The sequence below is a fragment of the Centruroides sculpturatus genome, unplaced genomic scaffold, assembly GCF_000671375.1.
Source record: "Centruroides sculpturatus isolate CEXI.00-Female unplaced genomic scaffold, Cexi_2.0 scaffold520, whole genome shotgun sequence".
Taxonomy (NCBI): domain Eukaryota; kingdom Metazoa; phylum Arthropoda; class Arachnida; order Scorpiones; family Buthidae; genus Centruroides; species Centruroides sculpturatus.
The window spans coordinates 268,555-331,330 of NW_019385076.1; the positions used below are offsets into that span (position 1 = coordinate 268,555).

General features: G+C 29.1%; 3 protein-coding genes across 4 annotated transcripts; 1 reads left to right on the top strand and 2 right to left on the bottom strand.

Moving 5' to 3' along the window:
* The first annotated feature begins 18,726 nt into the window (after nt 1–18,726).
* LOC111634298 (coiled-coil domain-containing protein 65-like) lies at nt 18,727–27,774 on the top strand. 2 transcript variants are annotated; one of them, XM_023379035.1, is made up of 8 exons: nt 18,727–19,011; nt 23,944–24,196; nt 24,270–24,493; nt 24,653–24,820; nt 24,919–24,996; nt 27,050–27,190; nt 27,310–27,408; nt 27,495–27,774. In XM_023379035.1, exons 1-8 carry the CDS (start codon nt 18,967–18,969, stop codon nt 27,678–27,680), a joined length of 1,194 nt encoding a protein of 397 aa, XP_023234803.1. In that variant the 5' UTR covers nt 18,727–18,966; the 3' UTR covers nt 27,681–27,774. The 2 variants fall into 2 exon arrangements, with proteins under 2 accessions (XP_023234803.1, XP_023234802.1); XM_023379034.1 differs by having other exon boundaries at nt 24,653–24,850; nt 27,495–27,770.
* A 2,146-nt stretch (nt 27,775–29,920) lies between these two features.
* Nucleotides 29,921–35,776, bottom strand: LOC111634292 (cysteine proteinase COT44-like). Its single transcript, XM_023379029.1, has 4 exons — nt 35,758–35,776; nt 31,986–32,158; nt 30,201–30,276; nt 29,921–30,120 (listed from the first exon to the last, which is right to left on the bottom strand). Exons 1-4 carry the CDS (start codon nt 35,774–35,776, stop codon nt 29,921–29,923), a joined length of 468 nt encoding a protein of 155 aa, XP_023234797.1.
* Nucleotides 35,777–35,964: 188 nt separating this feature from the next.
* Nucleotides 35,965–60,425, bottom strand: LOC111634296 (counting factor associated protein D-like). The gene is made up of 6 exons (XM_023379032.1): nt 60,226–60,425; nt 49,241–49,502; nt 45,815–46,007; nt 37,611–37,801; nt 36,855–36,946; nt 35,965–36,158 (listed from the first exon to the last, which is right to left on the bottom strand). Exons 1-6 carry the CDS (start codon nt 60,406–60,408, stop codon nt 35,988–35,990), a joined length of 1,092 nt encoding a protein of 363 aa, XP_023234800.1. The 5' UTR covers nt 60,409–60,425; the 3' UTR covers nt 35,965–35,987.
* Between the last annotated feature and the right edge of the window lie 2,351 nt (nt 60,426–62,776).

Below are 62,776 nucleotides of genomic sequence, written 5' to 3' on the forward strand. Positions count from 1 at the left end.
TAATAGAATAAACTTATTCTAAATAAATTCCATGAGCAAACATCAACTTATAAATTTCAAACAGAATGTATTTACCTTAAACAGGTATAAGATAAATTTAGTTTTATAATTTAACTAAAAGATAAAAAATAAACTAGTAGTAGTTTCTCCATTTACAATTTAACTAATTTTGAAACTGAAAATTTAATTTCAAAAGATTCTTTAAATTTAAATAAGTTTCAATTTATCATGTAACTATTCATATATCCAACTTTTTAAATCTTATATATTGGAATTAAGGTTGATTGGGAATAATTATAAAGGGTAATTTAAATTTTTTGTCCTCTATCATTGTACACATAATTTGAAAATCTGATTCAGACTCTTTAAAAGTATAGGGAGTACTTTGTTTATGAAGTTCATTATTTATGAAGTTTATACATGCATGGTGGAGTAAAACATTCCATTACAAGTTACATTCTTGGAAATTCAAATACAAATTGAAATTATTAACTTCCACATTTAGGAAATACATGTATGTTAGATGAAAAGTGATATATTAAGATGCATATTAATTTATATATTGAAATACCCATAGTGTAAGAACATTATGTCAGTTCAAAGTGATCCCAACAAGCTGTGGATAATATATCTGTCTCTTTAAAATTAGTCTCTGCTCTGTTCCTAAATGTCCAGCATTTTCAATAGTCTCCAAATATTTAAGGTATGATATATTGGAAACCCTGTGTAACAGTCATATATCTTGTAGATTTGGATGTCTTCACTTACCACATAGGCTGATAGATCATGGAGAGAAGTTTCTTCCTGATAGTGTATTTGTGTTCCTTCATTCTCATTGCAAAATCCCTTGCTGTCACGCCTATATATAGTATAGAATGTGTTGACTTCACTAATGTGAATGCTTCCAGTTTCTGAAGTGGTAAATATCCTTGTGTATTATCTATTAAGACAAACTGCTTTACCTACTTATAAAGGACACTGAAATCACATGATAATAGTTACATGATAAATCACTGATTAAAAACTGCACATAGAAACTTATGATAATCTCTTGTTACTCTAATTTTTATAGGATAAAAATAAAACTTTTGTATTAATTATTTCATTTGGGCATATTCTGATATTTATCAATGCAGGTTTCCTGTCTGTTTTCATCTGTTTGGTGAAATAAAATTTCCTAATTTTGTTCATTTGCATTTCAAAAATTCTTGTTCATTTATAATTTCCCTTGCTGAACAGACCTTTACAATCCTACACAAAAACTGGAGATTTACAATTACCCTTTAGTGGGGTAAATGTAAATTTTTTTAAACATTTTTTAAAATGATCTCTACTAATACAGCCTAGTAGGAAGGGATTATTGCAGATATATATGTACAATTAGTATTAGTAAGATAGTAAAGTCACTAAAAAAGAAATAACCAGGTGTACTTTCTTAAGTTGCAAAAAAATGTAAATACAGTAGAGCATCGATTATCTGACTCAATTGGGGACTCAGGTTGGTCGGATAAACCGAAAAATTGGATAACCGAAAAGAAGGAAAAAAATACATTATTAGTATAGTATATTAGGATATTATTATATCCCATGTAATTAGTTTATTAGTATATCGCTATTAACCAACTTCACGTTGAATTTTCATCGATGTTTAGCCTAACATTTTTTTTAAAAATAATAATCGTTGCTATTGTATCGTTAAAAATTATTTTTAAATGATTTTATTGCTCACGAAACAAACAACCACTCATAATTAGAAAATTAAGTCTTGTTTAAATACTGGCCTCCCTTCAATGGTCGAGCCATTGATGCCAGCTAAAACACTCAAATATTTAACAAAAATAATATTAAAGTAGCCAAGATATAGCCAAATATTGTAATGCCACATCACTAGCGGACATTTGAAATTTGCCGACTAGAACGGTCGGTTAACCGATGTGACGGTTAATCAGGGGTCAGATAATCGATGCTCTACTGTAATGGAAAATCATTTACAATTACGTCACACTATCGGAACCTGTGACCGGTGCTCTATACGTATATGTTAAATATCGCTTGACAAACGTTTTCGAGTGTTCTGTTTGCTCTTTTTCAGGTCAACTGAAAGAATTCCCCGGACGGAGTCAAGCGATATTTAACATATACGCATAGAGCACCGGTCACAGGTTCCGATAGTGTGACGTCATTTTCATCCCGGTGCTGAGAATAGAATAGTTCCTGCATTCATTTACAATTAACCACTCAACCTTATAATACAATATATTTTATCTATATTAAGAATCAGTTTGTTCTGTTACCTTTAAAAAGATTTTTATTAAAAAGGACAAATTAAAATACAATAAAAACTCATTAATCTGGCATCCTTTGAAAAGTAGCCAATAATCCAAAACTGTCCAATAATAATGCATCATGCTAGTATTCCCCAAACTGAAATTGGTTTGGACTTTTAATGTGTTAAAGACCAAAAATACAGTACATATGTAGAAAGTAACTGGGCTGCAATTTGAAAAAAATTGTAGACCTATAAATTCCCACTATCATCCATCTCTGTCCACTTATCTGTCTATCCTTCCTTAATCCCGAGAATGGAGTTAGATAGATGAATACATTACTACAAAATGCTTGGAATGCATATAACTTATTGAATTTTGAAAAAATACAAAAATCCTAATAATCTATCACAGAGGTCACAAACTAGTGGCCCATGGGCAGGATATGACCCATTATGACTTTATATCCAGCCTGCAGCCTTAATGACTTCTTTTCTAAAAACCAATGTTTCTAACATCATACAGGGATTAAAACAGAAAAAATCCAAACTTCTGTTTACTTAGGTTTTAAAGGCCTGGTAACAAAAGGGCCTTAGTTGGAGCTTTTTTTAGTTTACAGTATGTTTTGATTTACAGATTAATAATGAATAAGACCAGCATCTGATATACATCTATTTGACTGGTCCTTTGCTGCATTTGAGTTTGAGACCCCTGATTACTGATTACTGATAATCCAGCACCATTCTGATCCCAGAAGTACCAACTTCTATTGTAATATAAAAATAATAAAATATAAAAGTTTATATTTTAAACTTTTAAATTTTAATATTTTGCTAGAGATAAAAATTTTTAAATATTGTATAGCAACATCTCTCAACTTGGTAGTCTTTATGATTATAAAAATTGATAGATATCCATAAACCCAATGACAGGAATAGAGTTATACAATGCTCAGAAAAAACAATAACACAAAACTTTTTATAAAATGATAAGATTACATTTAAGCTGTGTAAAAAATAAAAAAATAAAACAGAAATTTATACACCAGTACTTTACATCTAAGACAAGATCCCCTCTTTTGTTTGTTGACTCCTTTCCAAAATTAGATTTAATCTCTTGACTCCTTTCTAAGAAACATGACTACAAAATAAGTAAGATTTATAATCAAATGAAAAAAAAATTCAAAGTGAAATTAATATATATTTTTTTAAATGTAAACCAAAATTCAAAGCTGTATGTTTTACTTTAATAAAATTTAAAAATACATCAAATATTATTCTTATTATATTTTATACAGTAGAACCTCGAAAACTCGGCTCTCGATAACCCGGCACTCCGGATAACTTGGCCACACCCTGGCAGGGCAAAAAAATCCTTAGTTAATTAATTTTCATTATAGACAGCTTTATAAAAGTATAAAAGCTCTCATAAAGTATTTTTCTGAGATCTGTCTTATCAGGTAAATTACTGTACACAGTGTATTCATTAATTTTCATTTTCATGTAGTAAAGGCTCTATGCCTTCATAAAGGACGTACTTTTCCTTTGTTTAAGGGTATTTGGGCAGTTTATTCTCTGTTATATTCTCAAGTAAACAATACATACAAGTACAGTACAGTATTTTCTGAGGAAACATTCGTACTTATTTTTTTAACCCCATTCCCGATAACCCGGCATTTTCACAAACTCGGCCACCCTTCGGTCCACATTAGGCCGAGTTTTCGAGGTTCTACTGTACTATATTTCACCAATCTTTAAACAACTTCTAGTAATTTATCAAACTCTCAGATAAATTAACTGGTTTCTTGAAGATCACTAATAACCAAGTTGGGAACTTTTGATATAAGACATTTACAGTTCTTCGGTTCACAAAATATTAAAAAATCTAATAAAATTTGAATTTTATATAGATACACCATTTATAAAAAATTTTAAGAATAAAGATAAGCATACACAAAAATATGGCAAATAAGAAAAAATATTCAGAATTACTTTATCCATTTAATTAACTTTGACAATATTGTTAAAGTAAACTAAAAAATCCATTTTTGTTAACTCAAATATAAAACAAAGATAATGGATCTAAATGCTTTGCTGAAAAATTTCAAATTTATGCAAGAAATAAAATCTCAAATATTACCAACAAAATTATATACATTTAATTAATAAGTAGTTCAAATCAATAGTTGAATGATATTATTAAGCATTTATTGTATCTCCAATCAAATCTTTTTTCAAATAGAGAATGGTATGAAAGAGATATTGATCTGGAACATTAAGAATAAATTATTGAAACTTAGTAAATTTAATAATGGTATCATTATTATTCTCTTTTCTTTTTTTGGAATACAAGTTGTAAGTAAAGCCATTTATAATATATTAAAATAAAATGTTTCCAGAAAAAGTTAATTTTTAATACAGATCCTATAATTCTGACATTTTTTATGAACATTAATATTAAATTTATTTGAAAATAATATATTATTTCCTACATTTGCTACTTCTTACATGCAATTTTATATTAACTTTAATCTTTAATTTGTAACTTCAATTTTCATTTTATGTTATAGCAAATATTAGTATTATTATTTATTGTTTAACCTCTAAGTGTGAATTTTTACATTTTCAATATTTGACTTATATTTTTTTCCTGTAAAATGAAAATAAAGCTTCTGTTTATATTTTTCAAACCATACAAGAACATTCAGCACAGGAAAAAAGTATTAGATTCACTACACACTTTATAACTAAAAACATCTGACTAATTTTATTTATTCTATAAGCAGTTAATTATGTATTAATTACTTATTCTCAAAATTTAATTTCATGTTAAATATCAATTATATAATATCTAAGTGTTCATTTATAAATTTTGAATTTTATATGTAGCTTAGTTGATTCTGAAATTGTTAAAGTTAAAACTGTGATGGAAATTCTTTTGTTCTTTTTTTCTACAAAAGAAAATGTATGAGGTAATGGTAGTGGAAGTAGATAATAAAACTGATGATGAGCATATTAATTTCTCTTAAAATTATTTTCTAATTAAAAAATTTTAACCTTTTAATGTATATTCCCTTTTTTAAATGCAATTAATATTTTTTTCTTCTTTAGGGAGGATTGATTTTATTTTGTTATTAAGAAGTGGAAATGCTTTTTGTGAAATATAACCAAATAGGTTACCTAATTTTTAAAATAAAGTTAATTAAATACAAGTTGTACAAATTCTTACATTATCTAGAATAATTATTTAAAATAATAATTTTCATAATATAAAAAATAACTTTTTGTTGTAAACAAAAAATTACTACGAGAAATTTCATTTGTATTATAATAGAAAATTATATTCTGTACTAATGAAAATTATTTTCAATGAATATCAATTAAAGTAGGTTTTAAATTTACATAAAAATTAAAAATGTTTTAAAAATTATAATGGAAATTTTCTTAATGCTAAGAATGTATCAGAAAATAATAAGAAAAATATTAATTTAATCTATCATTATACAAACTGATTAATTGAATCTAATATAAAATTGTTTCATTTAATATATTAAACTGTCAGCATTGTTATAGAACTTTTAGCATTTAAACACTTAGTAATCATCACTCCATATTCAGAAGCATTGATTACATTAAACAAACTTAATTAGTCTAATACAAGTATAGCATATCGGTCAGTTGTTAGTATAATTCAATACGAATTTACAAATATATTAACTTAATAAGTGTCACAAAAACAGCAAAAATGAAACAAGTGATGCATTAAATATTTTAACATATTTTCCACTATAATAGATGATAGGATGTAGTATATTTTCGGCTTAGGTTTGTAACTTCATAAATCAATATTAAAATTATTGGCCAATTCAACATTAGTAAAAATGTTCTCTTTTCTAAAGAGGGCAAGGTTAATTTCTTTTAGTTTAAAGATCTAGATTTGAATCATGAAACTTAATGAATTTTACTTTTGCTTAAACTCACAGATGGAAATCAAACCAGACCAATCAATTATGGAGAAGTGTGAAACAACTTTCATGTTAAAATAAAATTTGCAAGTAAAAAATTATATATTAACAATTTGACATTTAAATTAGGAGATTAATGATTAGTCATATTAAATATAAAAATATTATTTTAATCTATAAATAAAAATTATAATCATAACCAGTTCTGTAAGAAGTATAGAGCTAATGAGCATTTGCCTAAATGTGGCAATATTACGGTGAAAATACAAAATATTCAAGGACAAAGGAGAATTTTGTCTAAAAAATTTGTTTGTTAAGTTCCTGATAATATAAATTTATGGTGTTATTTTGCAGACATGAAAGCACAAAAAATAATTACATAAATGAAATATTTCAATAAATATGTTATGAAATAAAAAATAAAAAAAATACTGTTTCAGTTGAATAAAACTTTACTTAGAAGATTGATCATAGCATTCTATATAAAGTTAGGGAAAAAAATTGTTAAGGAGTTTCCTATAAAATTTAGAAATATTTCCTGTTTAAAATGTATATTAAAAGCTTAAGCAAACTGCTTCATTCTGAAAATTAACAGCATATGTTTCTTCTCACTAAGAAAGACCAATGGTTAGAATAATATTACGTAAAAAATAAACATATAACAGAAGAAAGCAATCTACATAAAAAACTATTAGAATAAATGCACTATTATAAAATAACAGAATAGTTCAGAATACATAAATTCCAAAGATAGATAATTTTCTATCATATTTAATGACATGCATTTTAAGCAAATTCACATAGAACATGTTTTGTTAAATATAATAGAATAAAATTTTTCCTCCATGAATAAATATATATTTTTTTTTAATCAAAATACAAAGTATTGGGTTGAATCTGCATGTTGCAATCACAAACTGAATAGAAGCAGGAAAAAAACTTCATTTTCTCAAATATTTAGTCAAGAATTTAGTAAAACTTTATAAATCAATTAATTTAACTGTAAAAATGTTGAATATGAATAGGTGATATAGAGAATTAATCTCATTTTTGTATTGAGTAACATAAAATATTTAACTTGAAGTTTTTTTTTAATGAAAATGACCCTATTTGAATCTAATAAACTTTCATATTACAGAATTAAATTTTTTAAAACTTTGTAACTCAAACATATTAACTAACATTTAATATAATTTATAATTTTTTAAGGTATTAATTTAATATATCAACTAAATTTTTTCTTAGTTTTTCTTTATCAGATAACATTATATCATTTATATGTTTATCATGTCTGTAAATAAATATGAATAAAAATAAATTTATAAATCTGTATTTGTTTCTCTATTTGAATCAAAAATGTTGCATGTATGTCTGAAATTATTACTACTGTATAAACTAAAAACTGGCCATACAGAAAAATTAGAACTATAAGAATTTTAAGTATGTCCTACATTTTTTAATATTGTACTCATGATTTAATTTTTCTATTGATAAGATGGCTTCGTTAATTTTTTTTAAATTTCTCACCATATTTTTCACTTTCAACTCTTACGTCACTCATTCAATAAGAGAAGATAAAACAATATAAGAATGTCAAAGATATCTTTCTTTGCTTATTATTTTATTGCTATAAATACAATCATGTATCAGCAACTCTTAAAAAGAATTAACAGAGAAATTATAATTTATATTAAGAAAGAAAGGAGTAAATTACAATTTTTCATTCAAGAGAAATGAAGCAGTAAATTTTATACTTAGTATCTGAAAGCAGAATTAATAGTAATCATAAATCTTTTTTTTTTTTTTACTTTTTTAATTTAGTTAAAATTTTTATGTAAAAATATGTCATGCATATTATTTAAGTTTTTGAATTTTATTACTGTTGTTTTTCAAATGTATACTTTTCTTAAGTTTGTTTTTCTTTATGTAGACTATATATATTGTGGACAGCTTTATTATTTATTCATAGTTATGACTATTATCTGCTATTTTTTAATTTCTTACCAATGAATTGATAGATTGTAAAAATATTTAAAAAATAAAAAATTTTTAATCTAGTTTTATTGAAGGCTGTTTATATTAGTTTAAGAATTTACTGATTCATGTAGAGAATGAATACAAATGTTTCAATGTTTATCAATGTTTATTTCAATGTTTCAATTTCAATATATTTATTTTATAATATGATACATTCTAATAATAATATAATACTTTATACATATATTATTAAGTAATAAATATATAATTAATTCATTAATTTTTTAAATGTGTTGTTTTAATTTTTAATTAATAGTTATTGATTGTTATTAATCTATACTTTTATCTAATTATCTACTGAATAATATTCCTTTAGCAACAAAATTAAAAGTGATAAGAAAGTAATAACATGATAGAAAAATTAATCAGAATAAATATAATATTAATTTAATCAATAAATTAATGTTAAAATCATAAATACTTAATATTATTCTGCTAAGAAAATTCATCTAAGAATAAAGAGATTTTTCTTACAGAAGGAAAAACAAATTAGATTTCAAATACATTAATAAATATATAGTAATATTGCTAATAAATCAATATAATTGATCATTGTAAGGATAATTTGCTAAATAGATGATCTAGCTTGAGTTGATTTAAACAATTCAGAAGTGGAGCTGGCTCTAAGATAGTTTAATGTTATATACAGCAGTTATTTTTAGAATAACTAACTCATTAATTAGGTTAATCATCAAATAATTAAAATTAATTAATGTGCATCATTATTTTAAAATAAATATATTTTTTCTGCAGTTTAAGAAAGCAATTTTATTTTCCTTTATAAAACAATCAATTATCTACTCAAAAAATATCAAATATATTTTTTCTCTAAACTAAATATATCTTTTAAATACAATGCATTGATTGGATATATTTAGCTTCATAAAAATCTGTAATGTAATATGAACAGATTATATTAAATAATACATATGAATTTAAAAATATATCTCATTATTTGGTAAATATCAAATTATCAAGATAAGATTTTATAAATGTTATTAATAATTTAATTTCCTTTTGAAAATTAATATTAATAAAGAATTCAAAATGTATCAGAATTTTGCTTCTTTGTCAATTAAAAAAGTCTAATTTTCATAAATTTATCTTAAATATTATTCATAACTGTTTCAATAAAACATCAATACCTGCTTTCAGTTATAATCATTACTAATAAATTTCTTATTAATATTGCAAAGATGAATTAAATATTTGAATGTAACTAAATTAGATAAATTTATCAAATAGATATTTATATAAAATGACTTTCTTTATTTTCTCACGGTTAAATTCATTAGATCTATTCATTTTGAATATAATCAACATAAATTGCAAATATTTAATAACTTCAAAAGTAATTAAATGGTTATGTAAATTTCTTGTGTATTTATAATTTAAATTTTAAGAAGCAGACAAATCAGGAAACTGTAATAATAACTTGTTTTTGATTTGTATGTAAATTGAAACAGTTATGAATATAATAAATAAATAAAATTAAGTTAATAACACAAATACAGATGTTTTTATTTTTTGATATTTTCTACAAATAATTTTCAGATTCTCAGAGAAAGAGATTGAATTTAGAGTCACTTAAAAAACTAATTATAACTAAATTAAAAAATAATGTATTCAAAATCTTGTCTAGTTATTGAATTTTTCAAATATGTCTGGATTTTAAGATGTTTTACTATGACAACTAAGATTGCCAACTCCCAAAAAGTTGATTCCTGGAGTTCTTCATTTCATAAGTAAAACATTTTGTGAGATTTGACATATTTACTCTCAGCAATATCAAAACTCTGTCACCTATTCTTTTAGTCTGTTTTAATATATAGACCAAAAGTTGATTATCTTATAAAGTAAATATGGGGAAAACAGGCCTCAATTTAGAAGTCCAAAAATTAAAAAATTTTTACTCAAATTCTTCTGGCAATTCTAGGAGAGTTGTCAACTGTAATGACAACTAAGACAACAAAATATGCAATGAAATTGCAATGTTTCACCATGTTTTGCTACAATATCAACCCAAAAACTCAAACATTTCCTAATGATAATCTCTAATTTTGCAAATTGACATTATAAATTTTTTTAAGATGACCTATTTCTTCTATCTACATTATTAAATTACAAAAAAAATTAAATCATATTTTACTATAAATAAACTAATTCACTCACTCAATGGCTCATAAAAAGATTTTTATGTTAACTTTTATCTAATATCAACTGAGTAAATTTCTACAAAACAAATTGTTGTAATTATCTAAACAATTTATAATATTAATTATACATTTAAAAAATATATATTCAAACAAATTTATATTTAATTTATCAAGTGCATCATCTTAAAATTTTATAAAGCTTTTGTTTAAGTATATTGTAATCTTCAAAAATTTTTAACCATTTACAAATTATTAATTTAAAATTCACACAGGAATAACGAAAACGATTCATTTTTATGAAAATTCATTCATAGTATTATAAAATCCAATAAATATGTATTTAAAAATCACATTTTAAGAAAGGAATTTAAAAACTCTAAACGACGACAAAAAATTCAATAAAAAGTTCCCATTTGAAAATTAAAGGAAGATAGATAGGAAATATAAAACTGATCACGTAATCAGTATTTTTACTTTCAATTTATTACACGTATACATAAATTAAATCTTATCCATATCTCAACGTAAAATGTAAATCAGTTTAAATGATAACAACAATCACAGAACCAATGAATTTTTAAAATCTTAATTAAAGCAAACGACATTAGTAACCGAAGTGAAAATAGAACAAAGCACTATTATGACTTTTAAAAGAATATATTCAAATATAAACTTCTTCAAAACTACATACAGAATATACTACAAAATCATGATTAAGATAACATGTCATTAAAATTAAGTCACATAAGTAACCTGTTAAATGAATAAATGAAGAAAAAAAATTTGATGACTCCATTAAACAGAACTGCTTTTTTTTTTTAATTAAGTTATTATTACATTAAATTTTTCACATATTTTCAAAAACTATATAATAAACTGTTGGAAACTTTTATAGAAGGGTGACATATAAAAAAACAAAAAAGAATAATTTATCAAATATTAAAAATATAATTTAAATCAAAATTATTACATTATAACTAAATTTATAAAATTATTTTATATTTATTTTTTTACTTATTTTAGTAAAAAAACTGGTTCGANCACCTTTAACCACCAAAATTTAATAGTGTCGACTCCCTTATTACTCAATTTTTAAAATTATTTTATATTTATTTTTTTACTTATTTTAGTAAAAAAACTGGTTCGAGTAATTAAAAAACAGGGGGCACGTTCGCTGCACGTTCAGAAATATACAAATTATTTCAAAAGTAAATTAATCCATTTCAATGGAAGGAGGGGGGTGGGGAAAAAAATGCTTTTCTCAGCTTAGTTTTACCGGAAAGAAGAAATTAAAGACTAAATCTGACCCATTACCCTTATTTCTTTTTCGGTTAGCTTTTAAAAGTAGATCAGAGACTTTAGCTGAAAGAATGGCGAAAATTTTTTTCTAATAACGTCAATCAAAACTTTAAGCAATTATGTTTCTCATTTAGCTTTTCCTCACCTTATCGATCCGGATAAAGAAATTTTAATGTATACACACACATATATATGTATATATATAATTATATACACGTATAAAAATTTTTATGGCGTAAATTACGCTTTTTATCAGGCAAATTTCGATGGGAAAATTTTTAAGTCATTCGAAAAAGTTTCGTTTTCAAAGCTGCATTGGCGATCGCATTCTCTTTCGAACGGGTAACTCTATTTATGTTTTCTGCCGATGCGTGTTCGTATTTCGCGAAAAAAGAAAAGAAAAAAATTTTTATTTAATTTAATTTCTTCTTACAATTTCGATAATTAGCGCTACTTTATAAACTTATTACGTAATTATCTAAAACTTGCGAAAATTTCTCGGATTCTCACCTCCTAATGCTTTCATTATTCGTCGCTAGAGGGAAAAGTAGAAGCATAAAATATGGCACGTGCTTTCGATAGGATGTGTGTGGCCGTCTCATTGGTTCGATTTTATATCGAGCGCATTATTAGAATCGAATTTTAACTTTAACCAATAAACCACGTTCGAAACTTGCGTTGAAACTCAATTAAAATTATTCACTCCGTCGAATTTTTAAATTATTTGTCATTTTATTTTCCCCGAGTTATTTTTTTGATAATTTTTTTTTCATTTCTGTACAAAAATAAAAACTTTTCTCAAATTCATTTAGCGTAACCTAAAAATAGAATGGCCGGAGTGAATAATATCGAGCGACTTTATGTCGTGTATTACTTTATTAAATTAAAATCGATTCCGGTCGTCGTTTTAACACGGCGAATTGTTTAATAGTTAAAAATTTGTCCGCCATATTTATTAACAGTTTCGACACCTGGCGGCATTTAAGGAAATACTTCTCAACTTTATAATAAAATCTTAAAAATTTTGTTTTTCTTCGTTAGTCGTTTAATTTTAAATTTATTTTAATTAATTATAAACGTTATTCTATAATCATAATTAATATATAAATAATAGACATTGTTGATTCTTTATAATGATTAATGGGTAATTTTGCTTACCAGAAGCACGTACTTTTCGAGGAAATAAACAATTTTATTTTTTTTATTTTTTTTTTATATCAATGTTGTATTATTTGATATCGTTTCGTATTATAAAAAATCGTCTATTTTTATTATTATTTTCTTTAAAAATTATATTATAAAAATAAAAATATTAAAACATAATGTAAAATGTATTCACAGTGTTGAANGTTTTATTCAGATTTTACTGTAATTATATATAATTTTTGTTCGTTTTATTAATTACGGTTTATTTTTTAATTAATATCTTACTATTAAAATACAGTATTTTTCTATTATATTATATTTTTTTATTTTTCAGAATTATTATAATTACTTCCTGCATAATAATCGCTGCAAGCAAATATATTTTCGTTAAGAATATAATACGCTGTGCTTCAAATTATTAAATTTTACACGCAATATGCGGTATACGAAAACGTCTACATATTTACGTGTTCGTGTATACTGTAAATACTGTGTACTGTAAACTGCGTACAGGCATATATTATATACTTGTAGTTCGGGAAGAAGTTGTAAACACTTAGCGAAAGTTGTAAACAGTGAATAAAATATTTTATTGTTGTTTCGTCGTGTTGGTTAATTAGTAGAAAAACTTCCTATATACACAGAAAAACCTCGGAACGACGGCCACTGACAAGAACATAAAAATGGCCGTTGTTTGATGGTTACTTCGTATTCATTTCGAAAAGAAACGTTTCTGAAAAAATGGCCACCGTTTACAGTCGGTCGTTATCGGAGATTCGACTGTATTAGGTATATCCAAGTATATATCTGTGTGAAAGCCGTTATGAAATTTAATGGTAACATACTGTTAATCGTCTTATTAATTTTATCGATATTCACACTGTAAATCCACCTCCGATAAAATACTGGCAATCATAAATACATAACAAAATATATTATATTATATGAAATAAATACTATACGTGCCATATATTTACGTAATTAAATTAATTACGTTATTAAAAAATGTTTTTAGTATATCGAATTATATGTAAAATATTACAAAAGTGCATAGAAAATATGACACTTCGTAATTTATTACTTTTGAATTTGATTATAAATACGAATCGAGTTTTATTATTATAATTTTATCGTTTGTTAACAACGCTAAAAATTCAGAAAATAAATGAAAAAAAGATTGAGTTTGCAAGATTATTTTAGTCATTTCACAAAGAAAAACTTCAGCGACGAATTGCATACTTTCCCGGTAACATTTAAAATTGCGTGTGTGGCACCATCTGTTACGATATTTTATTTTAAAAAAACTTTTTATATCTTTAATTATTATAAAATGGAAAAAAGCTTAATTTTGAGAATAAGGACGGGTTTTATAAAAAATTTGTCAATGCTAATAACTAGTAAAGTCGTCATTAAGTCCGACTCTACTCGAGATAATGCACACGACCCCTTTATCTCCCCATCTCTCCCACCTTTAACCACCAAAATTTAATAGTGTCGACTCCCTTAATACACAAATCTTCCTGCAAAATTTCAGAAATTTTCGAAAAAAGTCCAGGAGTTATTAACTTTCAAAGAGGGTGAAGAAAATCGTGCCCCCTTCACAAACACAAACATCCATACATACAGGCGGAAAAAAACCCGAATATTTTTCATTTCTTGACATTTCCCAAGTCTAAAATATAAAAATCTTGGGGGTCATTTTTTGAACGATCGGTATAACAGAGCCGGGAAAGTAAATATTTGTATCTTCTATCTAGCTACATACTGTATATATATATATATATAATATTTCTGGTTTAGTTTATTTGGTTACGATAACTCGACACGCGAGAGATCTGCCAAGGGGGAATGCTTCCGAGAGAACTTTCTATGAGAAACTGACCCCTATTTAGGTGCTACAAAGATGAAGAAAACCCGGAAAACTCCAGCCAGATTCGAACCCACGATCAACTACTTTTTGAACGGGCTTGTGTACGTACAGTCCTTAAATCCGGCCCTGACTGTATGTATAGGTATATAATATCGTAATTATAAAGATTATAGTGTATGCGACACATCTAATTAAAAATGATTCCTTTATAGACTCACATACATTGTAACTTTTACAATCCAGAAGGGAATAAAAATTTTTAATTAAGGTGCGTTTATAATTTTATCAAAGATGGCAGACCACGCATCTTAGATAAACAAAAGATATGAAGCTGTGGTACAGTTATAACTGGGAAACTGAGAAGCTGTAAGAATTTCTTTATGAAATCTTTTGATTGGCGTAGTAGATCTACACTTCATAAATGATTATCTACAGAAGAAAATAAATGGGCAGATGTGGGTATTTTCGAGTAATTTTTGAAGATGTAGGTAATTTTTCACATTGGCAATGCTGGTAGATAAACCACATTGTTTAGAAGAGAATAGATACTGGGTAGTTCCGAGTGACGGAACGGTTGGCCAATTAGATACGTAAGGTTCCGCCTACTTTTTATATTTTGTGTTATAAACACCGCCGCCAAATTAGTCGGACGCAGATGACGCCATTACTCAAAATTACGAATAAATGTCAGAACTCAATTTGTTTTAAAGAAAAATGCATCCTATCATTACGTTCCATCAGCCCGTTGTAAGATTAATCTTACCATGACTCATAATTCTGGAATTTTATTGTATTTCATAGTTCATAAAAACAGTTTCTTGAGAATTATCTATATATATAAAGAATCAATTTTTGTTGGTTTATCTTTTAAACGAATCTTAACCGATCTGGACCAAAGTTTGTATTACTACTTTTGATTCTATTATACCTTTATAATTTTCGACTAATTCCATTAAATATTCTGTTTCCCGATGAGAAAAATCGGGTTGTCGACTTCTTTTCTTGTCTGCCATGTTTGTATCTAAGAGCGTATTACGTCTGTCCGAAATGTCCAATCAAATAACGTGTAAGAAAATTTTCTAGCAACGCTAGTGTCGAAATTATTAGATTCACTAATCCTGTTCCTAGTATGTCGGGATTTAGTAATCCTTCGCTAAAATTTGTTGGTGGAATCCTCGCGTCAGTAATCTCGATATAAGTCTAATCGCTGGATTTACAAATACCACGATTAGGCAACGTTGGTGAAACACCCCGTTAGACCCTTGAATCGACAATAGAGTACAGCATGTATTATGTTGCAAATATTTTTCCCAAAAGCTCGAGAACGGGGTTAAGTTTTCAACACTCTTTCTTATACACAGCGTGGAAAATAAAAAGGGCCAAAGAGAAAGAGTGGAAATTTCAATTTACAGAATTCGGTTAATGTTACGTAATGTCGACTAAAATGGCCGCGCTTCCGACTGTTCGTGCCCCCGACCGACCTCCCGGAGGGGAGCCGCCGGCAGGCCATCGTGTGTTTAACGTCACTAGTTATTAATTCACGGGAATTCTTGAACAAAGTTAAAAAAATAATAATAAGGAAACGTCTACTAAACATATACCGTGTTTCCCCGAAAATAAGACAGTGTCTTATATTAATTTTTGCTCTGAAAAATGCGCTAGGTCTTATTTTCAAGGAATGTCTTATTTTTTCCAGGAAGAAGAATTCACATTTATTATTGAACAAAAAAAAAATTCCCAAGTCGAACTTAGACGAGAGTGACGTATATTCGGTTTGTCGAACTGTCGCCTTTTTATAACGTCAACATCGGACTCGATGACCAATTAGTGCTTACTGAATCGTAGCACTATGCAAATGTCATGTGGCGTGATTCCCGGCCGACCAATTAGCCATCACCAGCCGTAACGTTATGCAAATCTGTGATTCCCAAGCCATAGTCTTACGCAAATCATGCCGTGTGGCGTAATTGTCTGCTGACAAATCAGTCACTGTACTTTCAAAAAACCAACGGCCACTTTCAACCATCTGTCGATGACCGTTACGACTAAACAAAAGCTTTGCTAGGTCTTACTTTCAGGGGGAGGTCTTATATTTCGCAATTCAGCAAAATCTGTGCTAGGTCTTATTTTCTGCAGGTGTCTTATTTTCGGGGAAACACGGTAGTTAATCTAACGGAAACTAAACGAACCTAACCGAAGCGCCGCCATTTTAGTCATCATAGGTAGCATTTACCCGGAATTCTCTACTCGTACCAGTTTTTTACTTTCGGCTTTGAATTATATTAATTTACAACGAAAATGAAGTTTTTTTAAGAAATAGAAACAAACCTGTAAAAATACCTCTAAATGTATATACATATTTTTTGTCAATTTAATAATTATTAATGTCCAAGTTGACAAAAAATATATGTTAAGAAACTAAAGGACAGTAAGGCAATAATAATTACCTTTAAATGTAATTCACCTCCAAATTCAGCTCTGGACAAAAAAGAAAACGGTGTTGAAACTGCCTCGCCGAATAATTCAGCAAAATCTAACCATATTCACAAATCGCGAATACAATATGACAGTTCGTTTCTCCAACGTTTTCCGGAATGGTTGATGCGAGATTTTCCAAGGGGTATCTGGAAACATTGAAAAAAAAAAAGCATTTACAACTTCAGAGAATGACGAATTTAAGAAAGATTTTTAAAAATTCGTATGTGTAGCTATGATAGAAGTTTGATTTTACAATAATTTTTTGTTTGTGAATTTTATTTTCGAAAAGTTTTATGTTAAGAAGATACCCCTCATTTAGAAAAAATAAGGCTGGCCCTTTGTTATTGTTAATATTTACGCGACTGCGCTAATTTGTCCCGGGCAAGATACGTCACAGAGTGGGTTAAGATCCGTTTACCCGAATCTCACTTCCCGGAATTCTATTCGAGAATGTCACAATGCTTTGTTTAATTCCGAGGAAAAATTATAAGTAGAATAATTCATATATTTTAAGAAAAAAGGTACGCTCGTGTCGAAACCCGCCATGTCTTCAAATTTTTAAATCTATGAACAATTTCAGTAGTTAAACATTTTTAAAATAAATTTTTTAGTTCATATTTTTCGTAGATAGTTTGGCGCCCTACTTAATTAAACAATTAAACAGGGCGTTTTCATTTGTTTACCCTTGCCTTGGCTTTGGATCGAAGTATACCCGATTCAACGGAAATGAGACAAACGAGTTTCTCATCGCTCGTTGTTGAGTGCAAAGTAGTGAAATATCATCGAAATCCTCGCGTATACGTTTAATTGAAGATTTTCTTATATCTTGGGTCCCTGGGATCTTAGATCGGTTGTATACAGCAACGCAACACGTGGGCGATCTGCCGGAGGGGGTGCCTCCCGAGAGAACTTTCTAAGGGAAACTGATCTCTATTTAGATGTTACTACCGTGAAGAAAACCCGGGATACTCCACGTAACCAGCCCGTTGGCCTCGTCCTTCACTACCTTTGTGGGCCTGGCCGAACCCATAATGGGCTTGCGTAAAAAAGATACCCTCTTAGTGCCCACTGGGCGGAAAGATGTAAAAAAAAAAGCTACTTCTGCTGAAATATGACGTAACAGAAGTCGGGAAAGTAAGATTCTGGGAAACGTGGATAAAACACACATGGTTAGTTTGAGTTGAATTAATTCGTCTAAAATAATTATTTAATTTTCCCGCTTTTAGGGTGATGCACAATAATCGTAGTAGCATCCCATCATAGAAATCAGAGAATTTACCGGATTCCCTATTCCCAATATCCTTAAGGTTATGAACTAGGGATGGAAATTCCAGTTCTACTTCTAAAACAAATTATTACATGTAAATTATTTAAAATTAATCATTTAAAAAAAATTAATTAATAAAAATTAGTCGGTTTAATTTATAAACGGGAGTTCAAAATTTAGCTAAATTGATAAAATCGTCTGCTTCTGCCAATAATTACTACTTGAGGGCGCTCGAGTCACTCTTCTAGCGTATTAATTATTAATTAATTATTACTATTTTCTTCTATCTTTGCGAAAAAATAAATAACACACAGAAAGAAATGATATTGTCCAGTCGTATTTCTCACAGACGACGGCAATAAAAAAAAAAAAACAATTAAAATGGCGCAGTAGAGAACTATGGGAAGTATCTGTTGCCATGGCAACCAAGAGACGCCAGTCATATTTTCAAAACAAGACATATTTCTGCGTGTTAATTAACAATGGAAGAACAATTAAGAAAACAATTGGTTAAACAGTTTCTGGAGGTAATTTCGGAGTTTGTTCAATTATTTTAATTTAGATATTTCTTAAGATTAAAATTAGTTTTTAATCTTAAGAAATATAAAAATTAATCAATATTCTGAATATTCTTTCAAATGTTGTTATTACATTCATTTATTCAGAGAGAAATCTTATTATATTAAAAATTGTTAAATGGAAAAACGTTTAAATAAATTTTTGGTGAAAAATCATTTTACAAAAATTATAATCTTTTTTATTTTATGTATTTTATACAAGATGTTTCAAAACAGATGGGCAAGATTGTGGGGTGTAAGAACACTCCAAAACAAACTTTTCTCGTCATAGTATGAGTGGTCGAATCAGAATGGCAAAGGTGGTAGAGAGTGCTTCCTGGCAAGTATATGGCACTTTTTTGTCATAGAACGCAATGGAACGGCATTCCGCCACCTTTTTTCAATATATTTTAAAAGTTTTAAGAGAATTTCTGAAAATTTGATGTTTGGTCCACGTTGAATCGTTCTGTTGAGCATAGAAGATCAGCAACAAAATTATTAAGACTGTCCTGCTCCTACTTGTGTACCGAATCTTGTGTGCGATGCGTGTGTACTGCAAACTTAGTTTGTGGTGACTGTGACGTATTGCTGGGCTCGTGTTTGGTCGTGTCGTGATTTGGCGGCAATGCGGGAATCGCAGTGCTAATTGCGACCGGTGACTGTCGTTTCGACTGTTTTATATTCTAGCCCGGGACGTCCCCTAGTGGGCATTCCACCACCTTTTTTTTCCGAAAAAAAGCACTGCAAGTATATATTTTGCATGTGTGGTCGTTTGCGACCTCGACGTCCGAAGAGAAGGATCGTTATTCTGGTGCCGAGAAGGCCGGCGTGCATTTCGTATACGGAGCTGCCGACGGCAGTGTCGTGGAAGCTCGACGAATGTACCGGGAGCGTTGGGCCTGTTCCCGATTGGAAAACGTTTGAGTGTTCGTAATGGCAATCGTGTGTGATGGGATCTTTCACAGTGACAGGCGTGATGTGGGCCGTTCCTGGATGGCAAGGATGTCAAATACGATAGAGAGCATTCCCTTTATGGGGAAAGATCGGTCGGAAGTAAGCGGGAGAACCGTAGGGTGTAGTCTTAGTGTGGCTCATAGTACTGTATGGTGGGTGTTACGTGAGCAATTGTTACACCTCTACCATTTGCAGAAAGTCGGGGCCTTGACAGATAAGGATCTTTCTTGTGTGGAATTTGCCCACTGTTCCTATGGCATAGTGTAGTGTAGGCAGATTTTGCGGCATTTGATTCTTAGACGAAGCTACCTTTGTGCGTGATGGAATTTATAATGTGCACAATGTGCATGCGTGGGCCATCGTAAACCCACGTGCAATATAGTGGCATTACAATCGGCAGAAGTTCTCTTTGAATGTTTGGGCGGGGATAATCCACAATTACTTAATTTGGCCGTATCTTCTACTAGACTGCCTCGCCGGGAGAATGTATTGCATTTTTCTGCAAGAGGTATGTAAGAAGTCTTCCCAGATTTTCTACAGGAATGTCCATCAACCATTTGATGATGCATGTAGTTCCAGCACAATGGAATACCAGTCCATTTTCGCTCTAGTGCAGAATTACCTGAACACTATATTTTCATGCCGATGGATTGGGTATGATTGTGCCATCTCTTGGTCTCCATGACCTCTGTCTGTCCTGTCTCAACTTTTTTCTGGGGACATCTCGAGCATTGTGTACAAGACTCCCATTGAAATCCAAGATCATCACCTGAATTAGTGTCACTGCTGCAGCTATGCATGAGATGGCTAGTATTTTCCAAAAAATATGTGATTCATTCTGTCAACACTGTGAAGCATGCATCACAATTGGCAGTTGCTCTGTTGAGTAATTTCTGTAATTATCCATTACAAAAAGATTCTTTTTCATGTTCAGTGTCATTAATCATTACTGTGTTTGTGCCTCAATACGTCACATTTGACCATGCGTTCTATGATTAGAAATGTTTGTTTTGGTTGTTCTTTCACCTTTAAAGTTTTGCTTATTTTTTTGAAACACCCTATATTAAATAATGATAGAATCTGAATTTGTAAAACTTTGCTGAAATTGAAAATTAAAGATAATTATTTTAGCAAAAATGCTGATGTAGTTCTGGCAATGGCCAGTGGATAAAATCACCAAACACTAGTAGTTAACAAACATGTGCTGTAATAATTTGGCCTTGTGCATTCATTTTTAATTATGAACACAGGAGAATAAAATAACATCATTCAATCCTGCAGTCAGGACTGGACTATACAATTCCATCTTCCAACACCCATGCCTAAAAAAGTTGAATACAATACAAGACTAAAAATGCTAAATATTCAAATACCTGCATATGATATTGGAGAAACTCTACCATTTGTAAATTATCAAGGACTGGCAAAGATAAAGTAAATAGAAAAAGAGCTCTCAGAATATATTCTACCCCTGCAATAGATGAAAGATTTAATTAACAATTAGTGTACCTTTCTACAAACAGATCTTTAACAAGAAAAGTGATGGAGCATAAACATAATATTGATAGCAATAATCCGGTAATTATTTTAGCATAGTTTGCAATAGAACCTGTAGTATATGCAAATCTTAACAAGGCCAAATTATTACAGAATTTGTTTGATGAACACAAGCTACGAATATTAGAAATATTTAAGGCCAAATTAAAAGGAGATGCATAATTAATAAGGACTACAAATCTCTATTTGCCTCATGGCAATCTTTATACAATAATCCACATAAGAACATTTTGTCACACACATGTAGAAATACTGTATATATGTTTATTTGTTTTATAATCATTTAATGTTTTATTTTACTTATCAAAATTCTTCATAATTATGTTTTTAATCACAAACATATGAGAAATATAGCATGTTCTATATCTTAAAAATAAATAACATCACTTATTTAGTAACATTCCAATATTGAATGTTATCAAATTGAAGCTAGATTGGAAACCTGATGCAGACTTATGAAATATGTCAAAAACATTTGTTTTCTTAATAAATGCATTTTCTGGAAATGCAAGGATGGTGTTAAGATTTTCATATTAATCATGGTTTCAGCATTGTTCATTGGTTTTAGCTACATCACTTTTTTCTTCATTCTATTTCTCCAAGTGTTTGGTTATTATTGTCTTTTATGTTATTATTTTGATTATTATTGTTTATGATTGAATTGTCAAAGTTTATCTGTTTCTTTCATGTAATATATTCTTTAAATTTGTTGAAACTATTCTAATATTAAATGAATTGTTAAATGACATTTCATGCCATTTCTTTCCATTCAAATTCATGTCCCTTATTGATGCAGAAAAAAATTTCTAATGAATCACAAATTGGAAATACAATATACAAGTATGTTTTATATGAGCTGTTTTTAGGCCTTATTGATTAATTCCCTTCATTATGCAAAAATGTAAAAATAGTTCATCCAAGGATTAATCATAATTATTTTGTGTGTCATTAGATAAAAGCTACAACTGTAATAATACAATCTACAATGTTTATTTAAATTTTAATTTTAAAAGGAAATTTTTAATGTATATTATTTTATCAATTTTCTTTTGTGAATTAATCAATTTGACAAATGAGTGGATCATGTATAAAACTAGAGGGCTAAGTTTTCTGATTTTCAGAAAATGGGATGAAAGTGAAATGTTATTAAAACAAACGAATAGCTGGAACAAGAAAATAAGAAGATACATATGGTCAGCCTACCACTGATCTATCATTAATGATAGCTTTAAAACCATCAATGTTTTCATACAATCATACTGCACTACACACTGTACAACACCTATAGACACCTACTGCATACAATAATTATAATACTTTTTCTAATACAAATCAGAATTTTTTTTTGGTAAAAATGGACAAATTAGGGTATTTTTCAATTGACACAAAGTATCCAAATCAGGGACAAATCCCAGAAATTCTGGATTTACAACGACTCTAAATATCTCTATCTTTTCCTTAACTTTCTACTCATTACTTTAATGGAAAAAAATTCAACAGTTTACTTAATTTTGGCAAATTTAAACATAAGAATTACAGAAACTGGAGAAGTATCTGAATGAAATAACTTCTGCAATGTACTTTAATACCACCAAAAATGTTTTGACCTATTCACATAGGTCTTCATCAGCTGGAACAACAAAAGTTTAAAAGAAAAAGAATACAAAGAACATACTAAATAGAATAGAACGTGTTTAATGTTTTAAACTCAACATAAGAAATATTATGATAATTAATTTTTATTATGTTTTTTATTTAATATTAAAAATGAATTAAAAGTATATAAAAATTCCTTGTGGTCGATACAAGATTGCTTTATAAATTTCTAACATCTACAAGTATTTGAGTAAGTTAGGGTTCTTGGGCCTAATAATACTAGCTTCATCCCATTTTACTCATATCCATGCTGGGTGGCATAGGCTTTAAGTTTTGCATTATCCAGATGTTTTTCCACCATGTACTTTATGTTTTTTCTTTGTGGTAAATTATGTCCAGTAGCTTCTACATACATTAGTTGTCTGTTGAATTAGTAGTTCTCTAATGGGATGGAGTATCCACCCAAGGAGTTGGTGTATCAATTCTGCGACTTATCATTTCTTGGAATTCTAAATACCATGAGATTGTGCATATAGAGGTGGTTTGTTATTTCTTCTAATCAGGTCATTTATTATGTTTTATTATCTAATTTTATTTTTATTATGTTGAGTTTAAGATTTTACACATTCTGGTTTATTTAGAATGTTCTTTGTATTCTTTTTTCAAATTTTTGTTGGTTCAACTGATGAACACTTATTTGAGTAGGTCAAAACATTTTTGGTTCGTTAAAATATATCACTAGAGTTATTTAAGGCATGCTACTTATTTCATTCAATTATTTTTTATATTTTTTAGTTTAAAATTTTTAAAGAAAATGAGTTGGCTCATCTGAATGAAAAAAAATTAAATGCTCTACTGATACCATTATTAAGAGAGAAGAAATTAAAAGAACTTCTAAAAGATGGAGAACTGATGTTTCAACAGTTTCAGAAAATGTTAGATATGAAAAATGAATTATGTTCATTTTTTGAAAAGGAATTTCAAGTATCAGAAATGCAATATATAAGAACAATTAGTCATTATTATGAAATTTTTAATGAAATTATTGGTAAGTTTATATTTTATAATGATTTTTCTTTATTTTTTTACATGTAAAAACATGTTACTTATAAACATTTCAGAAATATTTCAGCATAGAGCCCAAGATATATATTTTAATTTATCAAGTCAACTAACATTTTTCAAAGAAAAATATGAAAAGACATACAAAGACATAAATGAGAGACATAATGATGATATTAGAAAGATCAATGAGATAAAAATGGAAGAAAAAGTTAATTACGAAGAAAATCAGAAATGTTTAGAAGATAAATATGAAAAACAGATAAATGAGTTGAAAAAGCAAGTAAATATATTAATTAATATCTATATACATCCAAGCCCAAATTATTCTAATGATCAAATAATAAGGCATATAACTATCAAACTACAACTTGACTAATTAATTTACTTAATTTATTTGATCATTAAATATATTCAAATAAAGATATTATATATTATTTAGGAAATAGATCAAAAACAGGAAATAAAAGTTGCAATAGAACCAACAATAGAAAAACTTTGGAAATTAATTATAGAATGTTATAAAAGTTACCATGTTAGCACTTTAGAACAAAGGACCTTGTATGAAAATTTAATAGAAAAAGATAAAAAATGTATTGAAGAAATTAAGGTAAATAGAGAAAAGATATTAACTGAAAAGGTAAGTTTAATTTTTCAAAATATTTATTTATTTAAAGCATGTTAAAGTACTGGTAATATACATTTCAGAAAAATATTGCAAAATTACAACAAAAAATTAAAAATATTAAAGAGTTCCAATATGAAGAGCTATATAAACAAGAAAAGGTTTGTTTCTATTTATTTCCCAACTCATTGGCAAAGTTGTTGTAGTAAAATAGAGCATGCTCCAAAAGTTGCAATACATAGAAAAATTTAACACTATTATAAAGAAACATATTTTTCTAATAGCTATCTCTATATGTTGGCCATTTCTTCAAACACACACAGACTCATCTCTCTTACTCAAACTGAATCTTGTGTTAATACAGATGTTATCTACCTAATTGAACTTTGAATGTTTATTTAGGCCAGTCATGAGCAACCTATGGCCTATGGTTCTAATCTGTAGTCCCAAGGTTTTAGTAATGCAACTTTATTTTACTGTTTTTTCTTCATGTCATTATGCAACCCTAATTAACCTAATATTTGTGACATTCAAACTAATCAGTGAAAAAATAAACTATATTTAATAAACTATCATTAGCATATATTATTTTAGAGTCTAGTGCAGTGGTTTCCAGCCTTAATGACCTCACAAACCACTAAACTCACAATTTTGAATCCCACAGACCACTATCATGAATTTTTAAAATGATACAAACATCTATAGAATAATAATCATAAAAGTTCCATTTTACTTTGTTATAATTAAACAAGTGAATTTCGTATTAATAAATTAGTGTGAAGTTTGCTGTTTGTTTGAAATAAGTTTATGGATTGTTGCTTCTTTTCCATAAAGGCTGAAAACTGCACACTCACAACAGTATTTATTGTTGATTACTTATTTAAATTTTATGTTCTTTAATTCTTTGTGGTAAAAGCAACCAAGCATTTTGCATTTCTTTTGTAATACTTTGCATAACCTTGGGTCAATCAATGCCCAAATTTCTCCATAGACCACCAAAATTTTCTTGTGGACCATCAGTGGTCCATGAACCACTAGCTGGTAACTGTAGGTCTGGTGTACCAGGGGCTATGGAGTATGTTGGTACTCAGCAAGCTTAAAGCAGGAAGTCCATAAGAAAAAATACATACGGCCTGCCAGAAACTATAAAGTTCACTTTCAGCTATTTGGAAAAGATTGCTCATTATTTCTTTAGTTGATCCATGTTTTGAATCTTTTTATAATACACCAAAACTTTCAAGGGCTCTCACAGGTAACAATCAAGAGTGTTAAGGATTGGAGGATCTTGAAGACCATTCCAGGGGACTACAATAACAATCCATGAATCTGGAAACTGATGATCCAATTTTTCCATGTATTGTGACTTTTGGAACTTTTTGTAGAATAAGATCTGTGATTACTGAATTGTAAATTCTGATCATACTTTAGTAAATCACATAAAAAATTCAAAGTCTATTTTGAGAAAGTTTATGAAAGATGATATCAAATATTGATATAATTTTGAAATTATGCAATACCATTTTTCACAAACTTTATCAAAATAGTAAATCACAAAAAATTCAAAGTCTAAAGTATGATCAGAATTTATGACTCAAATAATAAAATTATAACACAGCAGAAAGTAATTCATTTTATATTTCATTCATATTATTTGATATTGAATTTTTTAAACTTCTGCAAAAATATCAAATTTATTATAATAAACAGTGCACTATCTATGACTTTTTCAGCTTGCTACTACACTGTTTATTGGAAGATAGCTATTGAGAATTGATTGTCATTTTTATTTGAGGATAACTATTAATGGAATAAATCCAGTCACTTCTTTCAGTTTATTATTATTAGAGCAACAACACAGCACTCAATACACACACACACACACACACTTACACTTAATTTCAACATACAGTAAGAGTGAAAACATTGAATATACTGCAATTTTTCAGTTTAAAATAAGCTTTATCTTTCTCCAATAGATAGAACACTTACTATTGGAGGACACTGTTTTCATCTTGTAGTTACAGTGTCCATTAGAATAAATATGGTTTTTAAAATAATTTAATTAATTTGATAGTCATTATATTAAATTTTTTTAAAAATATTAGCATCATTGATAATTAGTTAACAAATTGTGTTATATGTATTATTTTGTAAAATTGAAAGGTTTATCACTTGTAACAAAGTAAAAATCAGATTTTCTGATTTAATAAACAGGAAAATAAAGAAATTCAAGAATATTCTGTGAAAAGAACAAAAGCATTAAGCAAAATATTGAAAAATAAAAAGCAGGAAATTAAACACTTTGTCATGGAAACAGATGAAATTTTGAAATATTTAAATATGTTGATAGAGAAAGTATGTTTTTACAATATTTTTATTTAATAATTTTATGTTGGTTTTCTTAGAAATTTATCTTGTTATGTGTAGCAAAATATTCAATTAACACTTTTTCATTTTTATATTTTCTATCTTAGGCTGAAAAAATATTTAAAATTAAAGAATTATATTCAGCACTAGAATTTACAGATGAAAAAATTCAACCATATAATAAGTTATCTGAAGAATGTATAAAAGTATCATTTTTAAATTATTGTTTCTTATAAAACATTATCAAAAGAATAAAATTTTAATAAAAGTTTATCTAATTTTAATTTAATAGGAAGAGGAACTGGATTTGTTAGAAAATTTCAAGAGAAATTATAATAAAGTACTATTAGATTGTTGCATTTTAAACAAAGATATAGAAGATTTAAAGAGAAAAAATAAGGAATTGCATTTAAATCTGAGTAGTGATTCTGTTGATTTTCAGATAAATACTTGTGCCGTAAAAACATCCTGTAAATAATATTTTTCATTTTAATGAAAATGTTAAGTATTTGCATTTTTTTTAAATATTAAAATGTACATTTAATAATTAAAAATATAAAAATTTTAAATTTTATTTGTAAGTAAATATTGGCTTGAAAATATTGATAATTATAAAATTTAATTATTTAATGTCTTTTCTTTTAAGAAATTTATGAAAATATCATTATAATTGTAGTTATTTTTATAACTACAAAGTTATTTTAAGTAACTTTTGATATTGTTTCATTTCTTTGTTATTTACCAATTCCTTACTTGATCCTTTTCTTGTCTTTTTATCTTTTAAAAATATGCTATTATCAGATCAATTTAATTTAATTTAATTTTAAATAGCAATAAAAATATCTTAAATCAAAATTACCTGAATTTATGATTAAAATTTCAAAAGAAAACTGGAAAATGTTTAACTTCAAAAGTAATCATCTTAATTATAATAAAATTATTCACAAAGAGTTATAATTTATTAATGATATTTTTGTATTTATCACACATACTTCAGTATATATATTGTTTACATCTTTAGCATGAAAAACAATTAAGATATATACTATGAAATATCTTATTATGCACCAAAAATAAGATTCTCTCTCTGATTATTACAAAAATTGTTTTTCATGCTTGTATGGAACATTTTACAGTCAGTTTACATATATATTTTGTAGAATTAATATATTTTTTTTTTCTATTAAGTATATACAACATTATTTATGTAACAGATAAAATGGACTTCCTTTTTGATATTGTCCAACAAAAAAAACTGTAGATATTATTTTTTGAAAACAAATTCTTTATGTTTATTTTAGATATGAACATAATTTCAAAAACAAAATTTAAATGTCAAATTTAACTACTGTAAAATCACTGTCTGACCAAAGTTTAACTACTTTGATGCCGACTACGCTAATTATCGACAGTCAGAATAATTTTTATCTAGAAAAAAGGGTAAATAGCTTGACTTGACATTACTATCAATATAAAATCCAATATTAAAAAGATTATTTTAGTAATTATTTTATTCATTGCATTTTGCTTTTGCTGTGTAAAAACTGACTTTTATAATGTTATGCTTTAAACATATAAAAATAGCCAGAAAACAATCTGGAAAAGTAATAATCAATTTTCTAATATAATTAATTTGCCTAAAAGTAAGCACTATTGCTGTCTCAAATTTTAATAATCAAAATTTAGTTATTTGAGAATTATCTGGAGCAAGATTTATACTTAAATTGAACGTATGCTATTAATTTATCACATTGCAGATACAAAATTGGCTTTATCTTCTCTGGTCTTCCAGTCATTTTTAATATAATTAGTTTATATTTATCTTTAGATGAATGAGAATTGTATATATTAACAAGCAATTACTTTTTGTCACATCGTCACAATGCCGGGCTGCAATTTTTAATTAAATTTAATTTAAAATATATGCTCTCCACCTCAAATTAGTAGTGTCTTGCCCTCGTACATCGTACTTTTCCTTTAACAATAGAGTTGTGCCAGTCATCTATCTAACACCTTTTGGGGGAGAAAGTTTTGAATAACACGAGTTCCAATCTGCATCAGAAGTTCGTATGTAGTTAATCGAGGCCTTCTACCCTAAGGTTCCATATCTGGTCTTGTCTTTCATCTATCTAACTCTGTTCTTGAGATAATAAAGGATAGACAGATGGATGACAGTGGGGATGTATTGGTCTCCAATTTTTTTTCCAAAGCTTTCGGGCTACTATTTTGATATCAAAAGCTTTATAAGAAACAAACTCAATTGGTGTAATAATTTTCGTTGCAGAATATCATATTATTTATATTTCAAATAAACAATTAGTACCATTTGATAAATTTCTAGATTCAATCTCTAACTAAATTTGGCACCATATGTTTCTTATTATTAACTGTCTTCAGCATTAAAAAGAAGCATGAATAAATTTAAATTGTAAAAGATATTTTCATTCATGTGTTTGAGGCTGAAAATTTTTTGGATTAATCACTACATTTCAAATGTGGATTTTTATAGTAGTTAATCAACAGCTTTTTCAACACATTTTAGTAAAATATAAATAATTTCAAACTATATATATTTATAATAATTCCTTTTATTAAATATAAAAATATTTAATCATCTTTTTTTTTTTAAATTTACTGCAACATCTTTTGCAAGTTAACATTAGATTGAAATATCATAAAAAGTAACGACACGTGCAACAAGTTTAAAAATGACTATCATCATTGAGTGTCATCGGTTAAAACGACAAATGTGGGTTCTGTTGCCGCTCCACAGTTGTTATCTTTTTGGCTAAGTAGGAAATAGCCATCGTTTCCCCAATAAGTAGACCATGAATTCTTTACTAACCAATATTTCTCGCCAAATAATTCTCCGTAACCGACGGCTAAGACAGAATGATCCAAATCATCATTTGTGTTTCCTGAAAATAAAACATCACAGCTTTTTAAAAAGTTTTTTTTCATTAAACATTTTACATATAATGCATTAACATTTACAAACTTGCAAAATAATGAGATATTATAAAATTTATACGACGACTTCTAGTATTGATAGAAAGAATTTCCAGTGTTAAATTCTGATGCAAGTTGATTGATCTTATATTATAATTCAGTATAAATTAAAATTTTGATGAACTTTGTTGTGGAAACTGCAATTTGTATATCAAAAAGTTCTGATTTTTTTAAACCATTATTTTGTATTGTGAAAATAAAGGACACTTTTGTGTCCTCTTGTCTTCTGGCTTTGTCATTATTAACAGAAACGATTCGTCGAGACATTTAACATCAGTCAATAATGCCATTTGCTAATGGCCAAAGCATTCTTTGCAGCATTAATACAAGCTGGAAGCGATGACATAAAACATAGTCCAACAACTAGCATTTGGCTAGCCATGCTAAATAACCTTTACGTAAAAATAAACCAGTTGCAGAATTTTTAAAGTTGATAATTAATATTAAATACGTGTGATTATTATAAAGATTTAGAGTTAACCTTTGTTTTCTATAGAATTTTTTAAAACAGAGATTACATCTGGACAACAAACTCTGGCCTTCAATTATTAATATGCACAAATATGTTTTGATAATATCTATTCAAAAATATTTTTTAATAAGTAGAAATAATTAGGAAATATTTGTTGTTTTTTATATACAAGAATTTACATAAAAATTTATATTTTTATTTAAAAAGAAATAGGAAAACCAAATTTTGACACCATGATTTAGCAATTAAAAGCTTATCTTTTATGAAAATGATAGTCATATGCACTAATATCTATCTAATTAAACACCAATTTCTAATTTGTTAATTGATGCTAAATTTTTTAAAGTAAATTTTATGTAACAGTTTTAATTTAAGAAACATATCTCCCATTTAGGAATCACTAAAACTAAATTCATTTCTAAAATCAAATTACAATCATTCTCTTAATAAAATTTGAATGCAGTTGAACCTATCTATCCATCTCAAACACATTTATCTCTAAATTTATTATATTTTTCATGTTTATCTCAGAGATTTTGGGAGAAAAATATTTATCTCATAATTGGTACTTCAGTCCATAATTTAATTTCAAAGCTTGGCAACTACATTTTGATAGCATAAATTGTTGTTGAGAAACTTCTCTTGCAATATGGTAATAATTGTAATCAACAATGCTTTTCTCTGATTATGAGTTGGGTTTGTTTACTGCGACACAGCAGGTGGGCAATCTGCCGAGGGGAATGCCTCCCGGGAGGACTTTCTGCAAGAAACCAGCCCCGTTTGGGTGTTCCAAAAACTATTAGGTGAGGCATGAACCCACAACTAACTACCAGCATTTGGCAGTTTATCCGTTCGACCACTGGTGGGCTAAGGCTACGTTTGGCTTGCATCTTGTTGGTTGAAGAAAGTCTAGCATAAGAAACTACTGACAAACCATTTCTGTTAAGGTATGTCAAAAATGTTTTAATAGTATCTAATGTACTGTATTTGCTATTGTATTAATAAAATACCATACCTCCAAACCTGTTACTGTTTAGGAACCTCTGTCTCAACCTATATCTCCAATTTTTTTTTCTTATTCCCGTGAGATTTGAGATAGGTTCAACTGTATTTGCATTAAAATTTGCAGCAAATAGCTTTCATTTCTTCCACCAGTTTTTGGTAACTATTTTGCTAATTAATGGTAGTTAAATATTATAATTTTTTTAAAAAGTCTTTTTGCCATAATGCATTAACAAAGGTCAGTCAATCATCAAAAATGAAAATATAAATTATATTTAAATAAAATTTAAAAAATCTTACCACAAGCTGGTTNGTTGCCGCTCCACAGTTGTTATCTTTTTGGCTAAGTAGGAAATAGCCATCGTTTCCCCAATAAGTAGACCATGAATTCTTTACTAACCAATATTTCTCGCCAAATAATTCTCCGTAACCGACGGCTAAGACAGAATGATCCAAATCATCATTTGTGTTTCCTGAAAATAAAACATCACAGCTTTTTAAAAAGTTTTTTTTCATTAAACATTTTACATATAATGCATTAACATTTACAAACTTGCAAAATAATGAGATATTATAAAATTTATACGACGACTTCTAGTATTGATAGAAAGAATTTCCAGTGTTAAATTCTGATGCAAGTTGATTGATCTTATATTATAATTCAGTATAAATTAAAATTTTGATGAACTTTGTTGTGGAAACTGCAATTTGTATATAAAAAAGTTTGATTTTTTTAAACCATTATTTTGTATTGTGAAAATAAAGGACATTTTTGTGTCCTCTCGTCTTCTGGCTTTGTCGTTATTAACAAAAACGATTCGTCGAGACATTTAACATCAGTCAATAATGCCATTTGCTAATGGCCAAAGCATTCTTTGCAGCATTAATACAAGCTGGAAGCGATGACATAAAACATGTCGAACAACTAGCATTTGGCCAGCCATGCTAAATAACCTTTACGTAAAAATAAACCAGTCGCAGAATTTTTAAAGTTGATAATTAATATTAAATACGTGTGATTATTATAAAGATTTAGAGTTAATCTTTGTTTTCTATAGAATTTTTTAAAACAGAGATTACATCTGGACAACAGGCTCTGGCCTTCAATTATTAATATGTACAAATATGTTTTGATAATGTCTACTCAAAAATATTTTTTAATAAGTAGAAATAATTAGGAAATATTTGTTTTTTATATACAAGAATTTACATAAAAATTTATATTTTTATTTAAAAAGAAATAGGAAAACCAAATTTTAGCAATTAAAAGCTTATATTTTATGAAAATGAGTCATATGCACTAATATCTATCTAATTAAACACCAATTTCTAATTTGTTAATTGATGCTAAATTTTTTAAAGTAAATTTTATGTAACAGTTTTAATTTAAGAAACATATCTCCCATTTAGGAATCACTAAAACTAAATTCATTTCTAAAATCAAATTACAATCATTCTCTTAATAAAATTTGAATGCAGTTGAACCTATCTATCCATCTCAAACACATTTATCTCTAAATTTATTATATTTTTCATGTTTATCTCAGAGATTTTGGGAGAAAAATATTTATCTCATAATTGGTACTTCAGTCCATAATTTAATTTCAAAGCTTGGCAACTACATTTTGATAGCATAAATTGTTGTTGAGAAACTTCTCTTGCAATATGGTAATAATTGTAATCAACACTGCTTTTCTCTGATTATGAGTTGGGTTTGTTTACTGCGACACAGCACGTGGGCAATCTGCCGAGGGGAATGCCTCCCGGGAGGACTTTCTGCAAGAAACCAGCCCCGTTTGGGTGTTCCAAAAACTATTAGGTGAGGCATGAACCCACAACTAACTACCAGCATTTGGCAGTTTATCCGTTCGACCACTGGTGGGCTAAGGCTACGTTTGGCTTGCATCTTGTTGGTTGAAGAAAGTCTAGCATAAGAAACTACTGACAAACCATTTCTGTTAAGGTATGTCAAAAATGTTTTAATAGTATCTAATGTACTGTATTTGCTATTGTATTAATAAAATACCATACCTCCAAACCTGTTACTGTTTAGGAACCTCTGTCTCAACCTATATCTCCAATTTTTTTTTCTTATTCCCGTGAGATTTGAGATAGGTTCAACTGTATTTGCATTAAAATTTGCAGCAAATAGCTTTCATTTCTTCCACCAGTTTTTGGTAACTATTTTGCTAATTAATGGTAGNCGTTACTTTTTAAAAACCCAGCGAAGCGGGTCCTTGCAGCTAGATTCTAGATTACTTAGAAAAACAGTCTTTTATATATATAAAAAACTATATTACATACAAATGTACGAACAAATAAAAACCCAGCGAAGCGGGTCCTTGCAGATAGTAGTATATAAAAATATAATCCAGCCACGAGTGCTTAACTTTCCCGGCAACATTTAAAACTACGTGTGGTGCCATCTGTTATGATATTTTATTAAAAATTTTTTATATTTTTAACTATTATAAAAATATAATCCAGCCACGAGTGCTTAACTTTCCCGGCAACATTTAAAACTACGTGTGGTGCCATCTGTTATGATAACTTATTAAAAATTTTTTATATAAATTGATTGTAATGTAGATGTATAATTATGGAAACACAGCAAGGAAAATGATTTTGGGGAATTTATTGTATCCTGTTATTATGAGAACAGTTTTATGAACAAATACAGAACTTTTTAGCCATTGTGATCAATCCCTTCCAATGCCAGTGCCTCATCTTCATATGGAATTTGCTTGTAGAACACACGATAGATTGGATGAAGAAACTGAAGGAAACTCAACAAAGTCCAATATTTTACTGCTGCAATTTTATGGTTTCTTGTATGCTTGTTCAAGATGAATACCTTGCACTGAAAAATTTCTCTTTGGTCCTCTTTCCCAAAATGAGCCTGCTGTGACTTGAGAATTTGCATTTTAGAAATGTTATACCAGAGGTGAAAAATACTTAGGGTTTTCAGGAGGTGCCAATTCTGAATCTAAAATGGTTGAAAATCTCAGCCAAAATGGACCAAAAAGAATCAAACCAAGAAGTCATGAACAAAGCAATACTGGCAAAATGCTATAATAGATTATATTATTTTTGTTTTTGTGTGTGAGTTTTTGATACAATGGCCTTATTAGACCAAGGAATACCACAGTATGACAGAAGGATTAGGTTAGTCTGCAACTGTTTACAGTGGTGATATATAGCATAGAGTGTAGAGATATGTTTTGTGAGGCAAGGACCCATTGGATTTGTCCATTGTCATCCAATAGCATACACAGTGCTTTATTGTCATCTGGAAAGGTTTGTTGTAATGATGGAGTTCCTTGTGTTATTGAAAACAAGTTAAAAGTATGCAACGACTGTAAGAAAGGTCTGAAAATTAATGTAAACCGGTTGTGTTTCTGCTGTCAATTATAATAACTGTTAAATACACTTACTCTCTGGTTATAAATTGTTACAAACTGTTCTTTTACAAACAGCATCTGTTATCACTCATACAGATACAGGCACTTAAGATGTTGATAACACATACAATATAGTTCATATGGAACAAATTTTAAAATACAGCAGCAAAATCAAAGGATTATTCCACAAACAAATCACAGTGAGCCAAGTGAGATGTAGCCTATTATATGAAAGGTTGTCTTCAATAAGTAATTTGAAACAAAGGACAACCAAGTGACATAGTAGACTCTTCTTAAGAAAATTCAAACTTCCAGAACATGATTATTAATCAAATGGTAGATGTGACTGCTTCATTTACCCAACAGATGTACTTAAGCAAGAATGTAAACATTACTTGGCAGACTACAATTCTAACTGACTCATATTTATACAAGCTGGTTACATATACAATGCATTCCATCAAATAGTAGTTGTATTATGAATTGCCATTTTCTACATATTTTGCTTTTATTCAAAAGAAAGTTTCTGAGCAGTGACCAATATGGTTTCGTGCATGGAAACAACTAAGAAAGTGAATCTCATTCGTCGACACTAAATTCTGGCATTAACAAATTAATCAAAATGTTTCTTCTATTCGTGCAACAAAACCCGGCCACTGCTCCTCACATACTGCATGAACTTCCTGTCATTACTTTCTTGAGGACACTTATTTGTGACACATCCTGTATAACAAACAGTAAAAATTTACAAAATTGATCCAAAAATCTGAGGAAATAATCCAGACAAAAATCAAAAAGTTTTTATTTCGACTGTAGTTTTTTTTAATATTAACAATTTGATTATCTTACAAATTTTGATTGTAACAAAAATGTTGTCCTCGAAATTTATTAAAAATAAATTTTAACAAACCTGTCCAATATATGAGCCATAATCATCTTCGGTTGCTAGGCCACCAACATCTTTAATGTATCGATACGCTCTGTAGTCTTCTCCACCATCACAACCGTTATTTTGAAAGTTCCAACTACAATCAATCAATTGTTGCTGAGATAAACGAACTAATTTTTTTGTCTAAAAGAAAACAAAGTATACATATTTTCATTATATTTATATTTTTATATTTATTTCCTATATAACAAAATGAATAAAATATATGTATTAAAATAACAATTTGCCGAGTAAGTTCTCAAAAATTTATTTTTAATTATTACCAATAAAAAAATAATTCAATTTCATTAAAATTACTTAAAAAGTACCACTAGATTGGTTTGGCTAATAGAACGTCACATTAGTCTGTAGTACAAATTCGGACCTCCTTTAGCGTCCAATTTCCTTGGCACCAACCATTCGGTTCTCTTTCAAACGAGAACTCGTGAATGATTCTGGCAAGTGACGTGTTTAGAACACAATCACCCATCAGAATCATTTCTTTCTTTTTGTTCTATTTGCTATGAATTAGTGGGGCCATACACTCAACACATTATAATTGGCTACTTTAACTTGAAAAATTTTAAATACTATTCAAATGGATATAAAAACACGAATTGTCCTAAGAGAATTAATAATTTAATGACTTCCTATAAAATTAAGGAACAGTACAAAATTACTGAGCATCACTTTTATCTTCTACATACACAACACAAAACCATGTATATAGCATGTAACAAAGTATTACTATAAAATTTTTCACTTTCAATAATTATAAAAAATTTTTTTATTTCTAGCCAATAAATATAAAATATTCTTTCAATTGTGACTTAAGATTACCTTCAAAAAGTAAGCTCCTTCAATTGTGCCTGTGGTTCCAAAACTCCAACAAGAGCCACAGATAGCTTGATCTTTAACTGGAGTCACGGCACCTGAAAAAAAAAATTTAACTTAAATAATTAAATGTTTTATACAAGTTAAGTTAACTATTAATTTCACATCCTGAAATTTATAATAAAATAATTTTATTTCTTTAACTTTGATTTATATAATTTGACTTCTATTTCTTGAATTCTCAAGTTAAAGAATTTTTCTTTTTTGAGAATTTATATACTGTATTTCATTAAGGAGTTAAAAATATGTTTTGCCTTCATTCAAGACTTAGAAAATAAAATAAATTTTTAATCATCATCATACATTTGATAAAAACAATTTATTTAGATAAATTTTAGAATAATAGATATTAACTTTATAATTAATATGAATTACATATTTATAAAAGATGTAAGGAAATACTTTTATACAAAATCTGTGATATCATTTTCATTTTATTTAAAATACAGAAAAAAAATTCTCTTTCCATCAAATAATAACAACAACATGTCAGTCTTTAGTTAAAAGCATTCTAGTTCAAAATTTTAAATCAAAATTATATAAAAGAAATGAAAAAAATTACAAATATAATAATAAAGAACTTAAAAATTTATAACTAATCTTTACCAAAAGAGATTAAAATTACTAAAAAGCTTTTTTAAAATCAATTTTTTACCATTAACATTTACAATTAAATTTTTTAACATGTTACATTTTAATTACCATATAATCTCCAATCTAAACTTTCTGGCACGTCTCTATCGTATAACTCTACGTCGAACGCTTCGCCGCCATTATATTCGGTCGTCGGTAATCTGCCTCTCATAGTCCATAATTCGTCGTCGGTGAAATCTGCCAAGTGGTTGACTGCCAATTTAAACGATAAACCGGCCCGATTCTTTGAATTTATGAATCTATAAACAAATTCGACACTCTTTATAATATTTTATTAATTTCAATTTCTGTTTTTATTGGAGTAACAAACAAAATACAATACTTTCCCAAGAACTTGCAGATTAATAGTCTTTCAATAATAGTCATAACTACAATTTTAAATTTATTTTAAAAAATTATTTTATAAAAGTTTTACTTTCCTGTATATGTAATTATATATGTTCTGAGTATTTTACAAATCTCTACATTTTACAACCTCTGAACCCAAAAAAGTAAGAAAAGAAAAGGAAAAAGTTCCATGTGCGTGTGTGTTTTGGCATCTTTTTTCATTTATTATCTCAAAATAGAGTAATAATTAAGAAATTAAATTTGGCATAGTAGCTTGTGTATTAGGAAGACTGATGCTATTACAGTTTGCTGGTTAAAGATCGAGGATTAGGAAGATATGGGAGGTGTCAGACATAATGAAGATTTTACTTGTTATTAGCATTAACAATTTTTTGTAAAAACTTATCTTTACCCTCAGAATTAAGCTTTTTGATATTTTATGATTAATAATATAAAACTTTTTTATAATAAAATCTCATAATAAATGGTGCCACAAAAATTTTATTTATTGTGATTAATAATATAAGAGTTATTTTTTAAATAAAATCTCTTAAAAGCTGGGAAAATGGTCCAAGTGCAGTATTTAAAAAATCCACAACTCATTGCTGGATTTTTTAAATACTGTACTTGGACCATTCCAAATCTTAATCATCCAAACATGGGTATACACAGAAAATTTTAGAGAAAAGATCAGAGACAAATAATCTATATATATATATATTATTGTGATTAATAATATAAGAGTTATTTTTTAAATAAAATCTCTTAAAAGCTGGGAAAATGGTCCAAGTGCAGTATTTAAAAAATCCACAACTCATTGCTGGATTTTTTAAATACTGTACTTGGACCATTCCAAATCTTAATCATCCAAACATGGGTATACACAGAAAATTTTAGAGAAAAGATCAGAGACAAATAATCTATATATATATATATATATGTGTGTGTATAAAAGTAGACATGTTTGTGCCTATATGTCACTCTGCAGCCAAAACTACACATCGCACATGAATGGTGTTTGTGTGTGGTAGTAACCCCAAGTCTCCCATTGTGCACTATGGTGATTGCGTTTCAATAGCTATAAGGGTGTAGAGATATGGGGTTTGAAAATGGTTGACTTCAAAAATGTGTGACACTTCAATGAGAATGTTCTGGTTTTTTCTAGAAAGTTCCAGAACCTAGAGTTCAAATTTGGTACACAGTTAGGGTACATCATGAAAATGCACACTAAGAAGGTATTTTTCGAAATTCTCCCACAGGGGAGAGGGAGAGCATTAAGGCTTAACCTGAAGAACGGCTTCTACTGTACTATTTTAGATGAGATTTTTTTGTTTTCAGTTACGTTTAGTCTTCATTGAGTACTTAGGTGTATTAAATTGATAACATTTCAGACATTATTATAAATATTTTTTATATATTTTGATTTTTTAACCAAATGTTCAAACCATTTTAAATTCAAATTTTTTATTGCATATCGGTTCGATTATAGAATGATTGTAAATGATCCAGAAAATTTATCAAATTAAAAACAGTTCGTTTGATTCTCGGCAATTCTCACCATTCCCAGCGGTAGGTGTTAAATAACAATTACTGTGGTTGTTGAAATATTGAATGTAAATAGGGTTTGCTTGCAAAATCTGTGCAAGCGAAGCCGCAGGTAACAGCTAGTTATATTATATAATTAAATAAATTTTTTGATTTTTTGGGGTTTTACACAAGTAGATTACAAAATACAGTATTGTGTCATAGTGTCCCGTGGTCAAGGATATAAGGTCACACATCTTAGTCACTTATGATTATAATTTCTGGAGTTCCACAGAGAGGGGCAAGTGCCTGGTTTGCTCCCCTCTGTGGCTGCTCATAAGTCAAAAGTTAATAAAGTTTTACAAGGTCTCCCATTAATGCTTCTAAACAAGTTCCACAATTTTTTCAAAAATATATTTTAATTATTTTTAAAAATAAAAATATGGGTTCCATTAGAGCAGGGGTCTTCAACCTGGGTTCCCTGGAACGTTGATAGGGGTTCCGCAAGTGATCACTATTTGCTTGGTCAAAACGCATGTAAAATGGAAATCATCTATACAAGGAATATTTCATGTAGGAACAGGGTAGTGGACTGTCTTATTAAAACATTAGATTAATTTAATATTTAGGTAAAAATTACAATATTAATATAAATTGGATACAAAGTGGCAGTTGATTTTAAAAAGTAAATATAAATAAATATTTTATGGATAAAATAAAATCTTGAAATTCAGTAAAAGTCACATGCTTCAAATACACCAATCAAGATTCCTGACATCACACATTAGTTCTGTTAATCTCATTCTGTCTGTTAAATACAATCACGTACAAGTGAGTATTTATTTTGTTTTTATATCATAATTGATAACTTTTATTATTTATTTACAATTTAATTAGACTACTGTAGCAATAATGGATATGTGGTTGAAAACTGGTAAGCTTCATTCTACAGATGAGGGAACTAGTTTCGCTACTACTGTTGAAAATGAACCAGATGTTAGTACCAAAAAGTTGTCTGGTGATTCAGATTTACCCATTTGTAAAAAGCAGAAGTATAATGAAGAATACATAAAATTTGGTTTTACATGGATTGGTGATGAAAATGAACCGAAAGGGTTGTGTGTTGAATGTGAATGTGTGATGCAAAACAGCAATTTAAATCCCACAAAATTGAAAAGACATTTGGAAACAAATCATCCAACTTTACAAAATAAAAATGTTGAGTATTTTAAAAGAAAATGTAATGAGTTGAAGAATAGAAAAAAAGATCTTTATGAACTTTGTTAAAAACGATAATGATAATGCTTTGGAAGCATCGTATCGTGTCAGTTATCGTATTGCTCAACAGGGTATAGCTTATATGATCACAAAAAAATTAATTAAGCCATGTGTAAAAGATGTAGTTACTACCATGATTGGGGAAGAACATGCTAAATTTGTTGATCGTATCCCGCTTTCGGATACTACAGTTTCAAGGCATTTTAAAGATATGTCTAATTTTTGTGAAAATGAGCTCATAAGACATTTGCAAGCTTCTGAACATGGATTTACTATTCAACTTGATGAAACTACAGATATAGCTGGATTAGCGATCTTGCTCGTTATTGTGAGATATATCCATGGAATGGCTACTCAAGAAGATATGCTAATTTGCAAAAGTCTGCCAACCAGAACGACAGCGGAAGAAATTTTTAATTTGATAGATTCGTATTTCAAAAAGCAAGATATATCTTGGGATTTATGTCATCAAGTATGTACCGACGGAGCCAAGCAAGCATGTAAATTGAACGGCATAGTTACACGCATGAAACAAAAAAATCCTCACATGAGAAGTACTCATTGTTGTCTTCATTGACGAGCTCTTGCAGTAGTGAAAATGCCAGAAGAGCTAAAAGATGTACTTAATGATTGTGTTAAAATTATAAATTTTATCAAATCAAGGCCATTAAATTCAAGAGTTTTCAATTTATTGTGTGAAAATATGGAAAGTTTATATAAAACACTACTGTTGCACACAGACGTCTATTGGTTATCTTGTGGAAAAGTGTTAGCAAGATTTTGCAAATTAAAAGATGAAATAAGAATTTTCTTATCTGAACATGCACCTCAATTAGCTCAAAAATTAAATAATGCAGTTTGGTTTCAGAAAATGGTATATCTAGCAGATATTTTTACCTATTTAAATGAGCTCAATACATTGCTCCAAGGAACAAATATCAATATTTTCAAGGTACAAAGTAAAATTGATGCTACTCTTTTAAAATTGAAATTTTGGGCAGATTGCATTTTGAAAGGAAATATTGAATGCTTTCCTAATTTGCACAATATTTTAGTAGACAGTAACGCTAATCTCGATAAAAATGTAAAAAATAATTTGGATAATTTCCCCAGCAAAAAACATTTCGTGAATGTTTTCCTGTTCAAAAAGAAAAAAATTATCTTGAATTCAAAACGCTTTTCAAGACTGTGACACCTCCGAACTCCCAATAAAAGAAAGAGAACAACAAATTGATATATCGACCGACATTCAATTGAAACTAAAATTTAATCAAATTGATATTATGCATTTTTGGATTGACATTAGGAATGAATATCCTGAAATTGCCAAAAGAGCTGTGAAACATCTAATGTCATTTGTATCAACCTATGTATGCAAAAACTCTCTCTCTTTGTATGCTGCCACAAAAACAAACTACAAAAACAGATTGGATGCTGAAGATGACATTAGGTTGCAGATTTCAACAATTATTCCTGATGTAAAAATGCTTTGCGATAAAAAACAAGCGCAGTCAAGTCATTAAAAGAATTTTCTTTTTATTCATTTGTTATAATATAAAATATTGTTCCTTTTGTTAATTATTCATAAAATGACTTACTTCTGCTGTAAACCAAAACAGTGCTTATTTCAAAATATTTTCACAAACGTTTTCGAACTTAGTTCTTCAGGTGAATAAAACGGGTAGAATCGATGTTATTTGAAATCTGAACGCAATGTTCTAAGGAAACTCGTGCAATCATCGTGTTAAACTTGCGCATGCTCCGTAGATAGAAGGATCGCTTTTGGCTTCTCAAGTGTCGTAAATAAGAGTTTGCCATGCTATCGATAAGGATAGTTCATCCTTATTGTTTATACACTTATCTTCTCTTGCTGTTTTATAGATATATATCGCTTCCATCCATTGCAAATGGTGTAGTAGCTGTGTGGTGTAAATTATCTTTGCCTCTTCAAATACAGCTTGTATGTCAGGGTCTGTGGCATATTGTGCTAATGCTGTAGTATATCTTTTATGTAGGATGTCTGCTTTGTGTTCTTTGATCCTCACCTCCAATGATCTTTTTATGGACCCCACGTATACTAAGTCTTTATCACACCTATCATCTTTTATACTACAGCATTAGCAAAATATGCCACGGACCCTGACATACAAGCTGTATTTGAAGAGGCAAAGATAATTTACTCCACACAGCTACTACACCATTTGCGCTGGATGGAAGCGATATATATCTATAAAACAGCAAGAGAAGATAAGTGTATAAACAATAAGGATGAACTATCCTTATCGATAGCATGGCAAACTCTTATTTACGACACTTGAGAAGCCAAAAGCGATCCTTCTATCTACGGAGCATGCGCAAGTTTAACACNCAAACTCTTATTTATGACACTTGAGAAGCCAAAAGCGATCCTTCTATCTACGGAGCATGCGCAAGTTTAACACGATGATTGCACGAGTTTCCTTAAAACATTGCGTTCAGATTTTGAATAACATCGATTCTACCCGTTTTATTCACCTGAAGAAGAACTAAGTTCGAAAACGTTTATGAAAATATTTTGAAATAAGCACTGTTTTGGTTTACAGCAGAAGTAAGTAGTTTATTTTACAGTGTGTATAGAGGAGATTATTTATTCATAAAACGTATTCTAGAAAAAAAATAAAACCTGATTTGCTACCTCATTATTCATTGTCTTATTAAGATGTTTGTATTAAGATTAAATAAAGATATAAGAATAATTTTGCAAATTCTGAGTAAAAAAAGTATATATAAACATCGCTAAACCCGATGTAATATAGCTAATCACCAAACATATGCCGTAAATCCATCGGGCTAGTTTTAAGGCTAATTACTAAATAAATTACGTTTGGTGATTAAAAAAAGTATAGTAGAAAAAATGAGTAGAAAAAAAAATTTGAGTAGAAAAAAGCTTTGATAAACTATTTTATCTGTTACTTAAACATGAGGTTCCTTCAAGAAAACCATGAGCTCGAAGGATTCCTAAAAGTGTAAAAGGTTGAAGACACCTGCATTAGAGGCAATAACATGACTTGTAAAATGATCTGCTTTGAACAGTTAATATTTAAAATAAAGGCCAGTTTATACTTTGAGAATGAAAAGAAAACAACACTACATTGATTAAGTGCACAACACTTAATCAATGTTTCACTCTCTTTTGGCTCATGGTAAAAGTAGAATAAAGTTCTAATATTCTCTATTTTATATTCCACAATTCTTTCTGGAGACTGTCGACAAATGGTTTTTATTTCTACTTTTATATAGATATTATCTGTATATAGTGGAAAGTAAATTATCCAAATTTGAATAAATATTAATTTATTCAAATTTGTAAATGTATTACATTTTCTTTATACAATTCAAAAATGTATTGCATTTTCTTTTGCTATTTTGAGATATGAACATTTACAAGGAGGCAAACAACAGAAAAGAAAACAGATACTTGCTAGAGATATTGCTTTTCTTTTTCACAAAGTATGAACTGGCCTTAAATGTTCAGAAACCTTAAATTGTTATTCTAAGAACTGTTTTATTGTGAATACTTTGAAGATAGACTTTATTGGTCCAGAAGTATCAGAAAAGTATTGTACTTTATGGCATATAAGATGCATTCGTTTTGATGCAGAATATTTACAAAAAAACTATTTAGTGTATTTTCCCATAGCCTACCAAAGGCCATTGAGGGGAATTTGTTAGCCTACCAGAGATGGCAACTCAGAACACAATAAGTGATTTTTTTCACCAGTTACCTTTTCTTTGTTATAATAAACTTGTATCTTATTCACTGTAAATACAGTATTTTTTTAATGAATTTGTAAGCAGTTAGTGTTTTCTGAGTTCCTACATCATTATGATTTAACACATTAAATAGAAAAAACATTGCATTCATTTTAATTGATAAAATTATTCAATTAAAGTAAATGGAATATTTTAATAACTATTATTAAAAATATCAAATGTTGTTAAAATGAATAAAAAAAATTTAGGCAAGAGAAAATATTAATAATATGAGGTGCAACCAGAAAGTACCATTTGGCTATTTAAAAAAGTAGGCATTTGAAAGAAAATTACTTAATTACCATTATACACCCACAACTGCCGTAAATGATTGGGCTAAATTTGGATATAATGATTATAAATTAGAAATGAATTTGGCACTAGAGTGAGGCATTAGGCACTATATTTTAATACAAGATGGTGCCAAATATTACGGCATTAAAAGAAGACATCAACAGTACTTGTGCTGAGATGGTGTATGGCACAACCCTTCGTCTCCTGGCAGAGTTCTTTCATCCTTCGCGGAAACCTTCAACAGATCCATCATCCTTCCTCCATCACTTACGATCCACAATGCAGTCACTCACGCCAACTCCAACATCTGCACATGTAAAACCCTCACACTTTGTTCATCCAGCACTCGACACCTGCTCCTACATTTTTATGCAGATAGAAGGGCATAGAACTTCCCTGATTTCCCCTTATGATGGTTCCTTCCCAGTTACTACACAGACACCCAAGCATTTCACAATCATAGCCAATGGAAAGATGACAACAGTTAACTTCGACCAACTGAAGCCAGCATTTTTGAACAGCAATAACGTCAGTACATCTTTAAACTTGTACAGGACAACATGTCCAGACTCTCCAAAATGACCGATTATAAATACTCTGAGTGACTCTGCACCTACCAACACGACGATGACACAATCGGGAAACAGAGTTAGGTTCAACCCCCAATACCTCTAACTCCATACCTACGGTGCTGGGGGGGGGGTACTGTGGCGACAGCTTTGGTCATAAATCCAAAAGTCGCCACCAGAAGGAACTCTGAACTGGCAACCTGACTATGATCTCACTTTTGGATTCAGATTTTGCTCTGTACGCACATGTTCTCAATTCTATGTTCATCTGGTAGTGTAGCATCATATATCATATACACAAGAAATTAAAGATTAAGTTTTTTGTATGTAGCCTGATTTTGTATTGTAAGATAATTCATTACAAAAGTAGCGCTACATAACTAACTATGTATGTGTGACCTTGACATTGCCAAAATGCAAATGGTATTTATTTTCTGGATGTGCCTCATATTTATCATTACTACTCACCTATAATTATGCCTGAAAATATTCATTCTTTTCAAATGTTCTATATCATTTGAATAATTTTTGTTATGTGTATTTTTAAAATTATGAAAAGCATCCTGAACATGCTTATCTTCACCATCAACAAATTCCTTGGCTGGATTATGCAGAGAAATAAATTCAACTCCAGGGCCTGGGAAAGCTCTGCAAGTGAGATCTATATTTAGAAAAACAAAAAACAATGCATAAAAATTAATTCAGATTTAAAAAAAATTTATAAACGATAGCACAGGAAGCTTAAAAAAGTAACTATCTTTTTATATACACTACTGGAAAATAAAAAAAGACACCCTGAAGCCATTGTCCAGGAGAAGGAAAATTTTATTCATACACACTATAGGTAGTATACTGTACACAATCATTCACATGGAGCCAAATGTGTATGAAAGAATCTGCAGGTGTGTCAAAGACTATTTCAGTACTCTGTTACTTTACTCTAGCAGCAATGTAGACTGCAACCCTCACATGGAAACAATCAGAGAGATGACAAATATATAATAAACTTTCCAAAGTCTGATACATTGATAAGCAACCAAACAATCACTGTAATTAATCAGGCTATAGATTTGCTATTACCTAATGTCTACCTCTAATATCAAATTACTTAATATCTAATCATTAATAATAGCAAATTTATAGCCTGATTTAATTACAGCAATCGTTTGGTTGAGATGACAAATATCATTTGTGAAATGGAGTTCATGCATATTTCACCTGGTGGCACATTTTGGCAAGGGTGTTGTGATGTCAAAGACCAGGCCAGGGCCAGACGACATTTAATCTAGTCCCATACTTGCTCAATAAGGGCCAAGATCATGCTGCCGGCCAGAGAATTTGATATATACCTTAGAGAGCATATTGGGTTGCACGCAGTGGCGTAGCAAGCGGGGTGCAAGGGCATGCACCGTATCATGCACCAGGCGCCCCTCTGCAAGTGGCGCCCAAATGGTCTCCAAGACAAACTATGGGTGCATTTACTTTTTGCTAGCTTCCAAGCTTGCCAAGCTGACACCTAGCGCAGCCTGACATCATACTAGCATGCTGGTAAAAGTATACACAGTAATGAATGCCACCATCTTTGAACAAACTCCAAGCTCATTGTAAATTCTCCAAGCACTCCGAACGCTCTATGAATGCCAGCAATGACATCACGGGTGCGAAAAGTAAACGCCATGCTCATTGGTAGCTAACAAAAAGTATACAGACTGAGTGTGCTAGGGGCAAAATCGGAGCTAAAAGTAAACGCACCCAATATGTGTTTCTGGAGGGGGAAGGGTGTGCCAATAAAGTGTCGTGCCCCGGGTGCCAGTTATGTTCGCTACGCCACTGGTTGCATGACCAATTTGTAGAAAGACATTGTCCTGTTGAAATAGCATATCTCCCTGTTGTTGCAGAAAAGGCAGCAGAATACAGGATGACATTCTGGATGTATCATGCACTGGTCAAATGTCCTCCATTTGCACAAATGGGCATTGTAGGCTACAGCTCCTCATACCATGATTCCAGCTGATGGTTCTGTGTACCACTGCTGTATACATAATGGAAGATTTTGCTCACCACCTGGTCAATGCCACAAATGCAAGCCATCATTAGCACAATGGCAAAATGTGCTTTCATTATAGAATACAAGTTATCATGTGTCCCCCTCCAGGCACTCCTTTCTCAATAATATACAAGTCTGTTTAATATACAAACTAAAAAAAAATATTGAACAAAAGTAACAATTTTAATAAAACAATGGGATGGTTATGACAGCAAAAACATGATACTGTGCCTTTCAAAACAGTACATATGATCAGCCTAAATCTGGAGAATCTTCAGCACATCTTTTTGCCATGGATCAACTGCCAGTTTGGCTGCAAAAAATGAATGACAGCAGAATAATGCATCAATACATAAGCCAATACATACATGAGTCATCCAATACTTCCAGGCCAACAATGTGAATGGTCCACACTGGTCTGAAAATCCAGATTTAAATATCACAGAAAATATCTGTTATCTTTTAGAAGTGCAGATATATCGAGTCTAACAGTATGAAAAACATGGAGGAACTTGATGCCATTAATTGGACTTGCCATATTTAAATAAAGCTGTAATCAAGGGCAGGGACAAAATCTTCCCAATGTTGGCAAAGTTGCACCATCAACCAAGTAAAATAGCAAGGCAATTTTTGGGACAAGACTATGTCTTAAAGACTCACTACTAAGCTGGATCACTTCAATGCTCGCGGTGGGTCTCGTTCTCATTCTCCAATCTTTTTTGGTATCGCTGGTTTTGAGCACAATTGTTCAAACTTTGCCGGCCTCGGCCACACCCACAAGGTCATCCACGATGCATTTTCAGTGAAATTAACCTATCCAATGTTGAAATTTCTCTCCGTTGCGTGCCACCCCAGGTTGAATTTTTGTTGATGCCTAACAAAAATTTCCCGTGTTTGAAAAAAAATAATCATGGTATTGTATCATCTGAACTTATTTTTTTATTTTGCACAAACAAAATAAATATATTAATAAATGTAAAATCAAAATATATTTCGGAAGTTAGTTTTAATATAAAATTATAATGACTAGTGCCATCTAGTTTCAAAAATACACAACATTCGCATTTCCAACTTCCCAATGAGCAATGCATATGCAAATCTTGCACAAGCACCTGTTTGTAGAAAGAATGTCACCATTTTGTATTTTATTTTAAAAAGCTATTTGTATCAGTTTGCAAAAATCAGCTTCCATACCCAGACATCCACGGTGATAAATGTCTAAATATGGCTATGATCGCAAACATTTATATTCCAAAGTGAGTTTTTGAGTTGATGGAAAAACGAGAAAGTCAGATATAGTGAAAAAACCAGACCTATGTTCCTGACTTTGACATATGTGCATGGCTCTTAGTTGATAAGATTTTATTAAAATTAACAAATACGAGTATTATATGAGTATTACCATGTATTATATCCATGTTAAAAACTTTAATGGAATCTCACATCCACACTGTCTCTATCATTTCAAACTTCTACACTACAAGTGCATTAAGGAGATCAAATCAATATGCCAAATAGTGAAAAATATTTTGCCTAGGTATGTAATTGTACTGTACTGGTACATGCCTATATGTTATTTTTATATGTAAATAATATATTGACTATACCATTTTCCTTTTATATAAAATAAATATATAAACTAAAAATATAATTATATAATATTTAAAATATTAAAAATTATTTCAAGATAAACTCATTAAAAATAGGTATGATATAAAATATTCTATTGTTAGATATGTCAGAAGAATATGTAATGCTTTATTAATTCTATATTAACCGAATATAATATATAAGACTTCTAGATCTCTACTATGCTAATTAATTAACTTACAATAAATAAAACTTACTTTCACCAATTTCAAAATTAATTGGGTTGATAGGTTCTGCACTGTAATTCTCATATATTAAATCATATTTATCATAATGAGAACCCAATAATGAATCATATCCTTTCATATGATAACGAACTGGTACTACTACGTTATCTTTTCTAAGAAGCCACATTATATATTTATTAACTTTAGAACCTTCAGTTATAGTATATTCCCATTTTTCACAATGTTCACTATTATAAATTTCTTCAACTGGGCAAAGTTCTTGACCTGCATACTATAAAAAAAAATATTTCTGATATCAACTTAATGTTAAAAAAATTAATATTTATTTCAGTTTAAAATTTTATAGATTATAAGGCTAAAACATGAAAGAAATTATACGAAGAAATTAATGCAGGTGAAACTAAACATACACAAAGTTAATGCTGAACGATCTGCCATCTGTCGGGCTATATTAAAGCCAAATTAAAAATTAAATATAAAGTAAAGTAATTTGGTCAGAAGTAGCCTGACAGATAATCTGGCAGATTGTTTGGCATTAATTAAAAATTAGGCTATTGGATTTGTTGCTATACACACAATTTTTAGTAAACAAATATTACCACAGCTTGGCTTTTCACATTTCTCTCTTTTTTTTTTCTTTTTATATATATAGTAAAAACTATTGTAAATCACAGATATTATCATACTAATTATGATGACATCAAATGACTTATGTCCGAAAAAACATAAGAAGTTATAAAACTTTGCTTATTGTCATCATTATCTTCAGGAAAATAGTTAAAAATTCCTGTCTGTCTGTCCTGACAGTCTTTGAAACATACATTAATCATTTTAATTCTAATTTACTAATAGTATTGTAACTTAAATTGCTGATGTTTCTTACTTCAATCATCATAAACCTATATGCTAGCTGTTGTTAAAAAGGTAATGAACAGGCAAAACAATACTAGATGAATTATTATTATTACTATTAATTACACATTAACTAATAACATACAATTTAACTGTTTTAACATGTCCTTTACTACCTGATTATAAGAAGTGAAAATTCTGGGTTTATTAAATTCTATTTAGTTATATTACTATTAGGATTCCTTATACTGATAATGATAACTAAATTACAGTAAGTGGATTCTACTGTATCTTAACTTTACACGGTGTTCAAGTTTACAACTTAAAAAAAAAAAAAAAAATGTAGACATTTACAATCAAAACACCAGAGCAGGGGATGGGCAAGCCATGGCATGCCTTAGAAATTTTTCTAGTATGCTTATGCACACCTTAAATAAATATATCATCATCCTTGCTAAGTTGTATATTCAATTCAATTCAATTCAAGTTTATTAACGTAATTTGGAAAATATTCCAGTTACAAGGGGTGCATTGGGTTACAAATATTAGTAAATATATATCTTCCGACAATAAATAATTATTATGTAAATTTCTTCTATTCTTAAATTTAATCATTCTATTATAATATTAAACAAAAATTAGAACAACAACAAAATTAAATATATATATTATTCCTTAAGGCTCTCCACCGTTTTCATATATTTAATAATGAACTGATAAATTCTGATAATCATAGTTGGACCCATCTGAAATATTTTTTGATAGAATTCTTGCATAGATTTGATAGCTGACAAGGTAGAAATACCAGTCTGTTCTCTAAGTTTGGAACAATCTATGCACAAACTAATTATATGATACACAGAAATTTGGTCATTACATAGCTTACATTGTTTATTCCTAATGTCCAAATAATTTCCTTCAACTATGATATAAAAACTGTTTAATCTGATCTGCATATAAAATCTTTTTATCCCAAATGGTATTTTATAATGAATATAATTACTTGCTGGAGGGAAATTTAGATTAACTATATACCATGGGTGTATGGGTGAACTGAGCTAAGTTGTATATTTTAACTTAATGAAATAAAATTTTATTGAGTAGAGTAAAGTAAATAAAAATACTATCAACTGTTTTAGTAATAACTAGCTGTTACCCGCGACTTTGCCCACGGCGGTTCTGCAAGCAAACCCCATTTATATTCAATATTTCAATAACCATAGTAATTGTTATATAACACCTACCGCTGAAGAGAATTGCCGAGAATCAAACAAACTATTTTCAATTTGATCAATTTTCGGGAACGTTTACAATCGTTCTATAATCAAACCAATATGCAATAACAAATTCGAATTTAAAANACTAAAATATAAATTCATAATACTATGTAATGATTGTTGATTTAAATTTTATAATAATAAGTGACATTTTATCAACAAATTTATACAGGGTGTTCAGAAATTCCCATTACAAACTTCTAGGACTTGAAGAGGGGAGTGAGTACATAATATTCATGTCCGGAAACGTACCGTTTCCATTCTACGATGGTTTCAATTCAAATGTTTTCTCTTTCCCTCAGCAGAAGTGGAAGAGTTAAAGTCTCAGAGTTGCTTGTCCTACATCATCCTGTCTACCCTATTGCATACCAGGACAAGCAACTCTGAGACTTTTCTCTTTCTCTCAGCAGAAGTGGAAGAGTTAAACATCTGAATTGAAACCATCGTAGATTGGAAACCGTACGTTTCCGGACATGGGTTCCTAATCAAAATATTATGTACTCACTCCCCTCTTCAAGTCCTAGAAGTTTGTAATGGGAATTTCTGAACACTCTGTATATTGTGTTAATGAATTAAAATTGAATTAAATCTTCACATTAAAAAACAATTATATAAGCTTATTGCTAAAGTAAAACTAATTGAATAATTACTACAATGATTTAATTAGTTCTACTTTAGCTATAATCTTAAATCTTTTATATTGAAACAATTATGAAACTTTTATTTTTAAATCTTATCATTATTATTGATCTTTAGAGAATAAATATAAATATATAAAATGTTATAAAAACCATACTTTTGAGATGACAAATCTTTCATATAGAGGTGAAGGTAGCTGAATAAATTTACAAAATATAAAAAACTGCCAGTAAGTTATTTTATAAAATAATATCAAAAACACTATATATATATATATATATATATATATAATTATTATATAGGATAGNTTAAATATCAATTATTTTACTATCTTATATATAAAAACATCTTTAAAACTTATTGAGATTAAAATACATGTTCTATTTTTAAAAAGTAAAATATTAAATTATTATATTATGAATAAAATTTTTAGACATAAAATATGCCAAATTTTTTGAATTTTTCCAAGATAAACTAAACTACTCATAAAATATGATTATATACACATATAAATTCAAAATATGAAATTATACAAGTTTAAAATTTGAATACTTTGTGAAAATACAATTTATTGCAAGAAATTTTACAATACTTGCCTCCATAATAATCAACTCTACTTTTTCCATTTTTTTTATCATAAAATGCAGTAAAAGGTTCCTTTATCTCGGCATAAGGAAGCAAGATCAATCCCATTGCGTAGTACGAATCGGCGAAAACCGGCGGGGCTTTTGGCTCTATCGTGTTTGCCGTTACTTCTGAAAAATTATTTTAAAAAGAGTTTGACATTAAATTAAATTCCTTAATATGCAATAATAAAATTAAATTATTTGTCATTTTAAATAAAATAAACTTGTATTTAATAATGGAATTATTATATTGCAATTATTATTTTAGAACATTTTCAAAAATAAATATGTTTATTTCATTAATAAAAACTTAAACTTTCTTATAAAATTTCCAATACTGTTTTGAAATTCTTAAAATTTTTAAATGTTCATAATGTTTCTTTAATAATCTAAAGATTTTAGCAGTTACTTAAGAAGAAAATATAAATAAAAGAATAGTTTAGTTTTAAAAAATTTTCACTCTGAAGAGAGGAACTAGAATATGTATATATAGTAAATAACGTTATCATCGAAAGATGTCATTTTAAATTTCCTGAAATTACAGAATATTTTTCTTAAAAGTATTAAGACACGTTACCATTTTCTCCTATCTGAAACAAATTCAGTCATTATAGATTGCATAAAATGCTACGGAATTATAAGCAGGGCCCCGTATCCGGGTTCCAAACCCGGGGTGGCCACAGACCGTTTACGTGTAAAATTTTGACTAATAAAAACAATAAATCAAAACTTTTTGATGATTTTTAACTGTTTACAACTGTGTATACACAGATATAAAAGTAAACACTATAACTATAATAAAATTCTTAATTAAATAATATTAAATTAATAAGAGTGGTCCACAACCCAGTAACGACCCAGATTACAGGTTATTCAATATTATCACTCATGTATCTACAAACATTTCTTAGCCTATATTAATTTTAGTTAAAAATTAAAATAAATTTTTGTTACATTAATAGTTGAATATTAATAAAGTAATAATAATATTCTATAATTTTAGCAAGTTTTTTATAGATTTGGACAAATGTTAAATTTTGTCTCAAGATATTTTTGTTGAAAAAATAAGAAATAATCTTGTTAAGATAATATTAAGTTTATACAATTCTTGAGAACAGAAACAGCAAGAAACTATTATTATATGACTCATTTTCACAATATATTATACTGTAGTGAAATGCTTTCAAATTTGGTGTATATGAATTCTCATACAAAATGCAAGAACAAAAAACAGAATAATTTTGTAGTAAAGAGAACAAATTATAATACAATTATTATTATTTCTTCTAACAAATATTAAAATCCCCACTAAAATGTGAAATTATTCTGATATAAAAGTTAGCATTGAAGAAAGCAAAAATCCTATTTATAGTTATTATAGCTTGAACTATAAGAATAACTTAAAAATAGGGCTTTAAATATTTAAATTGTAACCTTTTATTTTATATACAGTGGTTTAATTTTATAAAAATTATGTATGTGCAATTTTGTACAAAGAATATCCTTTTAAAAACATCATAAATGGCACTAACATATATACAGATCACTTACCTAACGAGTAACACGCTAAAATAAGTATCAAAGCACAAAATAGGAGCTTCATGATTTCAATAAATCTGCAAAGTTAATGTAAGTAGCATGCAATTGCCGACAAAATTTATGTTGGAGGGAAGAGTCACGCGCAGCTGATTCGTCACATGACTCAAACATTCGTCTCTCCCCACGTGATAAGTTTTCGCGATAAACACAAAATATCTGTACTTCTTCTATCGAAATTCCAGCGATTTTCTGATATAATTTAACGTTATATACCTTCTGGAAATGGCCTTTTTTTTCTTTATATACGCGTTTAAATGGCGTTTTTTAAAAAGAAATTCGCAAAATTACAGACAACAATTTACGTTATTCGTCCCCCGTTCCAATTTAATATCGATAATGTTTATTATAATCAGCAAAACAAAGATACACTAAAAATAAACAGTCAAGGTACGATTGAATTTGTCAATTTGCCAGCCAAAGTTTGCCACAAAAGTTCAAATTTCGATGTTTGTTATGGAAAATTTAAATGAAGTTGGACAATTCTTTATCGCTTTAGAGTTTTTACTGTTTTTTTTTTAAATTATATTGTTTAGTATTTATTCATATTTTAAAATATTTTAAATAATTAAATTAATTATTCAAAGTACAGCTGTACGTGTTAATGAACTTCGTCTTTGAAGTCTCATTCAACATAAACTTTCTCTTATCGTATAATAATTATATATTAATTAAGAAATAAAATTATGCAAATTTAGTTTATTTATTACTTTTATAACAATTCGATTGTTACTGAAAACAATCGAATTGTTTTCAGTAACAATGAGGAACCGGGGAACGAATCCAGTCCGAAGCAAGTTATTTCTAGTCCATTGTACTTATCAGAAACGTGTGTTATTATAATTTTAAAAAGTCGCATAAATTCATAAAAAAAATCGATTTATTACGTATTTTATATTATGACGTGTTACTGAAATCATTTAAATATTTAAGGATAAATATATGCTGTATCTGAAAAAATGTTAACGTTTTAAAGTAGGATCGTTCCTGCAGTGTATGGTTATAAATGGCATGACTTTGCAACTAGAACCTTCGAGAGTTTGTATAGAATTTGGTTGATTTTTCTGGACCTTTTTACTCTTTAGGGAGCCTTTTGCCATTACGAATTACTACGGGCCCCAAGTTTTCTCTGGACCTGGGAAAAAATTCCAATTCTCTCTCCCTCTCGATGATTCTGTCTTCAACCTATTGCATTCGCGCGAAGTTTTGCGCTTAGAGAGGCATAGACGGGCCCTGAGTGGATTCGTCTATGCCCCTCTAAGACTTTACATTTATATTTTATATTCGGAATATAGAGCCGGTTCTAATCACAATGCGATTAATTTTCAACCTGAACTTTGTCTAATAGCAGAATACAAATAATTTATATTATTTTTGTATCCATTATTAAATTCTGTAATTCTATACTCAAAAAATATTAACGGGTGAAAAAACGAGAAAATATTTACAGTATATAAAACGTTTATTTTTATATTTACTATATAGTAGACTATTAAACTTAAAAAGTTAAATAAATACAAAATTTACAGTATCGTAATCATAATTTACTTGTCTGTGATAATAAATATATTTTTAATTCGTATTTAACTTGGATCAAGAAACATTGACATCTGTAAATGGTCAATATTACTCAATTCAAATTATAAGTAAAGCATCTAACACATAAAATATACTCACCTTTAATAGGTGAATGTAACAATATAATGAAAGAATAATACACAAGCTTATTTTTTCCATTACACTGCTTTTATGAAAACCGTATAAATTTAATGTAGAAAATGCTATAGTATAATATATCAGTATCTTAGAGCCCCACATAAATAATAGAACAAAAATATTTTAGTGTAAAAACTCTAGTGTTGTAACTTGCTTTTCATCTGTCCCGTGCAAAGATTTTTGGGGGCAACCTTAGTTTTTTTGGGGAAATAATAATTATAAACAATTGTTTATAATAAGCAAGTTTTGTGTACAAAGGAAATACACGTGATCATTCGTATGTATTTATAAACGAAAATATTACGGTACGTTTGACAATATTTTTTGTCAGTTCCATTTAATGCCCCTTTAGTCCCGGGCTCTGTGCCTGCGGGCCTGTCGCGCCTGCCTAGTTACGGCACTATTTCATATTTATTAAGTGTTGGATTTGCAATTTTTTGTAATTTAACATACTACAATATAAGGTTAATATATAATTAATAAAAATACTTTCTATTATTTTTGTTAATTTCGTAGGTTTACGTTTTAAATTTTTCGTTCGAAATTTTATTATTTATAAATTTATTCAAATTAGATACATAATTAAAAACGTTCTCTTTGATTTAACTGTTTACGTTTATTGAACTTATTCAATACAGTACAGTAGTCTACTCATTGACAAGTTAAGCATTAAGAAGGGGGTGTTGGAATCAAATTAAACTTTATTAGTGTACAAATAATAAGTTATTACAATATCATAACGAGACGATATCCTGTGGCACAATAGTACAATTTAATTAAAGAAGCCTTTAACACCTTGTAGAACCTTCATTCGCTCGAATACAGGCTGCGATGCGGTGTGGCATACAGGCTTTTCTTGGGCTCTTTTCGTCGCGTGGGCACTAAAGAGGGCTTTTTTTCAGACTTATCGTAGGATGGGCCAGGCCCCTAGCGAGCAGTCGGATGATGAGGGTCGGGGGCCGACATATTCGGGGCAGATCAGCCCGAAAAATTTCTTGCAGTTCTTAATGTTCTTAATCGAACTAGATCCCCAGATCGGTAGGATGGCGTCTTAAGAATTTTTACTTTTTCTTCATATTATATTTTATCTGTAGATTATTTTTGCGTGTAGCTTCTAGCTTGCAGCAAAATGGCGTTAATTTGATGTCATGTCCACTCTAAATATTGCGATGATTTCTATAGAATACCATATAAAGGATTATAAATGAATCAATTATCCCTGTTTACACAAATGTCTTATCTTAAATAAACAAAATAAGCCTAAAGTAAATTATTAATTAAATTTCGGATCGATATTCTACTGGGATCGAAGTTTATGCAAAAGCACCGCGCAAGTTTACATGGTTAACATTAACACAAGTCTACAAATAAAGCCAACATCACACAATACTTGACATTCTGCAATGTCTAGGATCCTAGTTCTTATTAGATTCCGAGTACTGATCAATATCGAGTATCGACCCGTGTACGTGATTGAAGCTTCTAAAAGCCTAAAACACCAAAAGCTTAGGTTTCCCGTGCTGAAAGTTTTTTTTTTTTTTTTTTTTTTTTACTTTTACGCAAATCTTCATAATTTGCTCTAAACAAACAAAAATCGGCCATCATGAATGACCATGCAAATCCTATTACGCTCGAAAGACTGAGTTGGACACCTCCCGGGAGGTGTCCAACTTAAATGGAGGACTTTCTATGGAAAACTGGATGCTACAAACGTGAAAAAAAAGGAAAATTCCTCATGGCCTTTCTATTAGGTGAGGCGTAAACCCACCACTAGCTACTAGTAGTCGGTGTTTTTATCCATTTGGCCACTACTCTGGAAAAATTTCGATCGAATTAGGATCATTCTTGCTCGATCTTCTGTGAGAGATCGTTCGATCACTTACAGCAAAAGAAATTACCGTATATAATTTTTTTAGTTTAATTTATCATAATTTTCACTTTAATTATGCAATTAAGTAATCTTTTAAAAATATTCCCGTGAGAGTATACATCATCTGCCTTATCCAATTAATCATTAGATTAGAACGTTTCGTAAGCGTAAATTGTAACGTAAACATCGGTTATAGTAGAAACTAGACAACTGAACGTCTATCTATATATATAAAAATGAATGTGTGTGTGTGTGTGTNACACGTCCAGACTCCCCGGAGCGACCAAGGATAAACACTCCTAATAACTCCGTGCCTACCAACACGACGACGACGACGACACGTTCTGGAAGAAGAGTCAGGTTCAACCCCCGGTACCTTTAACTTCGTACCTACGGCACTGCGGGGGGGAGTACTGTGGCGACAGCTTTGGCGATAAACCCCAAAGTCGCCACAAGGGGGAACCCCTGACCTGACCTATGACATCACACACATTCTTGTTAGATTTGGACCTCTCCAGACGTGTGTAGTAACACCTCGTGTATTAACCTGTACAGTCGTGCCATAATTCATATATAGAATAAATGATAATCTTTTATTGTATGTGGCCCTGTTTGTAATGATTAATTTCACACGAACTGGTGACCACATGTGCGATTTCTTTGTGTGTTTTGTAACGAATTTGTCAGGATTTAGAAACCCAACAAATTTTTAAAAATATACAGTAGTGCCTTGTATAACGTACGCCTCGAATAACGGATGCTGCGAACAATGAACTTTCTGTTTGGCTGTTACGTGACTTGAGCAACGGACTGACTGCGAACAACGGACTTTCCGTTCAGCAGTTACTTGAGGCGAACAACTGACATTCTGTGAACAAGTGCTAATGATGTTTCCACTCTTTTGCCGTTGCCAATGACAATCTGCTGATTTTATAATATATTAGTATTATTAGAATATATTATTAGTATATCTGAAGTACAGAGCTTCCATTGGGATTCGGCTTGCTGCCTTGTTTATTATGTACACCACCTCACTGTAGGGTATTTACATTTATTCAAGTGTTGTGCAAATCATGGCTTCTAAAAAAACAGAAAGGTGATTTCAATTGAAACAAAGCAAGATATCAACAGAAGGAGTGAAAGTTGACAAAATCTTACTTGTCAAATGGGGAGAGGTCCAGGAGTTTACCAACACTTATTATCTAAACAGAGCTGAGGCCAACCGGATCTCTACAATGACATCCTTGCCCATCATTTCCGACAGGTGTTGAAAAAGAGAGAAACAGACCACCCTGGACATGATTTTCAAGAAGCCAGCTGCCAAATAACAAAGGACGGAACAAGAGGAGTTGACCCTGAAAGCTCCGGTAGCCTCTCCTGAATCTGACTCCGATTAAAAAAACAATAAAAAGAGACCCACTGCAATGTGTAAAAAGTCTGTATCTGTATGAATGTGTGAAGAAAGTGTTCCTCCACCTCCTCCTCACAACATCTGACTATCCGGCATAATTGGTGACTGCTACATTTTCATTTTTTTATGGTACAGTATGATTATTTTATGCTGCAGAACGAATTATATTTTTTAACATGTATTTCTATGGGAAAATGCGTTTCGTATAATGGACTTTTCACTTAACGAACGTGCACCTGGAACGGATTAAGTACGTTATACGAGGCACCACTGTATATGGATTTTTAATTATTTGGAAAGTTTCTCTCAATACTTAAAACAGATACTTAATAATATGCTCTCAAACCTTTCATGAAAAATTCTGCATCCTAGATTTGGTAATTTTGGCAATCATACTTGAAAAAGGTTACACTCTAATGCAGGGTGGACATCATTTAAGTATCTTATAACTTTTGTAGTGAATATGGCACATAGTATAGATACAAGTACCATAAAAAAACTCATAAAAAGTAATAAAATTTTTTTTTTCATTCATTTGATTTTACAAATGAAGATCTATAAGCATACATATTACCATCATGCATTGTAGTTGATATATCCTCAAGAAATAAAATAAATTATTGAGCTACATCAGTCACATGAAGTTCAAAAAAGAGAAAATTGTTTTAAATTTTTTAATGGAAAATCATATAAAACTGATTAATTATTAATTTTTGAACTGGCTTGGCAGTCATGTGTGAACTATAATTAAAAATAGCTTTTTGTTAAAATTATATAAATGAAATATAAATTATTTTATATTACACTGCTATTCACAGAAATTTCAAATTACTGTTAAAGTTTCTAAGAACTTCAACTACAAACTACTGCTAAGATGACATCAGATTGGCTGGAAATTTGCTTGATGTTCTTTATTTGAATTTATTTGATGGGTAGATTATTATAAACATTATAAATGAAAAATATAATATTTAAAAATGTTTTATATATCAAAATAGGATACTTACTTTAAATTTTGAAATATCAGGTAACAAACTTTGAATAGTTACTGGAGAATCTTCAGTTCCATTTACTTGAAAGCATGTATGTTTTGGAACTCCATTATCATCCGGCATATATGCCACTTTATAACTGACTCCGTAGTCTCCTTCAGTAGGAAATTGGAAAGTCTTCACAAGATCTAAAAGCATATTTTAGTATAGTTTAAATTTTTTGTTTATTAATAATTTTGAAATTAATTAATAATCTGATTTGAAATACTTAGAAATTATGATAATGTTGATGTGATTAAATTAACTATAAAAAAGGACTTTTATATTATTTTATTATTATTTATAAGAATATTGTAAACTTTTCAATAATAAGAAATTAAGAAAGCACATCAGATGTTGAAAACAATTAGTATCTTAAATAATCAAAAACTATGTAAATTAAATTTTACATCTTTGATATGTAATGAAGAATAATTAAATTCAATGAGTTAAAAAACTTATTTTTATAAATGATATACAGAATATAAACATGCATGTACTGTCCTTCCAGAAAGCAATTAATCATGTGTGTTGAGGAACTTGAAAATAGAACTTAATATTTAAAAAATGTAAAAACAAACAAATTTAAAAAGACATTTAAGAAACTGAAATTAATTACAGTTAATCTAAATCATTAGAAAAATACAATAATACTGTATATGTTTTAAATCGGTAGTGTAGTTGTGCCAGGACATGTCAGGGCAGCATCCTGGTACTTTTTTAATCAGGACAAAGCCCTTGTACTTTAAAGTCCAACCTAGATGTTCACAGACTAAGTACCTTGGCCAAAAAACAGAAAATTACTTTTGCTAAAATTGCCAGGACAGTAATTGTAAAATTAACAAACAATTAAAGATTATATAATAAAACAATGTTCTTTTCTCATACTTCGAGAAAACAACTGTCTTATAACAGAGTCAACCTTTTATTATAAAATTACTTCTTGGACAGTTTTTATGCTGATTACGAACATAAATATACCAAAAATGATCTATAAGCTGTTTTGCAGATATTGTGCCCCAAAACTACACTTTACCCATTGAATCTCCTCCATCTATGGAGTTTTCTAACTCAGGGTAATGGTTAGCATCTTTGCACTCTATAACTTACAATTACAACCCTGATTTTAAACTTTAAAAAATTAAATTTATTAAAAATATTAAAAGTAGGTTTATAATATACAGGATCTTCCAAAATAATTACAGTAATTTAAAATGGTAGCATTTATGTTAATTATTATCTGAGAAGTAGATGATGTACAGTACACTAATCAATAGAGTAATCGTCTAAGTTTCATTTTCTATCTGCATTCAAATGTCTTGTTTCATCTGTAGGGAAGCATCACAAGCAAAAATGGCAACTTAAGAACAGAGAAATAATTTCAGAAATTGTTTAAATTCTTTGATGTTTTCTTTAAATTCTAGAATTAGTAATAATTCAATAAATCAACTTCAAAAAATTATTTTCATAAATATTCTTTTCTCACACAAAGTGTTCCTAAATTCTTTTTCCTAAAGCAAATGAATAATTAAAAATTCAGAAAAAAAATTTAGACAAATTTAAAAATCATTTAACTTTGAAATGGAATTTTAAAATAATCTAGGTTAAATACCATTCAAAAAATTTATTTAGAATGCTTAAAAATTTACTATAAAATATTTCATTGCAGAATAGAAAAAAATGGGAATGCATAGTATACAGAAGGTATTGTTGAATAAGCAGAATAATACTTAAAAGATGTAGTATTAAAAATGCATTTTATATTTATATTATAATAATAAATTATTTTAAAAATTTATTATTATTTTAGAATTTGAAAATAATAGTTGTTAACTAATTAATGTTGCAAAATACTAAAATATAAATTCATAATACTATGTAATGATTGTTGATTTAAATTTTATAATAATAAGTGACATTTTATCAACAAATTTATACAGGGTGTTCAGAAATTCCCATTACAAACTTCTAGGACTTGAAGAGGGGAGTGAGTACATAATATTCATGTCCGGAAACGTACCGTTTCCATTCTACGATGGTTTCAATTCAAATGTTTTCTCTTTCCCTCAGCAGAAGTGGAAGAGTTAAAGTCTCAGAGTTGCTTGTCCTACATCATCCTGTCTACCCTATTGCATACCAGGACAAGCAACTCTGAGACTTTTCTCTTTCTCTCAGCAGAAGTGGAAGAGTTAAACATCTGAATTGAAACCATCGTAGATTGGAAACCGTACGTTTCCGGACATGGGTTCCTAATCAAAATATTATGTACTCACTCCCCTCTTCAAGTCCTAGAAGTTTGTAATGGGAATTTCTGAACACTCTGTATATTGTGTTAATGAATTAAAATTGAATTAAATCTTCACATTAAAAAACAATTATATAAGCTTATTGCTAAAGTAAAACTAATTGAATAATTACTACAATGATTTAATTAGTTCTACTTTAGCTATAATCTTAAATCTTTTATATTGAAACAATTATGAAACTTTTATTTTTAAATCTTATCATTATTATTGATCTTTAGAGA

Bases quoted from the DNA above. Each gene is read 5' to 3' on its own strand.
- LOC111634296 (XM_023379032.1), bottom strand. From the start codon at position 60,408: ATGCTTTTAGATCTTGTGAAGACTTTCCAATTTCCTACTGAAGGAGAC. The intron at 46,008-49,240 runs GTAAGTTTTATT...TTCTAAATATAG, and splicing joins TAATTTTGAAATTGGTGAAA to ATCTCACTTGCAGAGCTTTC. The intron at 36,947-37,610 runs GTAATTAAAATG...TTTTTTTTTCAG, and splicing joins TTTAGATTGGAGATTATATG to GTGCCGTGACTCCAGTTAAA.
- LOC111634298 (XM_023379034.1), top strand. From the start codon at position 18,967: ATGGAAGAACAATTAAGAAAACAATTGGTTAAACAGTTTCTGGAG. The intron at 24,851-24,918 runs GTAAGTTTAATT...TATACATTTCAG, and splicing joins AAAAGATATTAACTGAAAAG to AAAAATATTGCAAAATTACA. The intron at 24,997-27,049 runs GTTTGTTTCTAT...TTTAATAAACAG, and splicing joins AGCTATATAAACAAGAAAAG to GAAAATAAAGAAATTCAAGA.